This window comes from Centroberyx gerrardi, chromosome 24 (genome assembly GCF_048128805.1).
Source record: "Centroberyx gerrardi isolate f3 chromosome 24, fCenGer3.hap1.cur.20231027, whole genome shotgun sequence".
Classification (NCBI taxonomy): domain Eukaryota; kingdom Metazoa; phylum Chordata; class Actinopteri; order Beryciformes; family Berycidae; genus Centroberyx; species Centroberyx gerrardi.
The window spans coordinates 23,390,268-23,446,087 of NC_136020.1; the positions used below are offsets into that span (position 1 = coordinate 23,390,268).

At 43.7% G+C, this 55,820-nt stretch overlaps 1 protein-coding gene across 1 annotated transcript; it reads left to right on the forward strand.

Moving 5' to 3' along the window:
• The first annotated feature begins 5,618 nt into the window (after window positions 1–5,618).
• lrig3 (leucine-rich repeats and immunoglobulin-like domains 3) lies at window positions 5,619–36,824 on the forward strand. The gene is made up of 19 exons (XM_071926914.2): window positions 5,619–6,040; window positions 11,139–11,210; window positions 11,325–11,399; window positions 18,624–18,758; window positions 20,025–20,168; window positions 20,804–20,947; window positions 22,093–22,236; window positions 25,306–25,449; window positions 28,017–28,097; window positions 28,578–28,649; window positions 29,164–29,235; window positions 29,658–29,821; window positions 31,438–31,782; window positions 33,054–33,335; window positions 33,873–34,352; window positions 34,443–34,598; window positions 34,702–34,842; window positions 35,719–35,988; window positions 36,154–36,824. The coding sequence occupies exons 1-19, from the start codon at window positions 5,844–5,846 to the stop codon at window positions 36,390–36,392; spliced, it is 3,357 nt and encodes a 1,118-aa protein (XP_071783015.2). The 5' UTR covers window positions 5,619–5,843; the 3' UTR covers window positions 36,393–36,824.
• The last annotated feature ends 18,996 nt before the right edge of the window (window positions 36,825–55,820 follow it).

Sequence of the window (55,820 nt, forward strand, 5' to 3'; positions counted from 1 at the left end):
AGAAAATATGATTTCACCATGAGAGGAATGTGAAGGCCGAGGAGCAGCAGGGAAAACAGCTCAGGAGGCTCCGACTAACCCTCCAGGAATGTCTGATGGATAATATGACGAGCCTGAACCAGGAGGGAACAGAACAGAACAGAACAGAACAGAACAGAACAGAACAGAACAGAACAGAACAGAATAGAATAGAATAGAAACAGAACTCTATGGTTGATTGTTGATCAGTTAGATCTAGTTTGGCTCTTTCTCTGTAAAGTCATTTGAGACATGAAGGGCTGTAGAAATAAACAAACCTGAACTAGAATAGAATAGAATAGAATAGAATAGAATAGAATAGAATAGAATAGAATAGAACAGAATAGAATAGAATAGAAACAGAACTCTATGGTTGATTGTTGATCAGTTAGATCTAGTTTGGCACTTTCTCTGTAAAGTCGTTTCAGACATGAAGGGCTGTAGATATAAACAAACTGGAACTAGAATAGAATAGAATAGAAATAAACTAGACTATATATAAATATAGTCTATAGTCTAGTCTAGTCTTGTCTAGTATAAATATAAATAAACTAGACTAGACTACACTAAATAGAATAGAATAGGAAAAAATTCTGTTCTGTGGGTGATTGTTGATAGTTTGGCTCTTTCTCTGTAAAGTCGTTTGAGACATGAAGGGCTGTAGAAATAAACAAACTGGAACTAGAATAGAATAGAATAGAATAGAATAGAATAGAATAGGCTGGTGTACATTTGCTTTCAGTACAGTAGAGCAATCAATGCCACGTCTCTGCTGGACAGAAAAATAAAGGTGCCAACTTGAATTGAAAATGGTTCTTCCGAGTGATTCGGAGTGACAGAAGAACCATTTCTGTTCCACAAAGAATTAAAGCACCATGGAGGGTTTAGGCTTATTTTCCAAATTGACGCCATCACCCACCATCCAATAACTCAAATAAGAATGAGAACTTTTTAATATCTCAAAGAACCGTATGAGGAACGTGACGAAAGTGGTTCTTTAGTAGGTGGAGGTTCTTCATGGAGCCACACAGCCTGTTAAAGATCTAGTTAAGAACCATTATTTTTCTGTATGATATACATGAGAATAGCTCTGCTACCTGTATGTGAAATAGATTCAATTTTCATCTTTGTTATAAATCTGAAGTTGATGCATATTTTGATATAATATTCGTGAAAATGTAGATGAGCTCTCAGTGTAGTGCAGCAGTGTGGTCGGTCTGTGTAACACTGTGATAAAAGTCCATCTTAACAAGTCATTTAGTCCCATATTGAGGCTTACAAACTTATTTTTCTTAAAAGAAGTGAACAATTCTGCCAATAGGATGAAAGTAATTCCACTTATAGTAGTTTTGTTTATAGTAGTTTCAGGTATTTTCTAGAAACAAATGTCAATATCAGTGCAGAGTAATGGATAATGGAGAAAATGGATCAAGCTTCATTCAAGAAAACTCATGAAACAAACTGATTTGAAGCGAGTGAAATGATCTGAGATTTTAGGACCCGACACTAGATTACATGACTGGTTTCTGCAGTGCAGCTGCTGGTCTGCTGGTCTGCTGGTTTCCAGTCTGAGAGGCAGAGCATGAGGAAACAATCAGCCCGTCCGGTCCAGGATCGGACTTGTTGAATCCAAACACCAGCAGGCCGGACGGGGCGATGCTCTCCCCTCTGGGACCGAATCAATCACCGCAGCCACGCAAACACCCAGGCATGCCGCTCCCGCTCCGAATTCCTGCCGCTCCGTTCCCAGAGATCCTGTTTTTCTTTTCTTTTCCAGTGAGGAGTCACCAGACCGAGGCTCTGGACCCCGTGGACTGTGAAACAAGAAACAAGCAGCTAAACGTGTTGCTTTCAAGTCCATCAGCTGATTCTAGCGGTCAGTTTTGGTTTAGTAATTCAACTCCAGTAATAGAATTTGATTTCATTATGTTTCTGTCAGTTTCACGCTCCACTGATAGCAGATGAGTCAATTAGAGTCATGCCACATGGCCTTTGGGTGAAATTGAATCAAAAGTTCAAGTTAAGTTTAACTGCAGTCACACCAGTCAGGACTGAAGGCACAACATGACGACAACAACAACAACAACGACTGACTTGTTGGGACAGTTAACTAAAAAGTTCCTCTATTTTCTTGGAAAACCTGTTGGAAAGCAAAGTATTTTAAATTGAAGGAGATATCTGACATCTTCAAAGCTTCATTAACATATTGTCACTGTTGGGTGAAAACCTCGTATCTTAATGTCAACCTTCAGGAACTAAGAAGAACAGCTTAGTTTTTAGCTTGATGACAGAACATTTTTGACATTATCCAACAGGTTTTTGAAAAGGTTTCAGAAAACCAAGCGGTCGAAGAATTTTCTCAACCCAAAATTAGAGTTATGAGGTTTTCACCCGATGGATTTACTGTCTTGCTCAAGGACACTTCAGCAGGATGGAGGCTTGAACCTGGACCCTCCAGCTGAGGGACGGCTGCCTTATGAATCTGTAGTATAAATCTGAAATACATAGTCCAACAACCTAATTTCTTCAATTTATCAATGACTTTTAATTAAAAATGACTGACGATAGCAGCAAACAGAGCAGAAATAAAATGTTCTCTGTTGTGTTTTGTCATTCCAAAATGCCAGATGGTGTTTGGAGCAGATCCTATCTGCTGAATCTTATTTATTTATTCACTCTTCCAGTTTTATCTACATTGTGATATTTTGGTCCAGCTGGGTGAGGGTTTGATTCCCTCTGGTGCCGCTCAGGCTCTAAAGCACTTTTGATTAAAACAATCCCCAGCATGGTTTAGATTATAACGGTTCACATGAAATTACATTTGGATCACAGCTTTGAAGAAAATAGGTAGAGGATGTTGAATGTTAGAACTTTTTTTCTTGCCAAAATGGGATTTTATGTGTGTGCTTTTTTGACCAGTGTGCCCTTTAGGACAGGATGACCTTATTCCCACAGCGGCCATTTTGAACACTCGGGGTGGGAAGCTCTACCTGGATAAAACTAGCATTAGCTTACTTCAACACATAAGTGACTAAAGATAGACCAACAGTTATCAAATTAGCTAGCAATCCCAACTACTACCAACAACCACAACCACTGCTTGAATTTAGCAGTGAAGTTAGCTAGCTAGCTTACTAGTTAGTTAGCTGCTAGCTAGCTTCCTGGGCTCTGGTAGCTAGTGATAATGGGTCAAATATGTTAAAGTGTGAACCTATCTATTTGTTTCTATTATGTTTTCCAGTGTGAATCTGTGAAATGATCAATGTTTGAGAGAAATATCTGATCGATATCAGAGCTGGGCTGGAGTTTCCCATCAGTGTTCAAAATGGCCGCTGTGTGAATAAGATCAATAGGATTAAGTAAAACACTAAGTAGAAAGAAGAGTGTGAAGTTTTCCTTTTCACACCAAACTTCACCAACCGACTCTTTTTGAATACAAACGAGTTCTGTAACAGCAGCTGGTCAGAGTCTCACACTGCAAACCCAAACCACTGCAGTAACTGTAACAGTAAACTGTTCACAACACAGCTGACACAACAATAGAAGCACTTATCACTAATGAGCTGCGTTTAAGAACAAAACCAAATCACACCAAAACTATTCAGTCTTTCAAAAGTGTATTTGCTCGAGGAAAAGACTGATAGACTGATGGACGGTGCAGAATAACAGAAGGATGTTAAGTTTTGTCAATACAACTCAAACCAAACCCCCTTTGTATTTAATCTATACTGCAGCAAATCAATAGTTTGTGGTTATCAGCTTGCACTTGAAAATGCAGTTAGAGTTTTCAATAGATAGATAGATAGATAGATAGATAGATAGATGGATGGATAGATATATAGATAGATAAATAGATAGATAGATAGATAGATAGATAGATAGATAGATAGATAGATAGATAGATAGATAGCTGTAAAATCAGCCTATAAATTTCAGTGTCCTTTGTCATTCAATTCATTTATAAGGTGCGCAGTACTGGAAACAGTCTTGAAGTCTTGAAGGCTCAGTTCAGAATAAAATAAGGAGGAAAAATTTGTTATTAAAATAACTAACAAGAATTAAAACCACCATCTACCTTGGACAAAAAGCAAAGTATCATCTTGAGATAAATGAAAAAATCCATCTTTTAGACATCGGTGAATATAAAACATTAAATTTAACTTGTGTTTGTGCAGCCAAGTACTTTTATTTTTGTTTTTGGTACCTATGTCTAATTACAAGATGAATTTATCTGAGCATATGGACTGATTCACTGAGGCTCTTTTACTATTGATTGAATGAATACAACTACGACCAATTTCATCCATACTGCAGCAGATCACAACTCGACAGTGATCAGCTTGTCGAACTCTGTCCCAAAATCTAAACGTCCTGACGGAGAGGAGAAAGAGTTTAAGAAGCTTTAACCTGGTCAGCAGGAGGCGGTGTGATGTTTCACACTCCGCCTGAGGGAAGAGCGACACTTCGGCCGGGCATGAATATCCCATGATGCCTCTTTCATGTGGAAACGAACACAGAAGAAGAAGAAGACGCTGCTGTTCTGCTGCAAATGAGGAAAAATCACTTATCAGTCAGCTTTCAGGTGCAGAGTGTCAATTACTGCCTCTGTTACTTTATCTTTCAGTCAGTAATATGTTTAATTCAGAAGACTGGATTAATAAATCACTTTGTGTCCTGAAACAAGCTGAAATTTGGCCTTCTGTCTAGTTAGGATTATTAATTGTCTGACAAAAGATTCAAAGATTTATTATTGGTTAACATAATTATAGATTTATCTGTTAGTGTGAGCTTATGGCTGCTTTATTAGAACTGCGATGTCAGTTTTGGATGCAGTTTGCTGGTCCAGAAACTCTCTGATCATAATGTTATGAACGATGTGGTAAATAAAAAACAGGTAAAAAAGGAAAACAACCACCAATAGAAACAAATTCAACTCTACAAAAGACCAAGGCTGGAAGTAATGTTCAGTTACTCTTGTTACTGTAATTGAGTAGCTTTTTGTGTACTTTTTGGAGCATCTTTTTAAGTCAGTAATTTTACTTTTACTTAAGTAAGTTTTGGCTTAAGTATTTTGAATTCCATGAAATTCCACTTCTAAGAGAGTTTGTCTCGACTCTAAACATTATAAATCTAAACATTATAAATCAAAACATTATGAATCAGATAAAAGACAGTTCAACAAATCAAACACATTCAGTCATAATGTGGATTACCATCACATGTTCTGCATCAAACACCAGCTGAAAGGCTCCTTTAACATTTTATCATATTCAGTATTGATAATATATAAAACTATGTGGAATCTCAGATAGTTGGGATAAAACAAAAAAACATGGAATTCTGTTTCCTGTTGGTTTTATTCAAATTCAAATTCCTCAGTTTTGATGAGTTCACTGATGAACTGACTCCAACTCTGGTTAGAACTGACTTAAAACCCCCCCACCGGTGTTCTCCTTTAAAAGCAGTGGTATGCTGAACTACATTTCCCATGCTCCCCTCCGGCCCCCCCCTCTGGCCCCGCCCCCCTGCATACCTCTGGCAGGCTGCGCTCGCGCTGCGCTCTGGGGAACCTGGAGCAGCGGCGGCGAGGCGCAGAGCACTGAAAAGTTTCTCGGAGCGGAATGGGAAAGTTTCAGACAAATGCTTTTCTTTTATATCTTACAAATCCTGCGCGAGAACGAACAAGGACCCGGATTTAAGGATCGATTCTCCTGATCAACAACGTCTCACATTTCTTTGGATTTTGGGGATTCTTTGGATTTTTTCGCCCCCCTCTGAGAATAAAACTACTGGGGGTTTTTTTTCTTCAGGGAGGTAAAAGAAAAATGTGTACTTCTACGCAGCCTCGCAGCTTTGCAAGGTGTGCCGTGGTTTTTCTGCTGTTTCTGAGGATCCAGCGTGGATGTGGTGCAGACGGAGGCTCGTGCCCCCCTCCCTGCACATGCTCCGGACAGACTGTGGACTGCAGTCGGCTGAGAAGGGGGCAAACTCCAGCCGCGGTCCCGGGATGGGCAGTTCAGCTGTGAGTCTCTAAAAAAAAAACCTTCTTATTCCGCCTGGCGCTTGTTATGGAAACTTCTCTTTAATTTGCCTTTCACACCTTCTCCTCCACAGCGAATAAACACTTATAGATTTATAGATTTATAGATTTATAGATTTACTGAGTTATTCCTCATCTGTCCGCTCGGACGGGATGAGCCTGACTCGGCCTACATTCCTGTCGCAGTTTGGCTGGAAAACACATTTATTTAAACGAGCAGGGTGTTGCAAAGGAAAAGCGGTTTATGAGTGAAACAGCTTTGATTTATTTTCTGTTTGGTTCATTATTCTCTGACGCGTAAAGGCCCGCGGAGGCTCCGGATCAGATCCGTCTGGGAACTAAAACCATCCGCCAAACATTTCTGCTTTATGGAGTTAGAGAACGACAAGAATCTGCACTTTCAGGAATATAAGAAAGTTGTATTCAGTTGGTTTGTATCAGACTTTACAGCTGATCATAACAGGTTTTATTGAAGTCACTGAACGCCTCGGTGTTTCTCCTCAGTGATGCAGCTTGTTGCTCGGCAGCTTCCCAGCAGCAGCAGTCCTGCAGAAAGCTGTGTTACACATCAATGTGCCGTTGTCTCTTTACACTCAACATAATTATTAACCAGCCTTCTCCCAGTGCTGTTATTCCATTACAAATGAGGCTTTCTGGGTCATTATCATATTATTATTAGTAGTAGTTGAAGTAGTAGTAGCAGTGGTAGTAGTTTAATAACTGTAGTAGTAGTTGTTGTATTATTAGACACTAGTCACCTATCAAATATTATATATAATTGCAATTTAATCCACATCCATAATGTTTATTATGGCTTGGCAGCATAGTAACATAAACATGTTGTTTACTTACAGAGTTTACAACCATCAAAGTTGATTCAAGCTTTTGTTAAAATATCAGCTGTAAAGCAATAAAAGCATCAGATGCAGCCTGATCAACCCAGTACAAAAGAGGCTTTCTGGATTATTATTATATTAGTAGTAGTTGCAGTAGTAGTAGTAGCAGCAGCAGTAGTTTAATAACAGTAGTTGTTGTATTATTAGGCACTAGTCACCTATCAATATCATATTATGTAGGCCTACAATTGCAATTTAATATCACATCCACAATGTTTATTTTGGCTTGGCAGCATATTAACACACATTCTGATTTACAGAGTTTACAACCATCAAACTTGATTCAGTCTTTTGTTAAAATATCAGCTGAACGGACTTTGAGGCCGTTAAAGCAGTAAAGCCTGTAGCAGCAGATGCAGCTTGGAGTATTTCCTAAAGTAACATCTCTGTTTCTTCCTGCCTCGGCTCCTCCTGGCTCCTCTCAGCTCCTCCTGGCTCCTCCTGGCTCCTCTCGGCTCCTCCTGGCTCCTCCTGGCTCCTCCTGGCTCCTCCTGGCTCCTCCTGGCTCCTCCTGGCCCCTGAGCCTGAGCCGGAGCCCGAGCCGGAGCCCGAGCTCGGCCTCCAGTCTGCTGGAGCTCAACAACTTCACCCAAACACAGTTTTAACGGCGAACACGTTCCTCGATGTGCTCTCCTTTGCAGATAATTAATCTTACTGGAGTTTTATGGGCCTGCATTAGGCCGTAGCACTTGGTTTTTATTGTCCTGTGTTGGGCCGTAGTGTTGATTCACTGCCTGGTCGAGGCTGTTGCCCTTCTGTTGAATTTACTTTTTCTCTTTCTGAAATGTGCTGCTCTGGAAACTTGATGTTGCCAGAGAAAACAGACCCAGCCTGAGCCTCATAACCAAGGCAGGCCTTCCAAAGAAAATGAAAAAAAAAAAAAAAAAAAAAAAAAGTTCCACATGGGGGGAAAAATTCTTTTCACTCTGGCATGCTAATTTACGAGTGGCTCTCCAGCACATCTTAAACCCCTTAAACCGCCTGAGCCTTTGTTTTCCAGCACCCCATTATTTCTGCTGAATTAGCAGCCCCAGAGCCAGCGATGGGACTGATTAAGGAGCTGCGATGGGATTAGTACGAAACAAACTCACAGAGAGAGAAGGAGAGAGGAGGAGAGAGGAGGAGGAGCGTTCGGTTTGAGCCGTGAATATCTGGGAGCCGAGCAGATTTAGACCGAAGCTTCATGGCTCTTCGTGTCGCAGGGTGAAGGCCTGTGGCATGATGGGAGTCTCAAGAGGCCACTTGAAAACAAAATATGTGCATAAATGGCAATATCACTTCATTTTGAAGTCAACAGAGAGCTCTGAGTGGAGGAATAATATGAAATCCTTTTGTAATGCCACTTCACATTATCTGAGGGATTTAACTGTTGGGATGGACACACTCCTATATCGCAGGTTGTAGTTTTAATTCTACAAATATTTCTCAGAGGCAGAAATAATCTGATTGGTTGAGTTAAACCTCAGTGGGCGGAGCCAAAGAACCACAGTTTTTCTGGCTAAGTAACATCAGACTGAAGCTCAGTGAAAAAGACAAGAGGTAAGAGAGGAGGAAGCTAATATTATGAAGCCTAGCGCTAAGTTAGCTAACCTAGATAACTAAGTTATCTAGGTTAGCTCGTTAGCTAGCTGCTGACCTTCAACACAAGTCACTGTTTACATTTTGTGTTACTATTTTGACCAGAGTTCCTTCTTTGCCATCCGAGTTTTAGCTAACTTGTGCGCAGAAAAACTGTGGTTCTTTGGCTCCGCCCACTGAGGTTTAACTCAACCAATGAGATTATTTCTGCCTCCAATCCGCTCCTATATTCCATCGTTACCCAATCTAAATCATCAGCGACGACTCGTGAGCGTGTTGAAGCATCGGTCACTCTTCCTCTTCTGTAACTGATAAATATTTAGTGAGCATCTTCAGCAGAGCGGCAGATTCGGCCGAAGCCCGTCTGCAGCAGCGTGGATTATCTCGTCCTCTCAGAGTCTGGTTTGTGAGGGAAGTGGAAGTGTCAGAGCCACTCAGGTCTTATCTAGGGAGTATGATAGGACTCTCCCATATGGCCCCTAGCACTGGAACAACAACAACACACAGCTGCATGCTGGGAAAGAAAAAAAAAAGTGGGGGGGGAAACCGCCGCCTCAGTAAGAGAAGTAAGACTGTAGTCGAGGGGTTCGTGAAACTTTCCACCAGAGAACAAAACCAGGCCCCAGAAAATTCGACAGGGGTGTTTCAGACGTATCAAAGGCGCTTTCCCTCTCGCTTTCCCGGCATTGTGAATAGATTACCAGTTGTTAGGTTCTTCCCCTCCTCCCAGAACCCCTTGATGGTTTCCAGATGAGGGAGGTAAAGAGAAGGAGGGGAGGGGGGTGTAAAAAAAAAAAAAAAAAAAAAGTGTCTGGCACCGCAGCGTTGATCGTGCGCAGCAGCGTCAATAACTCCACCGCTTTATAGCACACCAGGCTTCGCTTGCCAGACTCCTCGAGCCTGTTTTCAACCTCCTTTCAAAATAGGCAAAAAAAAAAAAAAAAAAAAGAGCCTCACCCCCAGGGCTGCAGTCAAGACCGCTTTAGTCGCGTCCAAGTCAATTCCCAGACGAGTCCAGGTCCAGTCGAGTGTCCAGAGAGTGCTGAGACCGAAACCAGAGCCAATCGAGTCTGATTCAAGACCAGAATAGGCAATAAACTGTGGACATGTCTTTCCAAATGTAATAAAATAACGATAAAGCAGTTTCTCAACGATGAACAGAGATGCAGATCTGTCTGCAGGAGCTAAACCTTTCAACATCCACCTAATCAATTCTTAGGAATTGACTTAAGAATTGACCAACGCATATGAACCGACTGATCAGTGCGTAGAAGTTTGAGGTTCATTACATGCACAGGTTTCTGCAGGTGAAATCCCTTATATTGTTTGCAGTATTGGGGAGAAAAATGAACCAAACACCAATAAAATTACCTGTTTATTTATAGTTTTAGATAGAAGAAGCAGAGTCAACATCTAATAGAGATCGAGACAAAATAGGCAGCGACAAAAGAGAGAGTCTCACCCCTCCAGAACTTATCTGCTTGTCTGTCTTGGCTCCGGGTCTCAGCTAAGGTCTCTCTCTCTCTCTCTCTCTCTCTCTGCCTCTCTCTCTCTCTCTCTCTCTCTCTCCCCCTCTCTCTCTCTCTCTCCCCCTCTCTCTCTCTCTCTCTCTCTCTCTCTCTCTCTCTCTCTCCGTCTTATAAAGAAGGATGAAAAGCTAATGCAAGGACTATAACTTCTATAACTTCTCTTCTCCGTCCAATTAGTACTATTACTTTCACTGTTACTACTACTACTATTGCTATTACTACAACTATTACCACCACTATTACTAATTTGCTACTACTACTACTAATAATAATAATAATAATGGACATGATAATTATATGTCACTTAACAAAGTTACAGATTGGTTTTATAATAATCTGGCACAATGCAACTCAATCCAAACTGGCCAGGTTTTCTCTCTCTCTCTCTCTCTCTCTCTCTGAAAAGCTAATGCAAGGACTATAACTTTTAAGTCCCCCCCCCTTTTTTTTTTTTTTTGTTTGGCTCAAATATGCAGATGTTTGTTTTGGAAAATGTTCACTTGCTTTCAGACGTTACTCACGCAGAGTCAGCTCAGACTCCAGTTCGCTTCTCCAAAAGTCCCGAGTCCTCCTGCACCCAGGTCAGTCTGGTGGAGCTGGAGAGGCGCGTCCCAAAGTGAGATATCCACCATTTGAGCCAAAAGTGACTCCCACTCTTACAAAGTGGTTAATCACACGAAAATTAGAACTAATTTTAGCACTTTTTAAAGGAGAGAAGGCACCTGAAGACCTTGGTTGATAAATGATAGCGCTACAGACTGGATCTTTTTTATATTTTAGAGATTGACTGATGAACTTTAGGTATTGATATCCCAAAGTTCGCTCTGGAGGCGACTTCTGAGTTCTCCTGAGAGTCTGTCTGTAATAAATATTATTCTTGATTATATTTCTGATAATACTGTTTTTGCTTGGCGCACAGCGGGAGAGGGACGATCCACCGCAGCACATTTCTGAACTTTAGTTTTATTACAAAGTGACTTTTCTTTGATCACAGAACATGGGACGCTTGTATGCAGCATCTGAGAAATCTGCTCCGTGGTGTTTTCTTCTCCTCTAACTTCTGCCTCTTCCTCACAGGGACCTGAGCCATAACAAATTGCAGGTGCTCGACAGCACGTTGTTTTCCACACTTCAGCATCTAAGTGAGATGTAAGTATACTTTGTGTTCTGGGCTTCCGCAGGATTTTCCAAACACCGCGCGCTGTTCTGCATGTGACAAACCGTTCATTCTGCTTTTTTTTTTTTCCCCTTCCATGTGTGCAGAAAGCTGAACAACAACGAATTGGAGGCGATACCTGATTTGGGCCCGTACGCGTCAAACATCACAACGCTCAATCTGTAAGTATGACATCATTTCTACACCAAAACACCTCTCCGAACTATCGCCCGGGGAGTCTGGAGGGTTTCTGCTCGGTGATCCTCCAGCGGTTTTGTCTTTGCTGGTTCAAGTCGAGCGTTGGGAAGCCGGTCCTCCCCCCTCGCTCTCTCTCTCTCTCTCTCTCTCTCTCTCTCTCTCGCTCTCTCTCTAGAGACCGACCCATTTGGCTGAGCCGGTTCCCAGACTGGGGCAGCCGGAGACATGGCAGCCGGCCCCAGACGGGTCACGTGGTTAAAGACAAATGCCATCAACAGAAACCGAACTGTTTTGTTTGGTTACTGTTGCTGCTGTCTCTGTATTTTTAACCTGGAGGCAGTGATGTGATATTGAAAAAAAAAAACAAAAAAAAACCCCCAAACACAAAGTCGTTGCCGTGTGAAAACCCTGTAAATCCAAATTTGGTGATGTTTTTATGTTTCAGTGTCAGTTGAAAGATGACATGGTCTTCTATGGGCTGAGAACTCTTTGACCCCTTTGGGCTGATGGATCTCTTTCGAAACCCCGTTGGGTAAATGTAAAAAAGCATGATAGTCAATCTGAAAACAAAGCTGTTTTTTCTCACTTGTTGACAATATATTGGTCCATTTCATCCTGGTTTACTGTGTTTTTAAGCAGCATGTGTGTAGCCACCAACGTCCTAAAGGGTTCTGCTGCTCGCTGGCATGCGAGTCGCTTCACTCCTGCTGATGAAAAAGCTTTGACTTGTCACATTTCAGGCGGTTCAGACGTAAACCAGAGGATATTTTGGAATATCATTGTGCAATACGTGCTTTCAAAACAACACCAGATATTAGTGTCAGAAACCTCAACAATTTTATTTGCTTTCTGTGGCGCGTCTCTCCAAACCGATCGACGTGAAGCGACTGTGGAGGAATGCGTCCGTCTCCCCGGCTGCGCGAGGCGTTTTCCTCGTCAAGCCCGAACACGACGCTCTGCCCCGCCGCCGCCGCCGCAGCCGCAGCCGCCGCCGCGGGGCGTTCAGCCGTCAGCCAGCGCCAATTTGTTTTCACACTTAGTGCAGAAAGCTTCACCTCCGGGTACGACTTTCCTCCCAGCAGAGCCGCGGCAGAGGAACACAGGATGGTTTTCTTTAGCTGTCGTCCTTCAGTGCATCTTTTGACGTGACGCTCTGCAGGTTTGCGTGTTTGCATGCAGCCGCACCTCTGGTATGGCGTGCTCTGAAAGCTATAGACTGAAATCTTATGTTTAATTTCCAGTAGGTTGTGATTTATACGAGCTGCTGATGTGCAAACGGTTGTATTCTGGTCATGTTTGTCTCTCACACGCCTTAAATCCAGACCCCAGATCAGTTTCTCGCCTGCAGTGATGAGCAACAGTGCAAAAAAAAACTCAATTTAACTATGATTTGGATCACTATTATGCACAGATTTGGTATTCTCACCTGAGAAATACATAATGTCTGGCATTACTGTGAGTTGCACGTACAAATAGCTCTGTCTTGTAAAATAAGACTGTCTTGTAACTGAGAGGTCACGGGGTCAAACCCTGCAGAGCATCCCGGACCTCTCTGGATCAGAGCGCAGGATTCCTACACGGCTTCAGTTTCAAAAATGCCAGACTCGTTCCAGACCACAAATTCTTGATTCGATCTGAAGATTTTGGCGTTCAGTCTGGTTTCCTCCAGATAGTCGTCTCGCCCCGACGAACCATCCAGATCACTAACAAACAAACAGTAGAATATGTGAGATGACAGGGGCTTAAAACCACAGAGACAGTGTAGCTGTGTGTGTGTATTGGGACAGGACAATATTGTTTCCATACTTTCCATACAGCTTTTATGTGCAATAGGGCTGCAACTAACGATTATTTTCGTTGTCGATTAATCTGTCGATTATTTTCTCGATTAATCGATTAGTTGTTTGGTCTATAAAATGTCAGAAAATGGTGAAAAATGTCGATCAGTGTTTCCCAAAGATGACGTCCTCAAACGTCTTGTTTTGTCCACAACCCAAAGATATTCAGTGTACTGTCATAGAGGAGTAAAGAAACCAGAAAATATTCACATTTAAGAAGCTGGAATCAGAGAGTTTTGACTTATTTTTCTTAAAAAATTACTCAAACCGATTAATCGATTATCAAAATAGTTGGCGATTAATTTAATAGTTGACAACTAATCGATAGCTCTAATGTGCAATATCCAAACATATAAAGACGTGGATATTACCAAATGTCCACTAAGAGATAAACACCTAAAATGTAATATGTGAGATACTTTTCATTACAGGCTTATTACACCATGTGAGTGGACTTCATGTGGGTTTCAGAGCGCTGCACACTCACATATACAAATACCTGCCAGCCCTCTGAAAGCAAACACAAGAGTATTTTTGGCTTCCACCACCATCCAATCTGACCAAACTTAAACGCTAAAAAGTTATGTAAAATTCAGAAATCTCTTTATTGAAGTTTGTATTTTCCTTGTTTTGTGCTTTGAGCAAAGCTAATGCAGCTCTGTAATGAAGAAGTCGCTTTTTCTAGCACTCTCTTGCTCGTAGTGTGTGTGTGTGTGTGTGTGTGGGGCTGTGTGTGTGTGTGTGTGTGGTATTTCCTATTGGAAAAAGAACAGAGTTTTGAGAAGCCATCTGATGACTCGCTCTCTGCCGTGGCGCCTGTAATGAAAACCAGGGCTGCGTTCTTTGCCGAGGCCTCGTAGGAGACGCCATGTTGGACTCTCACTCAGACGGCTGGTGTGTACAGACAGAAGAGCTGGAAAATACCGGAGAGATATTCTGTATTTTCTTGTTGCCGTTTTAAGTTTTCTGCATTTTGAGTTTGGCAGTCTCCATCTTTGTCCCTCGGCCTCGCTGTGGTGATTCTGCACTGCACGTCCCACAGATCACCTGTCAATCAAACAGTGTGGGCGGAGCTTGGATTTTCTTGTTGCTGCAGTTTGAGTTTCTCTTTTCTCTGTCTGTTCAGTCATGGCGGCTATCACTGCTCATGCTAACTACCCAGTTCTTCTTCTTCTTCTGTTGATTACAAACAAACCGGAAACGTAAATGCAAAATGTAAAAGCTTTCATGAACTGGGTATGGGTGATAGAGAGCAGCAAAACTGACATTTTTCTATTTTAATATCATGGATTATTACTTTAATCTCCACTGGTTTGTATTGGGATGTTTGTTGCCTTTTCCTCAGACACGCCAAGAGCTTCAGCTTCTCCAAATTCCTAATCAGACCTGGGATCTGCAGGTCATTTGTCGAAGCCCCCGAACACAGGCGGAGGGATTTGGTGGCGGCCGGGTTAACCCCCTCCATAAATTCCTGGGAAATTGTTCAATTAATTAAGATGATCACGACTCAATTACTACCAGCTGCAGGGTTATTGCCGTTTGTTTTTACTCGGAGCTGCGAGGTCAAAGGAGTCGGAGAGCTGCCGCTCTGTCTGACTGGCTGTTTGAATAAGTGCTACTCGATACCCGGAGGCCTTTTTTTTTTTCCCTCGCTGCCTCCCAGCCGGAGAAACTGAAGGAGGGAGAGAAATTCTGGAAAATGTTCCACTGGAGGGAAAAATCACACTGCGCCACCTAATCTGGAAAAGGGGGTGGCTGTGTGTGTGTGTGTGTGTGTGTGTGTGTGTGTGAATTTGACAGTTTCTTCTTCTGTGTGTGCTCATTTTCTTCATATTGCTTTTCACTAATTTGAAAAGAAGAACGTTTATATCAACATCAGCCTGATCGATTCACTATATGTGTGTTTTTGATAGGGTTCGACAGATATGGGTTTCTGGATGCCCGATACTGATATTTTAAGCTGCCGATAGCCGTTATAACCGATACCGATGTTTATTATCTTAAGATTTGACCATTCTCATGCCAAAAAAAATCGAAACATTTAATGTTTCATGCAGAATTTGAGCCTTTTCACAGTGGAAAAGCCTCTGAGAAAGCATGTAGAGCATCATGGGACACTAAAAATCACTGAAACCCAGACTAATGAAATAGTTTTAGGTTTTACAGACTGACACTCAGGCTGATATCTGATTTTTGATTAAAAGTCCAACACCGGTGCAATAGAACGGCAAATAACAAACAAGATTTTATTAGAAAAGCAAAAAAGAAAAGATTTTGATTGAACATTTGCGTCTTACACAGCGGATGCTGAATAGACTCTGACATTGATTTTAGGTCCATATATGCTGCCGGCGTCAGTTTCATAATGAGTTCATATTTTATCGATACAGAAGACGCCCCGGGGTGTTATTGATGCAGGTTTGACCTTCCATCGACTCACTCAGAGCCTGAACGTGAGCGGCGGGACGGCTCCATCATCACTTCAACTGACAGAAAACTGGACGGACAAATCCTCACCTCCATCATATACCAATATCTGATTATTGTTGAAAGGCCAGTATCAGCTCACTATATCAGTCTAACCGTTGCACAGAGGTACGGATACTAGAGCCGAAAGATATCGACAAAAAATCTAACTGCGGTTATTTGACAGAATATTGCAGTTGAGATTTAAACTGTGATTCATATTGACTTGTCACGTTTCTCTTGTTGTACATTTTTTAGAACTTTAAAATTGTTTAAAAAAAAGTGATTTTGTTAAAAAAAAATAGATGTGAGTGTGCAGATTTACTGAGTTTTTTCTGAGTCTGATGAAAGGTTTTGTTTCATGGACCAAAGATTCCCTGCAGCTCTAAAACTCATTGTTCATAAATCCAGTTTGGACCAAACTCTTTTAAGCAATTAATTGCAGCGTCTGCAATTTGGAAAATGGCAGATTTTTTGTTTTCGATTAATTGTCCAGCTCTAATAGACACTCAGAGCTTTGACGCGACGCACCGCCTCCCAGCAGCCAAACCTCGGGATCCGTCTTGTTGCGGGACGGTCCTGCAGCACCGGCAGAGCCCCCTTCCCCTCGCCGCGGCTCTACCCGGGAACTGGAAAGACCGGTTCTTTCTTCTCTCAGCGGCCAGTCAGGGGAAACATGAAAACTGAGATCCAGGTGGTGTGCGCCCCTTTTGTTTGGGACCTGGAGGCTGTGGTGCGTGGAAAGCCCTTTGCAAATCTCCAGACAAAAGAGCCGCTTGTACCGGTTTTATTGTCGACGATGAGCCGCATTTTACCACGTTCTCACAGCGGTTATCACGCACCAAAAACTTTATTGACAAAGGCCATTTTTAAAGTCTTTTTTTCAAGTTCAGGCCATAGTAGACTTTCTGGGGAAACACATTTTGGCAAGTTCACATGTGCCGCATCGTCTTCGGACTTGCTGGTCGAACTTGTCAGACTCTTCACGCGTCATCCTCCGCTGTGTGACCGTCTGCCATTGGTCTAAAATATCACGTGATCGGTTGTGTCGCCTTGTGGAAAAGCGTCTCCGTTTCCTTTCCCCGCTGAGCTTGTTAGAGGACTCCTGCTCCTTCCTGTCCCATCAAACGGCGTCGAAATCCTCAGGTTCCCTCGGCCGAACTTTGCCGTTCTTTCACCGCAGCTGCTGCTGTTGTTGTTTTTCTGTTTGGAGTTTTCGTCTCCGCTATATTTCCCGTTTCCCTCGCTCCGCCTCCAAATCTTCATCCACGGAGCGTAAATAAACGAATAATACGAAGCCGCAGCAAGTCTACACAAAGTCGTATGTGGCGGCGTGTTCGACTGCTTTATTTTGACTTCTTTGCGAGTACGCCGCCGCCTTCTAGTGGGTTATGGTCTAGATCCCCGCCACCCTGCTGCCTTCACCTGGAACAGACCCAAGCCCGACTCCAGGCCTCGCCAAGGCCCGGGCAGAGAGGCAAGCTCTGGCAGGTTTTATCCCAACGTTTGCCCAGAGACCCCGTCCAAATCTCCGGGCTTCGATCCATCCCTCTGGTTCTTTGTTTCAGTGTTGAGCTGAGTGTCTTCTGAATGGTAAAATTACTAAAAGGTGTTCAGGAAGTACAACCGAAAGCAGTTGAGAGGTGTGGAAAATGGGTCAAAGTCCTCTCAGTTTTACCACACACATCTCCCAGCTTCTCTGGATTGAATCAGAAATGTAGAGACTTCGGTTTAGACCGACCAGCGCTGCAACCGTCTTGTCGGTGAGAACGAAAAGTTTGGAAAGAAAAGGTTGTAATACCTGATTTAATCCTGCTGAGCGTTGAGAAGAAAACCTCCTCCTCTCCTCAAGCTTTCTCTCTTCTTTCAGCGCTCTCCTCTCCCTCCGGTTCTCCTCTCAACAAGGAAACACTATTCGGCATGTTTTTGTGAAAAGTGGTGGAAGCTGTAATTGTCAAAACACTGTTATTACAATGAATGTTTTCTTCTGTCGCTTGATCATCAGTCGGCGGCTGTGTTTGTCAGTTCATTCAATTATTTCGGAAATCAGCTGCTGCTGGGGGGCAGATTTCATATTAAAAGCTGCTCCTGTTGAAGCGATCGTGATGAAGCAATGCAGGACGCCGCTGCATGAATATTAAAAACTGTCCTCAGGAAAAATGACACAAAGAGAGCTGGAAAGATTAATCAGAAAAATAACAGCTCTCTGGTCAGGAAGGTGGAGGTGGAGGTGGAGGTGGAGGAGGAGGAGGGACGGAGACCGGTGCAATGAATACTGAAACGAGGCCTGTAGTCTGGTGCATTGGAGGGAATTCCTCCCCCCCCCCCGCCCCCCCCACCCCCCGCCCCCCCTCCCCTCTCTACCGCTGAGTCTCACACACAAAGAAGTCTCTGTGCCGCTCTGTTTATAACCAAGCAGTCCCTGCACTGCAATTTAGGAGGCGTGCAGCTCAGGAAATTGCCGGCCTCTGCCTCGGCATGCTTTCACTGAGGGAATGGCATTCATCAGCCAAGTAATTGGCAGGTTATTTTTTTAAATACCTTGTTAGTAATTACCTTATAAACAAAATAACACATCACTAAACCCAGCGGCTGTTTGGACCTGTTGGTAAAGACGAGCCGTGTCGTCCAGCCTCCACCTTTTAGCTGTTGGAGGAATTCAGGTGGTATGATGTTGAGGGAGAAATGTTCGCAACATCAGCAAAAAAAATGACTTTCACACTGGGTGGTACAGCTAGCTTAGCATGCGCGTGAGAGTTTGTCATTTCTTAACACCGCAAAGCTAATTGACGGACTTGCCTTGTTTGTATATCTGGGAACGTGAAGCTGGTGTCCGGCTCCGGTCGGACACACGGTGTTCTGTCATTCACCGGAGCGCCGGTGTGTGTGTGTGTGTGTTTTCAGAGCAAACAACAGGATCAGCAGGATCGGCGCGGAGCAGCTGAGGCCCTTCGTCGCCCTGGAGACGCTCGACCTCGGCAACAACAACATCGTGGACATAAAGGCCGACTCCTTCCCCGCCCTGCCGCTCAAGAACCTGTGAGTGTTACCGCTTGCTCTTTTACCTAAATGTACGTTTTTGATTTATCGGGTATAAAAAGGTAGAAACAACAGTACAACCCAGAGGAAAACACGTGAAAGCAACTTAAACATTCCCAGAACAAAACACAAAAAACAGACTACATGACAGCAAGAAAACAATCGACATTTGACATCAGTACAACAAATTTATTCCATAACCTCTAATGAAGTAAAATTCCTACTAACCTCTAATGAGATAACATTCCTAAAAACTATTTTGCATTTTGTACACAAACCACACTGCAAATAGCAGTTGTAAATTGTGTAATCAAAGGAATATATTAAATCTAAATGGGAATATGTCTCACAATAACATCCATAACACCCAAAATGCATTAATTTCTGAAAAATGTTAGAAAATAAGCCTTTGTAGCAGAAAGTTAATGAAGTAGATATATCGATTTTTGTCAATTTGTCGTTTTCTTTACATTTTAACAAAATCTCTTTTGTTCAAATGTTACCACTTACAGTGCAGTACAGTACAGTGCAGTGCAGTGCAGTACAGTACAGTACAGTGCAGTACAGCACAGTACAGTACAGCACAGTGCAGTACAGTACAGCACAGTACAGCGCAGTACAGTACAGTACAGTACAGTACAGCACAGTACAGTACAGCGCAGTACAGCACAGTACAGCGCAGTACAGTACAGTACAGTACAGTACAGTACAGTACAGTACAGCGCAGTACAGCACAGTACAGCGCAGTACAGTACAGTGCAGTACAGCGCAGTACAGCACAGTACAGTACAGTACAGTACAGCGCAGTACAGCACAGTACAGTATAGTACAGTACAGTACAGTACAGTGCAGTACAGTACAGTACAGCACAGTACAGTACAGTACAGTACAGTACAGCGCAGTACAGCGCAGTACAGCACAGTACAGCACAGTACAGTACAGTACAGCGCAGTACAGCACAGTACAGTACAGTATAGTACAGTACAGTACAGTACAGTACAACTCACATAGGAGATTTTATTATTATTACACTAGACTACTTTTCTTTAGTCACTTTGAACACTTGAGACACTTTGATATACTTTGTTATATTTGTTATATTTATCTATATTGCCTTATATCTGTTCTGCACTACTTTTATTCTTACTTACCTTATTGTTTTTTATTACTATTCCTGTACTTTGTTCTGCTGCTGTACTGCACACTACAATACAGTACATCTTAATCTTAATCTTAATCTTAATCTTAATGTTATTTCTCTGTCAGTTTCCTCAACAACAACCGGATCTCGTCCCTGGAGGCCGGCTGCTTCCTCAACCTGTCCAGCAGCCTGCAGGTCCTCCGCCTGAACCGCAACCGCCTGTCCTCCATCCCCGCCAAGATCTTCCAGCTGCCCAACCTGCAGCACCTGTAAGAGCCTTTTTCCACTTGAACAGCCTGTTGCATTATGGGCCGTGATTATGGCTGAGATTATAATCAAGATGTATTCGCGAGATATCGTGGTTATGGTTATTAGTTGTGATGATTTGAGGAATCATCACAACAAACTCAAAATTGTTTATACTGCACTTTTGCATCTTATATCAACATCTTGATGTTTTCCAACTACAGCGGACTTGAAAATGAAATGAGACTACGGCAGTCAATCCAAAAAATATCAGTATTGTATCAAGTCAGACTCGAGTCACAGTTTTAATAGTTTGAGACTTGGCTTGACTTGACTTGGGTTCTAGATATTTAGTTTTCTTTAAGATATTAAATTGATACTGGACTCTTGATTTGTTCTGACTTGACTTGGTAATCTACATTTAGACTTGAGACTTGACATTAATGACATGGACTTGACTTGGACTTGACTTGGTAACCTACATTTAGACTTGAGACTTGACTTGAGACTTGTGCCTCAAGACTTGAGACTGACTTGGGACTGGAGCAAAGTTGACTTGTCACACCTCTGTCCATATTGGTCCTCTACAGCTGAGGACACCTTGGGGTTTTGAGCCCCCCTGCTGAGTCTCTGATGCTGGGTGTGTGTTGTGTTCCAGGGACCTGAGCAGGAACCGGGTCCGGCGGGTGGAGGGTCTGACGTTCCACGGTCTGCACGCGCTGCGCTCCCTCAGGATGCAGAGGAACGGCCTCAGCCGCCTGATGGACGGAGCCTTCTGGGGCCTCAGCAACATGGAAGTCCTGTAAGTCAGTCTGCAGTTCTTCCAAGTGTGTTTGTGTGTGTGGAGGACAACACAGCCACTGGCGGCCATGTTGGAGGTCTTTATCTCTTGGCTGTGAACAGCTGATTGCATTTCTACAGATTTGAATTGACATGGTTAATATCTGTCTGTTGAACTGATCATTTCATCACTGATCCATCTGATTGATTTAGTGTTTAGATAATGTCAGCTTGTTAGCTAGCTAACCATAGTATCTGGTCAGCTAACATCACTGTCTTGTTGTTAACACATCTGATTAGCACACTAGCTAACGTAGCTAGTAGAAGCTAATGTTTCTAGTAGAAGCTAACGTATGTAGAAACTAGTGTAGCAGTGGCTAGTAGTTGCATGCTAACTTGCTTTGCTAAATTAGCCTGTTGGCTAGTTAGCTAGTGAACGAAGCCAAACATCATGCAGTTTCTGTCCTGAGCAGCAAACAGCAGCAGGTCGTCAGTCCAAGATAAAAATCTAAATTATTGATCATATTCACACTGATATAATCAACTCTACTTAAGAAAAGCGAACAATATCTGCTATCGTTTGTTTATGGCTGATTTAAAGTGACTTGTTACCGACAGCTGTTGACCATCGCCATCTTGGATGTGGGCGTTGTAACAACGTGTTACACATGTAGTGCTGAAGGGATTAGTTGATTAATCGATTAGTCGATCGACAGAAAATTAATTGATTCGAATTTTGATAACCGATGAATAATTTTAGTCATTTATCAAGTAAAAATAACAAAAATTAGCTGGTTGCAGCTTCACAAATTCTAAGATTTGCTGCTTTTCTCTGTTTCATCTCATTATTAAATGAATACTTTGGTTTTATTTTTAATACTGGTCAGACTAATGAAGACATTTGAAGAATCACTTTGGGCTCTGGGAACTGGTGATGGGTGTTTGTCATTATTTTTAATGTTTTATAGACTAAATGATTAATCGGTTAATTGAAAAAATAGTCGGTTGATTAATCGCTAATGAAAAAAATCGTTAGTTGAAGCCCTACACATCTGAACGCTTCCAGGTTGTAGCAACGAGACGTCATCCTGTTCTTCTGCTTCTCCTGACATGACGTGAACCTAACTGTGTGTGTGTGTGTGTGTGTGTGTGTGTGTGGGCTCGCAGGCAGCTGGACTACAACAACCTGACGGAGGTGAGTAAAGGCTGGCTGTACGGCCTGCTGACGCTGCAGCAGCTCCACCTGGGACACAACGCCATCAGCCGGATCCGGCCCGACGCCTGGGAGTTCTGCCAGAAGCTCAGCCAGCTGTGAGTCCAGCTCTCTCTCTCTCTGCTGGTTTTGGTTTTTTTCCCCCTCTCTCAGCACCCTCTCTCTCTCTCTTTTTTCCTCTTTCCTCCCTCTCTCTCTCTCTCCCTCCCTCTCGTTGATCCCTCCTCCCTTTCCATTCACACTCTGAACTCCCGACACTTCTGCCGCTCGCCCTCTGCTCCTCCTGGCCTTCCTCACACTCCAGCCCTCCCCCACCACACACACACACACACACACACACACACACACACACACACACACACACACAAGCACTTTCTCTCACACTCTGCCAGGCGGTGCCAACATTAAAGCCGTGCGCCTGCCAAAATATCGCACACCCTTTCGCCTCCCCTCCGCTCTGCCGTGACTAGAGCTGAAACGTCTCTCTGGAAATAAATCTCCCGTTTATTTTTCCCACTGGGAATTCAGATTATTAGCCAGAACGTTTTAGTGCTGAACGGTCGACTCGCCATGAGACACCAGACTGTGAAACGACTGTATATGTTCCTGTAGCAGCCAGTCAACCTGATTTCAACAGAGGTGGGGACTCGAGTCACATGACTTGGACTCGAGTCTCAGTTTTAATAGCTTGAGACTTGACTTGATGCATGAAGAGAAGACTTGAGACTTGACTTGACTTGGGTTCTGGTGACTTGGGACTTGACTCTGACTTGTACTTTGATGACTTGAAAAGGTTTCTAAAGTCTTGACTTGAGATCTTGTGTTTGTGTAAATGACTTAGATTGAAAGTGATGAGATTTGTTCCAGCGGACGACTGAATTTAAATTCTGTTTTCTGAATTTGTATGGAATGATTGAATTTATTGAAGTTGAAACTGATTATAGAAATCAAACTCATGATGCTCTTACCAAGTTTTTATCCTATTAAAACCATATTGCATTGAAAAGTCCTAGATATTTAGTTTTCTTTAAGATATTAAATTGATACTGGACTCTTGATTTGTTCTGACTTGACTTGGTGTTCTACATTTAGACTTGAGACTTGACATTAATGACTTGGACTTGTCTTGGTAATCTACATTTAGACTCAGGACTTGACTTGAGACTTGTGTCTCAAGACTTGAGACTGACTTGGGATTTGAGCAGAGTTGACTTGGTCACACCTCTGGATTTCAATTTTGATTTTAAGAAATCAAGGTGTTATTCCTGGTGAAAAACTACACTACCCACAAGCTTTAGCAAGTCCCCACCAATCGGAGAGGTTACCATGGAAACGTTACCTGCTCCAAAGTTGTGTGTAGTTGGTATCCAGACCAGAGTGAAGTAACGTGAGCAGGATAGCAACATGGTTTTACTGTCGGACATGTTGAAAATCATTACAAATCAGTTATTACTATCATATTATAATATTTTAGTATTATATTATTTAGTATCACTGCTGGAAATGAGGGAAACGGAACCAATGACATCACTTGCAATGCAGTATGGGATGAGTAGTTCATTATTCCCTCTTGAAAACCCAGTCTTGGACCTTTGCCTTTTTTAGTTTTTCATGCATATATTGTTTCTGAATCTTTTGTTAACTCATGACTCAACTTGTAGCTGGTTAGTTTTGTTCAAAGCTTAAAACCCTTGGAGAAAATTAAGGTCTTTCAGAAAAGAGGCGAACATGTTTCAGCTCTATAGGCATGTGGCGTTTGGGTCTGAGCAGGGTGTGTGTGTGTGTGTGTGTGTGTGTGTGTGTGTGTGTGTGTGTGTGTGTGTGTGTGTGTGTGTGTGTGTGTGAGGGGAAGCAGGGGTGCATGTTGCTTACAGCTCAAATGTCTCCAGCAACAAGTCGGTGGCGGCAGCAGATCAGGTTGCCTTTGTTGTTGCCGTTGTTTACGGCGGCGGTCGGTTCCTCGGCTCGACAGAACTTCTCTCTCTCTGTTTTTCTTTCCCTTTTTTCCCCTCTCTCTCTCTCTCTCTCTCTCTCTCTCTCTTCACTCTTCTCTCTCTCTTCACTCTTATCACATGAACCTGAGCAGAAACCTGCAGCAGCCTGGTAAACACTCTGCTGTCTGATCTGTTGTTTTCCTCTCAGTTTCTGTCTCTTGTCTCTCTCTTCCTGTTCTGTTGCAAAATGAGATTTCCACAAACTTTTAGCACAAAATTAAAGCAAATTTGGTTATTTTTTTAAAGTGATAGTAGATTACATAAGCCTTTGGTTGACAAAAATGTTCTATATTTTAGTGATATTGGATTCCTACACACGTCTGGAAAGTCTGGAAATGTTTGGAAAAAACAATTTAGCACTTACAGGTCTTTAAGTTTAGATATTGCACAAAAAAGTCTGGAAAGGTGTGAAAACATATTGTTGTCTTATTTACATACAGCTACAGATTTAAACTTCTGTCATCTGACATATTCTGACATTTGTTGTGATGAAGAATAATCTTATATAGAGTAGAAATCACACTGAGGACCAAAATCTTCAAATCAAATCAAGAAATCAGGATCTGGAACATATTACATTTTGAAATTGAAACTGTTTAGGAATCCTGCATGTGGTGTTCTGGAGGTAAACTCTCAAAAACAACTGCAAACTATATCATGTATGAGTTGGATGATGCTGGAAACTGATGTTGGTTTTGCGAGAAATGAAGTGAAGAAAAGTGTCTTGAGAGTTTAATTGATTACAGCAGTGATTATATCAGAAGTCTGTACTGTGTTCTCATGTGTTTCCCCCTCTGTCCCGTCTGCTCTGTCCCCTCTGTCCCGTCTGTCCCCTCCGTCCCCTCTGTCCCTCTCTGTCCCTCTCTGTCCCCTCTGTCCCCTCCGTCCCCTCCGTCCCCTCCGTCCCATCTGCCCCCTCTGTCCCCTCCGTCCCCCTCTGTCCCCTCTGTTCCCTCTGTCCCCTCTGTCCCCTCCGTCCCATCTGCCCCCTCTGTCCCCTCCGTCCCCCTCTGTCCCTCTCTGTCCCCTCTGTCTCCTCCGTCCCCTCTGTCCCTCTCTGTCTGCTCTGTCCCCTCCGTCCCGTCTGTACCCTCTGTCCCGTCTGCCCCCTCTGTCCCCCTCTGTCCCGTCTGTCCCTTCCGTCCCCTCTGTCGCCCTCTGCCCGTCCCGCAGCGACCTCTCGTCCAACCAGCTGTCCAGACTGGAGGAGTCGAGCTTCGTGGGCCTCAGCCTGCTGGACGAGCTCCACATCGGAAACAACCGAGTCAGCTTCATCGCCGACGGAGCGTTCCGGGGGCTTTCCCACCTCCAGACGCTGTGAGTTCAGATCCACGCCAGTTTCACTCAGAGTTCTGCATCAGGCCCCGTTCACACTGCAGCCGAACGTTTCCCAATTCGGATGCTTCTTTCCCTCTCATGTGACTCAGATCTGATGTTTTCAACTTAGTGTGAACAGAAAAAAAGCTGCATGGAGTCACTTTTTCCAATTCCGATCTGGGTCACATATATATATATATTCGTGCTATGAAATCGAATCCCAAAGCACGCAATAGATATATGACTTATATTTCAATTTTCAAATCATAATTTGTCAGCATTGCTGTTAAAATGCCGTTAATCTTACATCATTGACCTGAGACAATTGTCCTAATTTTGGCAGCTTGTCTGAGAACAACGAGACACAACAATGGAAAGAAAGAGAAATAGACGACTTGATCGGTATTTGGGCCTCAATTCAGTCGAAACTCGATGGTTCACACTGTGAGCGAGAAAAGCGCAGGTACAAAAACGGATGTCGTCTTTTATTATTGTATCGTTTCCGTATCTGTGTCAGTTCATACTGGTGTCAGATTTGGATTTAATCCATAGAACAGATATGAAACATCATCCAAAACATCAGATACGAGCAGGAAATTTGGTGAATCGAGCGTGAAGTCCTGCAGTGTGGACGGAGCTTCAGTCTGCTCGTTCACGAAGAGCTCGGCTTTTTCGGCATGTCAGCTAACACTAACGTCATGGATAAGTGTACATACAGGGCCGCACAAACAGTTAGCACTCCATAAATGTTTGTACACCCCCCCCCCCCCCCCCCCCCCCGCCCCCCTCCAGCCCCCGCTGCCGCCCCCCCCATCCCCCATCAATCCTCTGCTTGAGTGGAAATATCCTGCCTGATTTGTTCTCGGTATGTGAAATAGATTACCGTGTTGTGGTCTCTCCACACACATAAAAAGGCACAACCCCCCCGACCTCAACAACCCAGCCCGCCCTTCCCCCGCCCCCCCTCCACCCCTCCGCCCCCCCGCCCATCCCCCCGTTCCCACAGAGAGGCTCGGTAACATTTCCCCTGGTCGGGACTCTTAACTGGAACCAAATGTGAGCGGAGCTGCTGAGGTCACCGCAGGGCAGGTGTGCAGCTCGGAGGACGGGGAGCGCTTCAGGGCTTCAACCCCCCCTAAAACCCCCCTACACACACACACACACACACACTACACACACACCCTTCCTCAACCCCCAATCAGCCATAACCAGGCATGCCGAGGAGAAACTAACTGTTTGAAAGCGTTAGAGCAGAAGAGTTCTTTAGCATTTAGTCCGTTCAGTAGTTAGTTGTGTTTTCCTTCTTGGTGGATAACCGGCCAATCGTAGACGAGGTGACGTCACCTCCAGATGTTTCCAGCAGCTACAGTGGAGTTTGATATGAGAAAATGTTTCAGGATGTAAAACATCAGCGGTAAACGTCAGGTTTTGGTGTCAGTCCCTCAGAATCAAAGAGCGAGGGCTTCTTTCTAGAGCCGCCATTTTGCACCGAGAGACGTTCAACAATCATACAGGGAGAAATCCATCGTAGAAGAGGAGAGAGACCAGTTTCTCCACCACAGGAGCAGGAGAGAGACCAGAATGCACTGCAGCAGAGAGACGGTGGTGCTCGCTCGCTGGAAAAAACATTCTGGGAAATGAAGGAAATCATTAACTAAAGTCGAAGCGGATGAGGCAGGTGGAGGGAAAGTAAATTTCAACATCACAGATTGATGATACATGACAGTGTAGGAGGATCTGAGGGGGAAGTTTCCCTTTTTAAAGCCAGAGATAAAAATCAAAGGAAGGAACACAAGACCCAGCAAACATTTCGACGTCGACTAGATGTTGAAAATCCGCGTAAACAAAGACGTCCGCACTCGTCCAGCTGCTGCCTGCGTCACTTTGTGAAATCAGGAACCTAAATATCTTTCTGATTTCAGTTCAAACCAGTTTCCGAAGCCGTCTGTGTGGATTCATTTCAGTCATCCAGGTAGTAAGATGTCCAAAAAAATTGAAAAATAAAATCAAAATCCACTGGAGTTAAAATGAAGAATTGTTTTAGAAGTGAAGAAGCCTCTCAGTTGAGCGGAGAAACGGCTTCAACTCTTCATCTTTCATTTCTCTTCAGTTAAAAAGCAGTTTTAATATGAATCTTTACTTTGCCATACTATCATATCGTGAAAGTTTTGTGCTGAACCTGCACATTATGTCAAACTAAAGGGTCCAACATGGCTTCCTGCAGGTCACCGTCAGTGAAATGCCTCCTGGGAACTTACATACATACATACTGTACATACATGAAGTGCATGCAAACTGTATTTCCCCGTCAGAAGAGGCCCGACAGGATGTGGAGCACATGTTGTGTTGCAGCTCTGTCTTGTAAATCGTTTTCCCTGCGAAGGCGTTTCTCTGCCGCACGACACGGAAGAGCCGGGAAGGAACTCGCTTTGAAAATCACTTTTAACGTCTCGGCGTTTCCCCGTTTCACACGGGACGCGAAGCCGCATCGGGGGGTTTTTTTTTTTTTTGGTTGTTTTCTGGGTGTGGAGTTTTACAGCGCGGTCTGTCTCTGTTTCTGTGGACAGGGATCTGCAGAGTAATGAGATCTCCTGGACCATCGAGGACATGAACGGGCCGTTCTCCGCTCTGGACAAGCTCAAGAAACTGTGAGTTGGTGTTGATTGATCCTGTCACGATCAATCAGCGCTCAATAATCCACATCATCCTTACACAGAGCGATTTATTTGAACGCACACTACCAGTCAAAAGTTTGGTCACACCACATTTTTCTTCATTTTTACTATTTTTCCACATTTTAGAATAACAGTAAAGACTCAAAACTATGAAATAACACAAATGGAATTATGCAGCGACCCAAAAAAGTGTTAAATCAAAACTATCTTATATTTTAGATTCTTTGTCTTGATGGAAAGGCAAAGGCTTTGGAAAGAAATTCATACATCGGATCAACTTCACTATTTATATTTGACTAAGAAACTCATTTCAAGCATTTAAGCAGAAGCCTTTAGATCAAAATGGCTTTAAGAGAATGAAACATTCAGTCAGGACGTCCAGACTGGTGACTGGTGGTAAATGAACAAAATAACATGATGAGTGATGGTGAAATTTGATCATTTTTTCTCCAGGTTTCTGCAAGGGAACCAGATCCGGTCCGTTACCAAGAAGTCCTTCTCGGGTCTGGACACGCTGCAGCACCTGTGAGTCGGCTTCGTGTTTTTTTTTCCGAGTGTTTCCCTGAAAAAAAACCAAAAAGTCAAATGTGTAAACGAGTCGGAGGTTGAATCACTCCGGAGAGACGGAGCGAAAACCCAAACTGTCCTCTGTCATCCTCCTGCTTTGATGTGGAGGAAAGAACAAAGCTGACATTAGCATCTTTATGTGTGTGCCAGACAATATTGATCACTGTGTGTGTGTGTGTGTGTGTGTGTGTGTGGAACAGCTGCATTTGATTCTAATTAGCGTTTCATCCCAGCCGTCCCCCCGCCGGAGAGCCGGGCCTCTCTTGATGAACGCCGCTCGCTGCTGCCCAGACTTTTATTGTTCTGGACCTTTTTCTTCTTCTTCTTCTTCTTCTCCCTGATTATCGAGGTTCTCTCAGCCTTCGCTCTGCCGGGGTTGGCAGAATCAGCCTGCCGTCTTTCTTTCTTTCTTTCTTTCTTTCTTTCTGCTCTCCTTCAAGCTTCTCATCACTCCTTTCTTTCTTTTCTGCAGAGACTTGAGTAACAACGCGATCATGTCGATCCAGGGGAACGCCTTCTCCCAGATGAAGAAGCTGGAGGAGCTGTAAGTATCGCTGCTTTACAGCCCAGATTTTACTGTTTTATTTTTGTATTTATTCCCTTATTTAAACAGTTCAGTCCCACTGAGATCGAGATCTAATTTTCAAGACAGACCTGTGTACATGTATTATTAAACAAAACAAAAAACAGAATTGCAGAGTGTAGGACAAATTCAAGACAAATTATTCAAGACATTCCACATGCAAATATAATAAGAAAGTCTACTAAGAAAAATAAGAGCAATCCCTATAAAATACATCAGTCAGCAAACCAAGTCGGTCCGATTTGAGTGAGTGTTGAAGCTTCTGTAAGGATTCAAGGTTCTTTATTGTCATGAGCACAACAAAACAGCAAGATGCAGATAAAGCGTACGTTAGGCTTGGGTCTAATATTGAATATTATTTTGTGAATATCGCCTCCCCGCAGGCAGCTGAACACGTCCAGCCTGCTGTGCGACTGCCAGCTGAAGTGGTTTCCCGTCTGGGTGGCGGAGCAAGCCTTCCTGCCCCGGGTCAACGCCAGCTGCGCCCACCCCCAGCCGCTGAAGGGCCGCAGCGTGTCCGCCGTCAGCCAGGACGAGTTCGTCTGTGGTGAGTGATGCAGAAAACACACCTTCACTAGAGTCAACTCTGCAATACTGCACATGTCTTAATGTGATTCTGTTTACTCCACTATGACCTTATTGACCAAGTCAACTTGGCTCGAGTCCCAAGTCAGTCTCAAGTCTTCAGGCTCAACTCTCAAGTCAAGTCCCAAGTCTAAATGTAGATTACCAAGTCAAGTCCAAGTCATTAATGTCAAGTCTCAAGTCTAAATGTAGAACAGCAAGTCAAGTCAGAACAAATCAAGAGTCCAGTATCAATTTAATATCTTAAAGAAAACTAAATATCTAGGACTTTTCAATGCAATATGGTTTTAATAGGATAAAAACTTGGTAAGAGCATCATGAGTTTGATTTCTAGAATCAGTTTCAACTTCAAAATTCAGAAAACAGAATTTAAATTCAGTCGTCCGCTGGAACAAATCTCATCACTTTCAATCTAAGTCATTTACACAAACACAAGATCTCAAGTCAAGACTTTAGAAACCTTTTCAAGTCATCAAAGTACAAGTCAGAGTCGAGTCCCAAGTCACCAGAACCCAAGTCAAGTCAAGTCTCAAGTCTTCTCCTCCTGCGTGACTCTCCACCTCTGACGCTCACACACTCTTCTCAGCGCCTTACTGCAGCGCTTGTTAAAAACAGCCGTTTATCCGTGGCAGGTTTTCCACGTATGAACTGACCCAGACTGTTCAGTATTTTCCCCTCAGACTCCTGAACGCTCTAATGAGTCTCATGAAGGAACGTTATGGAAATTCACTCTCGAGTTCTTCAGCTTTACCGGTTTTACTGTCGGAGGGAACTGCTTAGGAAATAATTCGGCCGAGTTTTTCCCCCCTTAAAATCTCATCATGCGAACCGGTTTTGCCTTAGTTATTAAAACTTTTCATAACTCGCGCAGTCTCTGGTCGTTCAGGTTGTTTGCACAGTGATGAAACACGGAGGCAGAGTGAGAGAAAAACAGATGGAAACACAGAAAGAAGGAAAAAGTCATAAATTTCAGCAGGAGAGATAAAAAATCCCCCCTAGGAGCAAAAACTTCTCACTTCAAAACAAACAAGAAACAAATATCAAGGTGATGCAAAAAATTTTTTAAAAAATCCAGGTGACTTTTAAAATTATATTGCAACGTGAAGATCATATTCTCAGTGTTGGGGAAGCTCAAGAAGTCAAATTTCAAGTAAAATTTGGGCAAATGGGGATTTAGGCTTGAACACACAGAGTCACAGACACACTGTAATATGTCGTATTTATTTATTATTTTAATGTAGGGCTGGGTTGAAATCAATATCACGATAATCATAAGGATTTTTTTCACATGTTAAGTAATCAAATGAATGTTCATCCCATTGAACTGAATGGTAATGTTAGGTGTGGTGTCAAACAAAATTGAAAATTTCAAATAATATTCCTACCAAACCTAATTTTATCAGAGTTTTTAAATAAAATGAGCTTCTTCTCATCAGTTCAGACAGCAGAATTATGTGTCATGATTTCCGAAAATCACCAGATCATCACCATATGATTCCACTGAGAGATAAACGATGATATTGAATTGTTGCTGCAGCGTTACTTGACCTCCGCCCCTCTCCTCTCCTCTCCCCCCAGACGACTTCCCGAAGCCTCAGATCACGGTGCAGCCGGAGACGCAGTCGGCCATCAGAGGCTCCAACGTGACGTTCGTCTGCTCCGCCGCCAGCTCCAGCGACTCGCCCATGACCTTCGCCTGGAAGAAAGACAACGAGGTCCTGAACGACGCCGAGATCCACAACCAGGCCCACCTGCGGGTCCAGGGCGCGGCGGGCGGGGCGGGCGGCGAGGCGGAGGTGACGGAGTACACCACCACCCTGCGGCTGCGCGGCGTGGAGTTCTCCAGCGAGGGCCGGTACCAGTGCGTCATCTCCAACCACTTCGGGTCCTCGTATTCCACCAAGGCCAAGCTCACCGTCAACAGTGAGTTCAGATGGGATCGGGCTCGGGCCGATATTCCATAATATAGAATATCGCGATATTTCACAAATATCGCGATATCTCACAAATATCGCGATATCTCACTATATCGAATATCGCGATATTTCACAATATTGAATATCGTGATGTTTCACAAATATCGAATATCGCGATATTTCACAAATATCGAATATCGCGATATTTCACAATATTGAATATTGCCGCGGAATATATTTTATGCGGTATCGAATATCGCAATGAAATGATGAATGGCAGGAATGAGCTAATTACACCAAATGGCCGTTGGTTTTGCTTGAATAGTAAGTTTCAAATTTCTTATTATTAATAATAGACTAGAAATTTGATGCAATTTTGAAGAAATAAAATAATATTTACACAAACACAAGATCTTTTGTCAAGACTTTAGAAACCTTTTCAAGTCATCAAAGTACAAGTCAGAGTCAAGTCCCAAGTCACCAGAACCCAAGTCAAGTCAAGTCTCAAGTCTTCTCTTCATGCATCAAGTCAAGTCTCAAGCGATTAAAACTGTGACTCGAGTCCAAGTCATGTGACTCGAGTCCAAGTCACGTGACCTCATGTGTACTCGTACATTTATACAGAACTGAACTTTGACTTAATGTCTCTTCGCAATTAATTTCCTGGCATCATTTTTCTTATACTGCCCGTTTATAGTTTAATTATTCATGTTCAGTCAGAAACAGGCTGGTTTTGCCAACTTTATTTCTTCATTTTGGTTTTCAAATTGGTCTTAAATTTAAATTCCAGGCAGCATTAAAAAGCCTTAAAATCTTAAATGAAGCTTTCTAAAACCTGCAGAGAGCCTGGTTTATCTCCCAGTGCCCGTCCAGCTTCTGCAGACTTATCTATCTATCTATCTATCTATCTATCTATCTATCTATCTGTCTATCTATCTGTCTATCTATCTATCTATCTGTCTATCTATCTATCTATCTGTCTATGTATCTATCTATCTGTCTATCTATCTATCTATCTGTCTATCTATCTATCTATCTATCTATTTGTCTATCTATCTATCTATCTATCTATCTATTTGTCTATCTATCTATCTATCTATCTATCTATCTATCTATGTATCTATCTATCTATCTATCTATGTATCTATCTATCTGTCTATCTATCTATCTATCTATCTATCTATCTATCTATCTATCTATCTATCTACCTATGTGATTGATTGATGATCTGATTGTACCTTGGATATTGACTGAATCTCATCTCTTCCTCATTCCCAGTGCTTCCCTCCTTCACCAAGATGCCCATGGACCTGAGTATCCGGGCGGGTGCCACGGCGCGGCTGGAGTGCGCGGCGGTCGGTCACCCGTCTCCTCAGATCGCCTGGCAGAAGGACGGAGGCACCGACTTCCCCGCCGCCCGCGAGCGCCGCATGCACGTGATGCCGGAGGACGACGTCTTCTTCATCGTGGACGTCAAGACGGAAGACATCGGCGTGTACAGCTGCACCGCCCAGAACACCGCCGGCGCCATCTCGGCTAACGCCACGCTAACCGTCCTGGGTGAGAACCGCTTTAAATTTTGATCGTTCCTCTTTTCCTGCTTTGATTCATTCTGATCCAGTCGAGACGGCTCCAGATGTTTCCTCCATTTTATGTTAAAAGGATTATAAGGATTATAAAAGACGAATAAGTCATGCTTGTGCTTTTGCTTTTATTTTATTTTGAGGTTTTTGTTTAATTATTATTTTATTGATGTCTAAAAGATATAACATCAGGCTGTATGAAAACATGACAGAAAAAACAACTGCATTATACATCTGTGGTTCATAAAAAGGATAAAAGTACAAAAAGAAAGAAAGAAAAACAATATAATGACTTTGATACAAGAAATATGAGAGATAATTAACATAAATAAGAAAATAAATAAGAAAAGTAATAACAAATAACAGAAGTGCAGGAGGGATTATTTAGGGAAAGATTTATCAAAGTGTTTGAAGAACGTTTCAGATATTTTGTTGTTAATTTAAAGATGTCAAAAGATATTTTATCTAGATGTCGGGTGTTTTGCGCTGCTCACCTCTGCCTCGTCCCTCACAGAGACGCCGTCCTTCCTGCGGCCGCTGATGGACCGCACCGTGGCGAAGGGCGAGACGGCCGTCCTGCAGTGCATCGCGGGCGGCAGCCCCCCCCCGCGCCTCAACTGGACCAAAGACGACAGCCCCCTGCTGGTGACCGAGCGCCACTTCTTCGCCGCCGCCAACCAGCTGCTCATCATCGTGGACGCGGCGGAGGCCGACGCGGGGAAGTACACCTGCGAGATGTCCAACGCGCTGGGCACCGAGCGGGGCAACGTCCGCCTGGCCGTCATCCCCAACCCCAACTGCGACTCGGGGGCGCAGGGCGGCGGCGGGGGGGTCGGCGCGGCGGGCGGGGCGGGGGCGGACGACGACGGCTGGACCACGGTGGGCATCGTCATCATCGCCGTGGTGTGCTGCGTGGTCGGCACCTCGCTGGTGTGGGTGGTCATCATCTACCACACCCGCCGCCGCAACGAGGACTGCAGCGTCACCAACACCGGTGAGGCTGCTGGGAGACGTCGGCCGGCTTACTCTGGGTCGAGAACCGCTCGGTGTGATTTTAACCTCTGTCCTTGTCCCCGCGCTGCAGATGAGACCAACCTGCCCGCCGACATCCCCAGCTACCTGTCCTCCCAGGGGACGCTGGCCGACCGGCAGGACGGCTACATCCCGTCCGAGAGCGGCAGCCACCAGTACATCGCCTCCTCCATCAGCGGCTTCTACCTGCAGCCCAAAGACATGAACGGTACGAGAACTCCCCCTCTCTGTTTCTGTCTCTCTCTCCAAAATAAAGCCTTCGGCAGCTTCTTATTCACGTGTTCCTCACATGATCGTGTCCGTCCGCTCAGGTCTCTGTCAGCTGGATACAGGAAGTGAAGCGGACATGGAGGCGGCCATCGATCCTCTGCTCTGTCACTATCAAGGACCGATCGGCTCGCTGCTTCGCCGGGACAACGTGTTCCCCCCCGACCCCGCGGAGGTCTTCACAGGTCTGCACATTTCCCCTCAGACAGGAAATGTTCTCTTGATCATCACGCTACGATAAAACTGTTACTGTTGTTTTGTTGTTTTCTTCCAAGACACAGAGTCCAAGTCTTAACCTGAAATATATCATTCAGTATCTCTAGAATATAGAGAACCCATTCTGTGAAAGAATTAAAGGATGAGTTTGGTGATTTTGGACCTATATTTAATTAGTCTCTTCCATAGTTGTTGGACCCACAGACAGTATTGTCTCCAGTATTGAGTCCAAACTGTTTGTCAGAATATCTCCAGAAAAGCCGTTTGCAGGCTCGAGAGGAAACGGAAAAGTTGCCATGTACAGAAATTAAAATTAGCTCTGATTTCATGACTCACGTCCTCCATTACGCAACTTTCACTAATCGGGAAACCACAGAACTATTTTTCTCTGCCGCAGCACAGAGCGCTGTGGGGTGAAAGGCGGGTCCCGGCGGAGCGATCTAGTTCTGGGCGGTCGGGTCAGATCGTAAACAGTAGAGTTCGGTAGGAGACGATCCGCCGAGTGGAAACGGTCGGTGCTGCCGCTTTCCGGGCCGCGGAGAGAAATACGACGGTCGCTCTTCAACTGACAGCTGACTGGAGACAATACTGTCTGTGGGTCCAAGAACTACAGACAATACTGTCTGTGGGTCCAAGAACTACAGACAATACTGTCTGTGGGTCCAAGAACTACAGGAGGAAGAGAGGAATTATATATAGGAACAAAATCGAAAAAATTTGCACAGCGAGACAATACAAGTTCTGATTGGCCAATGAACACATTCAGAAGTCTGTTATTTCTGAATAACAAACTGCTAGTAGGAATCACCTGTTTTCCGTGTCACTCATCACCTGTCCTCCTTCAGGCTGCTCCCTGGACCAGCGGCCGGTCTGCGTCGACTCGTACGGCGGCGGTCTGACCGGCTCCAGGAGGAAGGACTGCTTCCCGTGCGGCGGGCTGCTGTCCGACCCCTTCGACCTCTGCTCCTCCGGCGTCCTGATGCAGCTTCCCAACGCCGGCCTCCACCTCGGCCCCGCCCACCAGCAGGGGGACCGCCCCCCGTCCGCCGACGAGGGAGACGGGAGCGACTACGGCCGAACTCATGAGCGGCTTTCCCCGTCCAGCACCTTCATGGGTAAATCTGAAGATAAAAATAAATCCAAGTAATTTAGAGAAAAGAAAAGAAGATTTTGCCTAATGCCGTGAAACTGAACATAAGTGCGATCTGATCTGACCTTCCCTCCTCCTCCTCCTCCTCCTCCTCCTCCTCCTCCTCCTCCTCCTCCTCCTCCTCTCTCAGGAACCTTTGGGAAAGCCCCCTGGAGGCCTCAGCAGGACCTGTATCCAGGGTTTGGGCCTCCGCTGGCCGTGCACAACGGAATAACTCTCCATGAGAACCCGTACGCCGCTCTGGACGCCGATTCGGACCGCGAGGAGAGCGGCGGCGGCGGCGGCGGCGGCGGCGGCGGCGGCGTGTACGAACAGCCGTTTGACAGCGGCAGGACTGACCCCACCCCGCACGGCCGGGCCAGCACGTAGCTGGAAATCCGCCCGGCGACAAGGACCGAGCTTCTGTTTGCTCGTTTTTCATGAAGACGACGACGACCAAAAAACTAAAATTTCTACCTCACTGAACGGACATTTTTGCAATAAAAGGACTCAACGAGTGAATGTAAAGGACGATGCGTTCGAAAAAAAAAGCATGAGGAGAAGATCAACAGCAAAGACTGTTCTTATGGGATACAGCTTCAGTTAAATAATATAGATGAATATATACGTTTTTTATATAAAGTTTATTATATTTTGTAAATTAATTGTGTACAAACAGATACAAGAAAGGTAAGCAAAAAACAACAGACTGAGTATTTTGTGCCATGCAGCTCTGCCTGTTCAGTTATTCCAGCCTGAGCTTTTGTTTTGCTTTGAATGAAGCAACGATTTGCACATAAACAATAAAACACCTTAACATGTGCTGCTGCATCCACTGAGCTGCTGCGAGTCGTCACTGATCCCACTGTCTGCACCATGCAGGACATTTATTTCTGTTGTAGAAGACATGGAGAGAGAGAGAGAGAGAGAGAGAGAGAGAGAGAGAGAGAGAGAGAGAGAGAGAGAGAGAGAGAGAGAGAGAGAGAGAGAGAGAGAGAGAGAGAGAGAGAGAGAGAGAGAGAGTGTGTGTGTGTGTGTGTGTGTGTGTGGAAGGGGGGGGGTTGGAATAAAGACTGGCTTTTTAGAGCAGAACCACAGACCGCCAAGGACGGTACATGTCTGTCATCAGTCAGCCCCCCCACAGAGAGAGAGAGAGAGAGAGAGAGTTTGGATTGAGCTGCATTGAACCAGATTATCATAAAAGCAAGCTATAACTTTGTTAAGTGACATAGAATTACGTCTCTTATTATTTTCATTAGTAGTAGTAGCAGTAGTAATTGGGTTAGCAGCCTAGTATATTAGTAATAGTGTGAGAGATGCTTGGCTGTTTCACTGTAACTGTGTTTGGGTTTCTGTCAGCTGAAATATAAAAGTCCATATAAGGAAAGTCCAGGAAAGGATCATTAGCGTTAAAGCTGGTCCAATACACTACTGCTACTATTACTACTAGTACTACTTTTAATACTACTATTACTGCTACTATTACTACTACTACTACTACTACTTTTAATACTACTATTACTGCTACTACTACTACTGTACAATTACTGTTACAACTACTTCTACTATTACTCCTACTGCTAGTACAACTATTACTACTGCTGCTATTATTGCCACTATTACTATTACTATTGGTCCAATTAGTACTATTACTTTCACTGTTACTACTACTACTATTGCTATTACTACAACTATTACCACCACTATTACCAATTTGCTACTACTGCTAATAATAATAGACATGATAATTATATGTCACTTAACAAAGTTACAGATCGGTTTTATAATAATCTGGCACAATGCAACTCAATCCAGGTTTTTTTCTCTCTCTCTCTCTCTCTCTCTCTCTCTCTCTCTCTCTCTCTCTCTCTCTCTCTCTCTCTCTCTCTCTCTCTCTCTCTCTCTCTCTCTCTCTCTCTCTCTCTCTGACTCACCCCCCTCCCCCTCTCTCGCCGGTCGGTTTGTTGTTTCAGCCTCTCCTCTGCAGCATGAGGGAGAAAGGTGTGCTTGTGCAGCCTCGCCTCGCTGTTGAAACTTGCTGTTGGAAAGCGTCCTGCGGCTCGCCGTGTGTTTACCGGACGGCAGATCCACTGTGGGGCCGCCGGCCGGTCGGAGGGGATCCGGTCACGCTCCCCGCTCGAGGACGCTAGGTTTCAGCCTCACATGTAATCCGGCAGCGTGGAAAGATTTAGATTGAAAAGCAGTAAAACGGACTTCATCTTGTCATAACGATCCGCACCGACAGCTCTGTGTGTTTGGACTCCCGCTCCCGCTGAGCTTGTGTGTGGAAACGCTGACGATGAGATTTGCTTTCATAGGTTCTGTTATTTCGTTCTCATCCTCCTGCCCGAGTAATGTTTGAGGACACCTGGCTGCTGGTGCGCCGGTTCGTATGAGTTTACCCCGCCGTAGAGGAATGAGGCGGTTTGTTGGAAGTCTTGCCAGTTCTTTGAGCGGCTTGCGATTAAGACAAGATGGCGGAGCCACACACAGCCAAACACCTGGGAAACAGCTGCTGCTGCTGCTGAGGCAACGTTCAGACCGAGGTCCACTTCTGACAAATAACTTATCTCAGTGTGGAGTCCCATCAGTTTAGAGCCGGATCCAAGTCTAACAAACCTGACCTGCAGGACGGATGATGTGTGACAGATGATAAACCTGAATTCCTCAAGTCCTGATAGAACTGACTTGTTGAGGAAAAGATGGTGATACACTACCAGTCAAGTTTGGACACACATTTTCTTTATTTTTACTATTTTCCACATTTTAGAATAACAGTAAAGACTCAAAACTATGAAATAACACAAATGGAATTATGCAGCGACCAAAAAAGTGTAAAACAAATCCAAACTATCTTATATTTTAGATTCTTTGCCTTGATGGAAAGGCAAAGGCTTTGGAAAGAAATTCATACATAGGATCAACTTCACTATTTATATTTGTCTAAGAAACTCATTTCAAGCATTTAAGCAGAATCCTTTAGATCAAAATGGATTTAAGAAAAATCAGTCAGGTGTCCAGACTGGTGACTGGTGGTGTTTGAGTGACACGTTGTATTATCTGAGAGTAAACTAAGTGATGTATGATGAGCTGATGATGTGTGGAAGATGTTCAGAAACAAGATGTCAGCCCAGAACAGTCTCTGTATGATAATGAGCTGCTTTTAGGAGTTGTGGTTGTAGTTTTTTGTCTTCTCAGCAGCTCCACCCTAAAACACTTTAACACCGTTATATAACAGCTGTTAGTGATGAACTTCTCATTCCTGCTCCATTCAGTAGTTAGTTGTGTTTCTCTTCTTGGTGGATAACCGGCCAATCGTAGACGAGGTGACGTCACCTCCAGATATTTATAGTTTGATATGAGAAAATGTTTCAGGATGTAAAACATCAGCGGTAAACGTCAGGTTTTGGTGTCAGTCCCTCAGAATCAAAGAGCGAGGGCTTCTTTCTAGAGCCGCCATTTTGCACCGAGAGACGTTCAACAATCATACAGGGAGAAATCCATCGTAGAAGAGGAGAGAGACCAGTTTCTCCACCCACAGGAGCAGGAGAGAGACCAGAATGCACTGCAGCAGAGAGACAGGCTGGAGTTTGAGGAAGAGTTGTGCCTCTCGCTTTTTCTAGAATGGAAAAACTCTTGCTCTTACTATGCTATCACTATCTCTCTCTCCACCTAAACGTTCTGAAAGCAACAAGTTCACGCCCTTTCTTTGGGGGTTATCGAAAGGCATTCTGGGAAATGTAGTAAATCACTTAACTGCAGTAGAAGTAGACGAGGCAGGTTGAGGGAAAGTGGGTTCAACAAAAAAAGCAAATTACAACACTTCATCAGTGAATAACTCCTGGAATGAATTGAACATCACAGATTGATGATGTATAACAGTGGGAAAGGATTTGAGGGGATTTTTCCTTTAATTTCCTCTACTCTCTCCTCTGTGGGAAGGAAAGTGCTTCTTATTCACTTCATCATCCAGATTTTAGGAGCTGGACCGGTGGATTCAAACCAGCAACCTTCCTCTCACAATCCCTCCTTTCGATGAGGACTTGCCACTTGTTGGCAAGGCTTTACACTCGACTGAACTACACGTGTTGTAATTAAGAGTGTGGCAGTAATTCACCTCCAAACATGTCGGTGACGGTTTATTTATTCCTTTTGGAAAGTCTCCGAAACAACTGCAATCGAGAAACGACTTGCGCCTTAACAAGGGAGCGAGGCGGAGCCGCTGTGGATCCAGGAGTCTCCCAGCCTTCGCCCCTCCAGCCGGGGGGAAAAAGAAAACACCGGCCAGATTGCAGAATAATTTCCCCTCTTTGATTTCGGCTCCAGAGAAATGAGACAGGAAGTTGACTATTCCTCCAGACCACCAATGGCTGGCAGCCGGCTGACTGAGTCCGCTGCCCCCCCCCCCACCCCGGTCTCAGATCAGCTCTCTGACCCCTCGGCGATTCGCAGTAAGCGGTCCGATGCTGATCCGGGGTCAGCTCGTCGGGCCGTCTCTGCCCTCCCCGCCCCAGCGACCGAGCCAAGAAAATGAATCCAGCATGCCAGGCCTTATCTCACTGCCAGACACTCTGAATTTCGTAGCTAATTTGCCTTCATTGTTGCCAGATGTGGCGACCCGGAGACAGATGTTTATTATATTAAATAGCTGCGGGGCGGCTCGCAGAAATTATTATTCTTTTGTTGTTGTGAGGCTCAGGAAATCTGCGGGGGGAACGGTGTCTGACGTTTACTACCTCCTCAATATCGCTGCGCTGGTTTCAACATTAGTTACACTTTCTGAAAGACAATCAGCTTCAGTTCGAGGAAGAAAATGATAAATGAGGTCATGCTGTCTCTGGATCAGACGAGCCTCCTGTCGACAGCCTGCTGAACACGATCCAGCAGGATTTGTCGTGTTGCGTTCATAGCCATGTTCAGCCGTTGACGGTGTTCGCTCTTGGTCGGCTGACTGTGATCTTCCCCTTCACGATACAACGTTTAGATGGTTCCCAGATCATCGAGCGAGCCTGATGAGACTCTTTCACCGCGTCAGACCGCAGAAACACAGCGCTCCATCCCGCACCAGCCTGGAACACTTAGCTGCAGAAATCCCACGGTCGTATAATATGTTCACACGAGCTGCCATCCATACGAATCCCACCAGACCCCACCAGACACCATGAGACCCCACCAGACCCCACAAGACCCCATCAGACCCCTCCAGACCCCATCAGAACCCATCAGAACCCACCAGACACCATCAGAACCCACCAGACCCCATCAGAACCCATGAGACCCCATCCCACCAGACCCCACTAGACACCATTAAACCCCACCAGACCCCTCCAGACCCCATTAGAACCCGCCAGAACCGACCAGACCTCACCAGACCCCATCAGACCCCACCAGAACTCACCAGAACCCATGAGACCCCATGAAACCCCACCAGACCCCATCAGAACCCATGAGACCCCATCCCACCAGACCCCATGAAACCCCACCAGACCCCATCAGACCCGACCAGAACCCACCAGTACCCACCAGACTCCACCAGACTCCATCAGACCCCACCAGACCCAATCAGACCCCACCAGACTCCATCAGAACCCATGAGACCCCACCAGAACCCATGAGACCCCACCAGCACCCACCAGAACCCATTAGACACCATCAGAACCCACCAGACCCCACCAGACCCCACCAGAACCCATGAGACCCCACCAGACCCCATCAGACCCCACCAGAACTCACCAGAACCCATCAGAACCCATGAGACCCCACCAAACCCCACCATGGATCCCATCAGAACCCACCAGAACCTATCAGACCCCTTCAGACAGCACCAGAACCAATGAGACCCCACCAGACCCCACCACACCCCACCAGAACCCATGAGACCCCATCAGACCCCCTGCCCAAATCTCTTATTCTCTCTCCAATCCGGCTCTTTTATATGATTAAAAGCAACATACAAGAGTTTTGCGTCTTGCAGATGTTGCAATAAATCACCGGTTGGCCCAGCCTCTGCAACTGGCTGCCTGACAAATGTTCCACAATAACTTCAGCCCCCACCCCCACCCCACCCCACCCTTCCAGTAAAAAAGAAAAGAGGTTTGAAAAAAAAAAAGTCTGGAATTTCTACCCGGCTGCTTGTAACTCTTTCGGGCCAATTGTAAACTCTCAGCCGTGTCAGCACAGGTGGAAACCTGAGGGGTCGTAAATGAAAACATAAAAAAACGCCCACTGCAGGCTTTCTCTTTCCCAACAACGTCTTAAACGCCCCGCCGTCCGGGCCAGCCCTCCACTGTGACTAATTCCACACAAAACGAGGGCTAAATCAGTCAGGCTGCCTGTGTCTGTGTGTGTGTGTGTGTGTGTGTGTGTGTGGACGGCGGTAACCGACACCCCCGCGCCTGTAAAAGACACAACCATAATGGCCGAGACGAAGACCGAGGTCGTGAATCACACTCTCCGAGGCTTTCAGAAGACGCTGCCTGGACAAAACCAAACTCTTTTCTCCTCTCCTGCTGCTTTTCACGCTGATTCTGAAGTGTTGGGGGGAAAGTCAGTCGGTGGTAGTTTGTTCCTCAGAACCTTCAAATGCAATTTTTCCTATTTCTGTAGGTTATTTCCATCAGGAGAGTCTGATTTTGAAGGATGAATGATGAGTTTTTATTGCATGATTGAGTTTACAGAAGAGTCTAGAAGTTACAGAAAAGGCTTTGGCCATTAGAAAGCATCGTAAAATAGATTTCCCCCCCAAAAAATAAATGTTATGATTTCTTACCTCACCTGGGAGTAGGGCTGGGCGATACGGTTGTAATCAATATCACAATATTTTAATGTTCATCCCATTGAACTGAATAGTAATGTTAGGTGTGATGCCAAATAAAAGTAAAATTTTCAAATAATATTCCTTAAAATGTTTCATTCCTCATTTTCTCAGAGTTTTACAATAAAATGAGCTTGTTATCATCAGTTCAGACAGCAGAATTGTGTGCCATATCATCACCATATGATAATATGGAATAAACGATACTATTGAATTATCGCCCAGCACTACCTGGGAGAAATCAATGACTAATATGTGATAGACATAAAAGTTGGTAGATAGTTGAAGTCTTCCTGATTGAAATTTCGCTAAAGTTTCATTTCATGTCTTGTTTGAATTTAGGGCAAAGAAATTTCTCTGCATCACGCCATCAACCTCTATACAGTTTTGACCCTCAGTGCCATCCTTAGACTTACACTATATGAACATTATGTGATTAATAACCCTTATAGTCATCTAATTCTTCCTTTACTTAATTTGAAATGACCATTTCTAGTTCTGACAATCCTTATTTAAACCCAGTCAAGCTGACAGTGGAACGCCTCTCCATTCCCTGCCAGGTTTGGTTTTGGATGGAGGTTTGGGATATTTTCTGGTGTGTATTTTGAAGGACGGGACTGAAGGCATGAGGCTCACAGTAAGTCTGACTGTTGAGATTTATGAGGGTGACGGTCTTCCCCGCACCTGGGACGCCTCGGGAGTCTTTGTTTCGCTTTTACAGCTTTACAAAATGTCTTCTTGTTTCGCTACCGGACAGATATGTGACACCAGGAGGCTGCAGAGGAGAGAAGTCACATTCTGATGTTGTGTTTGTCAAAGAGAAAGTTTGGTCTCACGAGGTGTTTAATCCATAATACTTCATCACTGACTGTGTACTGTGCAAGTACTAGTGTATTTTCAGAATCGGGTATCAACAGAATTTGTAACCGCGTAAAATATTCTAAATACAAGTAAATATAACTGTATTCTGAAAAAAACAACAACAACAACAACAAAATAATGTGTTCTGATTACTGATATTTGTGAAAAATTAGGGCACTACTTATGGGAAAACTTAAAAAAAAAATGAGAAACTCAAGAGATAAACTGTGTTATAAAATGTGGCACAGAAGAAATTTTGTGTTTGTTTGCAAACCTTAAATTTCCTACTTTTTCTCATCTGTGCCGTTACATCTCAAATATGACAAAGCAATCTGAAAGTAACTGAAAGTAATCAGAATACATGAGTCTGGGTAATCCTTTGGATCGTGTTACTGATTACAATTTTCTAACCCTAACCCTAACCCTAAATCTAACCCTAACTCTAACCCTAGTAGCTGTAATGGAAAACATTTTTTAAGTAACCTACTCAACCCTGGATATTTCATATCCAACTATAAATTGAAATCAAAATGAATTGATTCCACCAACTTCAATCAGTGCAAACAACATGTATTTCCCCATGGAGGATCATTAAAGTTTCCTCTCATATGCTTGCACAGTACAACAGAGCAAACAGCACAACATTCAGAAACCTCAGGTATGCTCGCTAAATTTAGACACAGAGCCTGCGGTCCGGGCGTCAGACACCTCAGGAATAAATCTGCATTCAAGTGTCGTCAGATTTACGGTCTGAAGGAGTTTCCGACACGAAGAGCCACATGAACTCCTGAGACTGTCGGATGATCAAGTCGGAGAAATCAGGATTGTAGATGCAGCAGGAAGTGGCCGAGTTGTGACGTCATCGCTCTTTCCAACATGGCTGAACAGAGCGCAGAGTCGTACGTCAACATAAGAAATTTCATACAATAAAGCCAAAAATGAACCACAAGAACAAATTTAAAAGACCTGGATATTCCTTGATAACTATAGTGCTGTGGCATTCAATTTCCTGTGATATTTACATTCATAATCCCCTGAAATAGCTGAAGATTTCTTGCTAGCTAGGCTATCGCTAGCTCGCTTGCTAACGTAGGAATAGCAAACAGCCTCGTTGGTACAGAAGGAAAGAAATGAACAGCCACACATACAGCAGACACTCGCCTCCATCTTTTTTCCAATTTTCCAACTGTTTTTTTTTTTTTTTTCCAATTTTCCAACTGTAAACCAAGTGACGGCCGAGTTGTGACGTGTTCCCGACTCAGAGAAAAGTACGGCCTGACATCACTTGAATGCAGGGTAATCCCAAACAAATTGCCAATAAGGAGCTGGTCTGTGTTTAGCTAACTCATGCTAGCCTGGACGAGTCCGGGCCGGGGGGCGTCGCCTCCTGCCGGGGGAAACCCGAGGAGAGGTGAACTTGCCGGTTCAGTTTAAACTCCAGGTGGTTTCCGCTCATCCTGTCAACACTGCCGACGCTCCGGACGCTCCGCATTCCTGCACCGTACCAAAGACTGCAAACGCTCCTGTGACACTGTGGCAGCCTGCAATTATCCTTTCAATTTGTCTGAACCGCTTTGATCCCTTTGACAGAGAATAACTACATCCACTGATAAATTAAGAGATAGATAGATAGATAGATAGATAGATAGATAGATAGATAGATAGATAGATAGATAGATAGATAGATAGATAGATAATAGCCCTTGGCAGTAAAAGTGTTGAATAAACTGAAGATATCACATCTTAAAAACAGTCTAATTGCCTGCAGTTAGGGTCAAGATTTATCAGAGCCACATATACAAGATGTTGGCACACAGTATAAATCTTCCAGGCTTGGATGTGAAAGCACCAAAAACTTAAATGGGCAATAATTAATATTATGAATTAGCACTCTTCCTACTAACTGAAAAAATACAATCTAGCCATACTAAGTTATGTAGGTTAGCTAGTTAGCCTAGCTGACCTTCAAGTGACTAAATGAAAAGAAAAGTCATAATAGTTATATTTTTTTATCTGCATTTTGACCAGTTATTGCTGTAATATCTTTACTGTCGAATGTCTTTATATTGTTCTGTTTCCTTTTGTAGTTTTGAATGTGAAGACCTCTATATTTGAGTTCTTCTGTATTTGTTGGTACTATTGTTTAATTAGGGTTAGGGAGTTCAGCGCCCGTCTCCTCAGCTGTGTGTCGCTGCCTCTGATCTCTGACTGATGAAGCTGCAGTAGCATCTTAGCTAGTCTTTGCACCTTCAATAAAAGGCCAAACTGTCTGTGTTCCAGTGAATCTTTATTTTTTTTCTTTCTTTAATTATATTTAAACTTAACATCTTTGTTGTTCAACCTTTTGTAAAATGTATAGTCCACCTTCTTCAATGGTTGCTATATCACCTGGCCTAGCTGTTTACAATTACTAATTGTCTTTAAGTAGCTCCTCCCTGTCCAAGTAGAGAAAGCACTGATGACAGTCCAGAAGTCCAGAGGGGCTGAAACGTTTTGCTTTTTTCACTTTGAGCACTTTTTTATTTATTTACCCATTTTAATTTGATTAAATAAGATCATCCTTTGCTTCCAGTCTTGCTGTGTTTTTGTTCCATTATTGTCATTTTTTGCCTGTATTCAAGATGTGTGTGTTCCTCCTCCCTCACCTGAACTCTATTTTGACCAGTTGCCATTCAAGTTTGCCAATAGAGCTTTTTCACAGCAGCCTTTTGATTTGTCATAGCAGGTAAACACAGGTGTACCTAATGACATTAATGATGGTTCCATTCCACTTCAGTGCCAGTGCCTGGTGTTGTGCATGCTGGCTCACTGGACTGGCATCATTAATGTTGTTAGTTACACCTGTGTTTACCTGCTGCGACACATCAAAATGGCTGCTGTGAAAAAGGTCTGTTAGCTAACTTGCGGTCTGAAAAACTGTGGTTCTTTGGCTCCGCCCACTGATGTTTAACTCAACCAGCCAAATTATTTCTGCCTCTGAGAAATGTTTGTAGAACTAAAACTACAAGATACCACTGAGGCCGGTCCCTGCAGCCTGACGGTCTCTGCAGCAGGAAGCTTTAAACTCCTCATCACTCTGCCTTTACTGTGTTGATCAATCTGAAATTACTCACCACCTGTGAATTAATTTGTTAAAGCTAATTTAGAACTAGAGAAATTAATGACTGAAGTATATTTTATACCAAGGAAAACTCTAGTTTTTCTCATCTGACCTCAAACAGCGCTCTTGCTTTATTTGCACTTACAGCTTTTTTGTAATTCAAACAGGCAGAAATCTGGCCTTGAATACTGGATTTAGAGATAAGATAAAACTTTATCGATCTTCATTGGAAAACTGGGTCATTGCAGCAGCAGCAAATGGTTTTGGATACAGCAAAGAAAAATAAAATGTAAATAAGAATAGAGCAAATGGGGAGGTACGAAATATAACACAAATAACCATTATAACACTAGAACGTATTAAGAAGAAATATATGAATGGAAAGAATGAAAATATATCCTGTTCATTTAAAAATGTCTTTCAGAGTTTCCAGATGTATAAAGCCACAAAAGGATCCAAGGCGACTCTCTCCTCTTGTGAAAATTAAAAAGCTTTCATTGATGATCCTGCTTTTTATATTTGTACTTTTGCCGTATCAATAAAGCCTTTTTAATTATCACAAGTGTGTTTTTTTTGTTTGCAATTGACCTCCCGGAGCTCTTTTTCCCAAAGAGCTCCTCTACAAGTTTTGAAGCCATAGCGTTTCCTTTTTTTCTCTCTTCTTTGTATAAAGAAAACACATTTGAGTCCCAGTCTAAATAGAGCGATAGACCCACTGCCCATCAGTCTCCACCTGACCTTTGACCCCCTGGAGCACCAGCACTTCAGACACTCCTCAAACACACAGTGTGTGCTTGCCAACACACACACACACACACACACACACGCAAACTGTCCCTATCTACATTTGACTGATTTGGTTTTGAAGGCCAATACCGATATTTTGTGCCGATATTATGTTTAAATTTGACTGTTTTCATCCCAAACAATTCCAAATATTCAGTGTTTCCTCACAAAACTTTCTTCTCATCAAGGTGGAAAAGCCTCTGAAACGACTTTTAGACCATCATGGGACACTAAAACTCTCCACTGAAAGAAATATTAATTAAATTGTTGAGATCTTCACATGTAAACAGTAAAAACTCGATCACATGTGCAAATGCCTTCACAACATCTGCTATTTGATCCATTTTTTGATATATTCTAGCAGGTTTTTTTTTAAGCTCCCTGCCTGTATCTCCCCACCCAGCCGCCGAAAAGGTGTAAGTGCCGCTCTCCAGGGGCATGATGGGAAAAGCCTCGTGCTGACAACGAGCAAACAAACACTAAAGGTTTGTAATTTCAGGCCGAGTCCGCCGCTGACAGCTTGAACAAATGAAAGCAAGAAAGGAAGGAATGAAGAAGGAGGGAGGGAGGGGGGGGGGGGGGGGGGGGGGGGCGTTCATGGAGCCTGTCTCTTCAGGAAAAAAAAGAAGAAATATCTCTTCTTTGTTGGTGCTAAGAGCTCTTTGTCGGATTCCAAATCTGATAGCAGGGTGTGAGTGTTTCGCTAAGTCGACCCCTCCGCTGTTTACTGAAAGCTGCCGCTCCGCGCTGAGAACCGCTTCCAGACAAAAACCTTCATCTTGTTCTGATTATTCTCCTGCATCTCAATCAGATTTTCAATAGCTTCTCTGGGAAGGAACATTTGGACGGCCGCAGTTTATATGTTGGCTGGAATGTCTTAGCAATTAACTCATACTTTCTCTGTGTTTGCCAGTGATTAATGAGTCCAATATGGCCGTCCCTCCTCGTGCGGCCCATCCAGACTCGGCTCCACGGGGTTTTTTGTGCATTTTCCTCCTGCGGGTCCAGGACTCTCGACTGTTCAGCAGAGTTTACAGGCAGAATTGTAGGTTGGTCAGGTACAATAACATATATCATGGGTTCTCAAAGTGGGGGTCGGGACCACCCAGGGGTTCATGAGATACTTTTTGGGGGGGGATCGTGAGATGATTTATGGGACAGGAAAAAGACATATTTCTATTATGTAAATTTATTATGATGTCTGTTTCTGATTTTTCTCTGATTTTTTTTTTTGCTTTTTTCCTTGTGAAATACTGACTCGTTCTCAGCCTCCAGGCCTCTGAATATTAATCAAATGAAACAGCCTGAAAAGCAAAAATCCTCCTCCAAAAAGGTTGAGATCCAGTGCAAACTGCAATAACAAAGACTCTGACTGGACCCTGGACAGCAATAATCCAACTATTGGTCTTATTCTAAATAAGACAATATTCAGATTAAGTTGTGTCCATGTGTTGCTTATAGAAATCTTCCATTCATATTCCTGTCCATAGTCAGCAGGACAGAGAAGAATCACTGGAGACTTTACTGAAAACTTCATGATGTCCATTTCCCTCTAAATCCTGAGCATGCTCAGTTTCAGCCTCTCCTTCTGTTTCCTGCTGTCAGTCTCTTTCTCCTCTGAAACCAGTTGGATTCAGGTGTTTACAGTCTGAAATGCTTCAATACTGAGACTGGGATCAGAATACTGCACATGTCTTAATGTGATTCTGTTTACTCCACTATGACTTTATTGAGGTTCAGGGGATCAGAAAGAAAGATGCTGTTTACATGTCAGTTTCTTATTCAGACCAGAGGTGTGACCAAGTCAACTTCGCTCGAGTCCCAAGTCAGTCTCAAGTCTTCAGGCTCAACTCTCAAGTCAAGTCTCAACTCTAAATGTAGATTACCAAGTCAAGTCCATGTCATTAATGTCAAGTCTCAAGTCTGAATGTAGAACAGCAAGTCAAGTCAGAACAAATCAAGAGTCCAGTATCAATTTAATATCTTAAAGAAAACTAAATATCTAGGACTTTTCAATGCAATATGGTTTTAATAGGATAAAAACTTGGTAAGAGCATCATGAGTTTGATTTCTAGAATCAGTTTCAACTTCAATAAATTCAATCATTCCATACAAATTCAGAAAACAGAATTTAAATTCAGTCGTCCGCTGGAACAAATCTCATCACTTTCAATCTAAGTCATTTACACAAACACAAGATCTCAAGTCAAAACTTTAGAAACCTTTTCAAGTCATCAAAGTACAAGTCAGAGTCAAGTCCCAAGTCACCAGAACCCAAGTCAAGTCAAGTCTCAAGTCTTCTCTTCATGCATCAAGTCAAGTCTTCATATCATATCAGATTATTGCTGTCCATGTAAACAGTCGGTGTGTGTTTACCAGACAGCAGAGAGCTCTACTGTGTATTTGAGTTGATTTCCACTGACAGTAGACGCCGAGTCGTCGTCACACTGAGCGTGTTCTGGCAGGAGCTGTTGTGCAAACACTGCTGCTGTTAAAACAACCCGACCGTCTGATATTTATTGTTTGGTTCAGGTTTCACTGAGAAATGACGACATCAGCCGGCGGGACGGGGGCAGATCGGCGGGGGATTTCCCACTTTCCCTCCAGAGAGATTCAGTCTGAGCCGATCGATGCACAGCGACTTGAAGCTGCCAATATGCCAATAAATAATCTTTAAATTTGACCATTTTCATGCCCAAAAATTCCAAGTGTTCAGTTTTTTTCCTCAGAGTTTTCTTCTCATCAGGTGGAAAAGCCTCTGAAACATTTAGAGCATCATGGGACACTAAAACTCAAAATCCCATGCTGATGAAATTCTTTTAGAGTTAGCAGCTCTTTAAAGATCTCCTATTATAGGAATTCAACTTTTTTTTTCCATTTATATACAAATATGATCAACAATGTTTAGTGAAGATTACTAAGATTGTTAACATTTGATTTTGTTTGAGTTTAAAGAATTTAAAGTTAGGGTTATTTTCAAAACTCCATCCTTTTTCCCAGGCAGTTTCAGACTAACAAAGAACGCATCACAACTGGACTTGGTCCTGATTGGCTCCCTCACTTAAGTGATTGAAGTCCGTCCAATCAGGTGAGTTTGCAGCATTTGAACTGGAAAGCCTCCACTCAGCACGTTTGGTCCCAGCGGTGTGAAACGTTTTGCAGCGGCATTTGAGGTGCGTTTGATCCTGTTCGGGGCGATTCTGCATTTTCATTGGCTGCGTACAAACGGAGAGGAAGCTGCTGCTGTCGGCCAATCAGGGTTCACTACTGTGACGACTTAGTCTTCGCATTCGTTCAGTTTAACGGAACTACATTTATCTGCAAAACACCATGAAGAATATTATTGTGATCCTGAGACAGAGGAGATTTGACTTACACACACACACACACACACACACACACACACACACACACACACACCTATTCAGTAACTTTCCTGTGCAAGGAAAAAAACTTGTGTCTCGTGTGTCTTCCAGCCTGTTGTTCTGTATCTGTGGTCAGGAGGAACCTGCATCAGATCAGGTGAACATCATGATACCGGATGATATCTGACTCTTCATCAGCAGCCAGTATCGGCCTCATATCTACTGGATACTGGTCTAACCCGCCTGAAAAACTACAGAGAAACACAGTTAATGCGCCGCAGGCTGAGTAAGTCGTGTCCATCTGGGCCCACCCAGGAGAGACTGCAGCCATTTGTGTTTTTCATAAGCTCTTCTGTCATCTGCTTTGAGACACATGTCCCAGACACACACACACACACACTCCCTCAGCGTGAGGGCGGAGGCGAAGGGTCGGCATCATCGCTCTCTCTTCATAACAGATCTTCAGATGTTCGGCAGACTGCAGGCTGGCAGGCGGGTCCAGCAGCAGTCCGGATCAAGTCTTGGCTCCGGCTCGGTTCCTCAGACAGAGATCCGGCTGTTGGACGAGCCGGTCGGCGCTGCCTGGCAGGAGAGCGGGTTCCAGCAGGAACCGTCCCACATGCCGCTCCGCTCCCCGCTCTGCAGCGCCCCCTGCTGGTCAGGACAGGACATTCACAGGCTCTTCAAGTCTGTTTAGACTAGTTTGGGGGCAACGTGGTGAAGCTGGTGCTCTTAGTTTAGTTTATTTGTGCCAGAGGTGGGGACTCGAGTCACATGACTTGAACTCGAGTCACAGTTTTAATAGCTTGAGACTTGACTTGATGCATGAAGAGAAGACTTGAGACTTGACTTGACTTGGGTTCTGGTGACTTGGGACTTGACTCTGACTTGTACTTTGATGACTTGAAAAGGTTTCTAAAGTCTTGACTTGAGATCTTGTGTTTGTGTAAATGACTTAGATTGAAAGTGATGAGATTTGTTCCAGCGGACGACTGAATTTAAATTGTGTTTTCTGAATTTGTATGGAATGATTGAATTTATTGAAGTTGAAACTGATTATAGAAATCAAACTCATGATGCTCTTACCAAGTTTTTATCCTATTAAAACCATATTGCATTGAAAAGTCCTAGATATTTAGTTTTCTTTAAGATATTAAATTGATACTGGACTCTTGATTTGTTCTGACTTGACTTGCTGTTCTACATTTAGACTTGAGACTTGACATTAATGACATGGACTTGACTTGGACCTGACTTGGTAATCTACATTTAGACTTGGGACTTGACTTGAGACTTGAATACCAGTTTTGAATAGCGGAGACACACTATAAATCCCAACAGGAATATTACAGTGTTTTCTTGTTCTTGCCAGGGTCAATAGTTGTCCGAAGAAGAAAAGATGATTTTTTTCTGTTTTGTTTTGTGCTTAAAATGTGTCAAATGTGAAAAGAAAAGGATTCAGTTCCCTCTCTGTCCTGGACGGTGAAGCTGGGCAGCGACTCGTCCACCTGAACAGAGACTCGCTGATAATTACCGGTCCAGGAAAGAAAACATTACAGAGTCATTACTGTAATGATAGTAATTCAGACCAGAGAGACACAGCGCTCTTTCTTTCTTTCTTTCTTTCTTTCTTTCCAATCATTCCATACAAATTCAGAAAACAGAATTTAAATTCAGTCGTCTGCTGGAACAAATCTCATCACTTTCAATCTAAGTCATTTACACAAACACAAGATCTCAAGTCAAGACTTCAGAAACCTTTTCAAGTCATCAAAGTACAAGTCAGAGTCAAGTCCCAAGTCACCAGAACCCAAGTCAAGTCAAGTCTCAAGTCTTCTCTTCATGTGTCAAGTCTCTTGACTCTAGTAGTATCTCTCTACTAGGCTTAAAACCTGTTTGTTCTGCGCTGCCTATAGATGCAACTTTTATTATTTTTATGCATTTTAATTCTTTATTTATTCTCTCTTCTTTCACACTATCTTTTTTTATTGTGTTTTTTATTTATCTTAGCCTGTATTTCTTATTTAATGTCTTATATACCTTGTGTAAAGCACTTTTTTTATTGGCTTTTGTGTAGGAAATCAACTTGCCTAAAATGCATCACAGGATTACGATAGTTCTTTCATGTAAGGGAGTGTTGACTGAATCCAGTTTGGAGCGCTGTGGGACATCTTCCTCGTCTCCAGGTCTCTTACTGTGTTACATCAGTTGTGTTTTGACCCTTTTTAAACTTCCACGGTCCGTATAGCCCGTATGAACCTCCCACACCGCCCACCGGTCTTAAAACCGGCCACATGTTGCTTCAAGTCAGGGATTACCAAACGTTTTCAGGTCCAGGACTCCAGACAGTCCTTCAATAAGACTTTCCCCCGAATAACCCGATCTGAGGAGACTGTTGTTGTTAGTTATGGTGTGGAATTACGTCACTGTCTGTTTTGTGGTGGGGGCGATAATGGAGGGGACGGTGAAACATACAAGCAAACCATATTTCTTGAGCCTTTGGAAACCGCTGGCTTTTAAAGGAAAAATCCATCAATCTGTCATATTCAATGAATTCCCCCGAGTTATTTAGTGATGAAGTGTCATTTACTGTTTTTGGTGAACCCACTCTCCCTCAACCTGCCTCGTCTACTTTTAACTTCATCTAGCGATTTCCTACATTTCCCAGAATGCCTTTCAACCATCCCCCAAAGAGAAGGGGGGTGAACTTCAGTTTGTGTAGGTGGAGAGAGAGAGTGATAGCATAGTAAGAGTGAGAGTTTTTCCAGTTGAGATAAAATGAGAGTCACAACCCTTCCTCAAACCCCAGCCTGTCTCTCTGCTGCAGTGCATTCTGGTCTCTCTCCTGCTCCTGCAGTGCATTCTGGTCTCTCTCCTGCTCCTGTGGTGGAGAAACTGGTCTCTCTCCTCTTCTACGATGGATTTCTCCCTGTATGATTGTTGAACGTCTCTCGGTGCAAAATGGCGGCTCTAGAAAGAAGCCCTCGCTCTTTGATTCTGAGGGACTGACACCAAAACCTGACGTTTACCGCTGAGGTTTTACATCCTGAAACATTTTCTCATATCAAACTCCACTGTAGCTGCTGGAAACATCTGGAGGTGACGTCTACGATTGGCCGGTTATCCACCAAGACGAAAAACACAACAAACTATATCATCATCATCAGCTGTTTGGGTGGATTGTTCCTTTAAGTCTTGCGGGTCTAAACACACTGGACACGGAACGAAGCCACATCCAAGGTCTAGATCCATAAACACTCGGGTTCTTCAAAGAACACGTTGCGTTACACAAGTGTCACCGAAACGCTTTCTTCCTCTCTCTCTCTCTCTCTTTCTTTTTTTCTCACCGGCGTCTTTCTCTTCGCTCCCAGATGGTTCTTCTTCTTCTTCGCTGGGTTCTTCAAAGTCCTCGCAGACGAACGCACATCAAACGGCGAATTCTACGTCTTTGAAAGTGTTGTAATTACCGGCGTGAAAGCGGCACATATGTGGCACATGCTGCACCAATCATACAGCGACACCTGATTTTAATCACCGCACCGCGGCTGCAGCCGGCGCTTTGACACCCGCAGAAACGCTGCAACCTAAACAGTTGGGAAAAAGAGGAAAGGAAAATAAAGAACAACTGTAATTTTGTGTTTCCAGAGAAAAGACTTAGCAACAGGAATCGGTTCTCATTGTTTGTGTTCAACTTGTATTTGTATTTACTGTTTTGGTTCTTCTTCCTGTTGTGAATTTGAAAAATGGGCCTTAACATCATGAAAACATCTGTTTGTTCAATACCACAAATAAAGAAAAAGATAAAATTATCCCACGTTTGGTGACAAAAACATTGCATTCTCAGACTTCACCACAGGAAAATGGTTTTCAACAAATCAACATCATTTAAAGCGGTGATCAGTAAGATCCTTGTGTTTTTATTTAGTCTCACTGCTGTGGTGTTTCTGCTCTGCCCCGCCCATAGATCACCTGTCAATCAAACAGTGTGGGCGGAGCTTGGATTTTCTGCAGTTTGAGTTTCTCTCTTCTCTGTCTGTTCAGCCATGGTGGCTATCACTGCTCATGCTAACTACCCAGTTCTTCTTCTTCTGTTGATTCCAAACAAACCGGAAATGTAAAATGCATCACTTCCTGTGCGGCAGGAAAGAGCGACCAGACACCGGCTGTTTAGAACAGACAGAGGAGAAGATTTATGACCTTGGATATAGGTTGGATCACTGCTGAGTCATGGAAATCTGAGATAGAGAGGAGCAAAACAGACATTTATTTATATGAAAATGTCATAGATTTCTACTTTAACTCTCAATATCTGGGTTTTCTTTTGAAACCAGACTGAACCAAACTGAACCAGACTGAACTTCAGCCTTACAAAGCGTCTCCATGTGAGAAAGTGAGCAAGACTTGCAAACAGCTGCATTTTCCATCAGAAGTGGTTTCACGGACATTTTCTTCTTCTTCTCTCTGAGAGGAGCGACGGGCAGCAGAGGCCGAGTCTGATCTTCAGACTGAACGTCCATCTGGTTCCACTCCATTATTCAGCTGAGATTTCCTCCTCGTTAGCTGTTTTCTGTGTGGGGGGGGGGTTGATTTTCTCTGAACCAATCACAAGTGACCGACGTATCTGAACCGATTACTAGTGACCGACGTATCTGAACCGATCACTAGTGCCCGACATATCTGAACCAATCACTAGTGACTGTCATATCGGCCACTCTGATGTCACTTCAGTCACATGATGCTGCAGCCAGTCAGCCTCTACATGGTTAGCAGACATTTACCAACTGACCCAAGAATGTCGTCCATTTTGACAGAAATATCGTCTTTCCAAAGACAATCTGTTGGTTAAGGAGGTGATTTCAACAAATCTATTCTGTTGAAATGCCAAAGAAAAG

Coding starts and splice junctions, on each gene's coding strand:
- lrig3 (XM_071926914.2), top strand. CDS start 5,844: ATGTGTACTTCTACGCAGCCTCGCAGCTTTGCAAGGTGTGCCGTGGTT. Junction 20,169..20,803: donor CTGCCCAACCTGCAGCACCT/GTAAGAGCCTTT, acceptor GTTGTGTTCCAG/GGACCTGAGCAGGAACCGGG. Junction 31,783..33,053: donor GGCCAAGCTCACCGTCAACA/GTGAGTTCAGAT, acceptor CCTCATTCCCAG/TGCTTCCCTCCTTCACCAAG.